At 45.1% G+C, this 72,089-nt stretch overlaps 3 protein-coding genes and 1 long non-coding RNA gene across 5 annotated transcripts; all 4 read left to right on the forward strand.

Moving 5' to 3' along the window:
• Positions 1 to 9,413: 9,413 nt before the first annotated feature.
• On the forward strand, positions 9,414 to 10,307 carry LOC141041444 (uncharacterized). The gene has a single exon (XM_073507594.1). It carries the CDS (start codon positions 9,414 to 9,416, stop codon positions 10,305 to 10,307), a length of 894 nt encoding a protein of 297 aa, XP_073363695.1.
• A 5,932-nt stretch (positions 10,308 to 16,239) lies between these two features.
• Positions 16,240 to 19,537, forward strand: LOC141041445 (uncharacterized). The gene is made up of 3 exons (XM_073507595.1): positions 16,240 to 17,304; positions 18,621 to 18,729; positions 19,200 to 19,537. The coding sequence occupies exons 1-3, from the start codon at positions 16,240 to 16,242 to the stop codon at positions 19,535 to 19,537; spliced, it is 1,512 nt and encodes a 503-aa protein (XP_073363696.1).
• Positions 19,538 to 21,743: 2,206 nt separating this feature from the next.
• On the forward strand, positions 21,744 to 28,616 carry LOC109769828 (anthocyanin regulatory R-S protein). Of its 2 annotated transcripts, none has more exons than XM_073509404.1 (9): positions 21,744 to 21,910; positions 21,997 to 22,162; positions 22,300 to 22,560; positions 23,870 to 23,966; positions 24,061 to 24,075; positions 24,188 to 24,244; positions 25,954 to 26,595; positions 26,673 to 27,098; positions 27,187 to 28,616. In XM_073509404.1, exons 2-9 carry the CDS (start codon positions 22,023 to 22,025, stop codon positions 27,268 to 27,270), a joined length of 1,722 nt encoding a protein of 573 aa, XP_073365505.1. In that variant the 5' UTR covers positions 21,744 to 21,910; positions 21,997 to 22,022; the 3' UTR covers positions 27,271 to 28,616. The 2 variants fall into 2 exon arrangements, with proteins under 2 accessions (XP_073365505.1, XP_045089437.1); XM_045233502.2 differs by having other exon boundaries at positions 26,673 to 27,071.
• A 38,106-nt stretch (positions 28,617 to 66,722) lies between these two features.
• Positions 66,723 to 69,587, forward strand: LOC120973923 (uncharacterized). The gene is made up of 2 exons (XR_012203657.1): positions 66,723 to 67,685; positions 67,792 to 69,587. It is a non-coding gene; the product is annotated as an uncharacterized lncRNA (long non-coding RNA).
• The last annotated feature ends 2,502 nt before the right edge of the window (positions 69,588 to 72,089 follow it).

The following is a 72,089-nucleotide window of genomic DNA, read 5'->3' on the forward strand; positions in this document are numbered from 1 at the left end:
CAACCAAGGAGGAAGGTTATACATACATAGAGTCACAGGCCAGGTGCTATGGTTGCTGCTCTGCTCTCCAAATGGATTAATGCCATCTGCACTTAGACCAAACCATACGTTCCTTGCGTCACCTGCAAAGTCCTACCAGTACTTTCTCTTGATTTTTCTCCACTGCGACCCGTCAACGGGTACTCTCAACTTCCCGTCTTTCTTACGGTCTTCTTTGTGCCATCACATCAACTTGGCATGCTCTTTGTTTTGGAACAAATGTTTCAACCGTGGTATTATAGGATCATACCACATCATCTTGGCAGGAATCTTCTTCCTGGGGCGCTCGCCCTCGACATCACCATGGTCATCGCGGCTGATCTTATAGCGCAATGCACCGCATACCGGGCACGCGTTCAAATCCTCGTACTTACCGCGGTAGAGGATGCAGTCATTAGGGCATGCATGTATCTTCTGCACCTCTATTCCTAGAGGGCAGACATCCTTCTTTGCTTTGTACGTACTCTTGGGCAATTCGTTTTCCTTTGGAAGCATCTTCTTTAACATTATCAGCAACTTTCCAAATCCATTGTCAGATACACCATTCTCTGCCTTCCATTGCAGCAATTCCAGTGTGGTGCCCAACTTTTTCTTGTCAGCTTTGCAATTCGGGTACAACAATTTCTTGTGATCCTCTAACATGCGCTGCAGCTTCCTCTTCTCCTTTTCACTTGCGCAGTTTCTCTTTGCATCAGCAATGGCCTGACCTAGATCATCAGCGGGCTCATCTGATGCCTCTTCTTCAGCTTCTTCCCGCATTGCCGGCTCAGATTCTTCCCCCATTGTTGTACCATCATATTCAGGGAACCCATGGCCAGGATATCTGTCGTCGTCCTCTTCTTCTTCATTGTCTTCCATCATAACCCCTCTTTCTCCGTGCTTGGTCCAAACATTATAGTGGGGCATGAAACCGGACTCAAACATGTGGACGTGAATGGTTATTGACTTAGAGTAATTCTGATCATTCTTACAGCCAGCACATGGACAAGGCATAAAACCATCCGCCCGCTTGTTTGCCTCACCCGCAAGCAGAAAAGTACGCACTCCATTAACGAACTGGGGAGAGCATCGGTCATCGTACATCCATTGCCGGCTCATCTTCATTACACAGCACCGAAAAGATCAAATTAATACAAGTTCATACATAAAGTTTATACAACACTTATTGTCATAAAACAACATACAAATAACTCTCTAGCTAAAGCATTTAAATGCAATCAAGATCGCAACTAAGGTAACAATTGATCCAACGGCATAATGATACCAAGCCTCACTATCGATGACATATTTTCTAATCTTTCTAATCTTCAAGCACATTTTCTCCATCTTGATCTTGTGATCATCAACGACATCGGCAACATGCAACTCCAATTCCATCTTGCCCCCTCAATTCTTTTCAATTTTTCTTTCAAATACTCGGTTTCTTTTTCAACTAAATTTAACATCTCGACAATAGGGTCGGTTGGAATTTCCGGTTCACATACCTCCTAGATAAAAATATCTATGTCAACTTGATGGGCATAATTTGTCATAAACAGGAAATGCAACAAATAGTTTTAAAAGAGAATATACCTCATCCGAGTCATAACCCGGACGACGGCTGACGGGGACGGATATTAAAACCATGGCACTATGTATAACAGAACAACGTACGGGCCGGGTAAGATAATTATACAAGTAACTATATATATAAATCACACAAACATGATTTTTTTATATAAAAAAGATAAGAACAAGAGGCTCACCACAAGGTGGTGCCAGCGACGGGACGGTGCGGACGATCGACGGTGGTTAGGACGGAGACGGGAAGGCACTAAGTAAACCACACCTACATATGCAAACTAAGAGTTATTTTGACCTCAAATTGCATATAAATAAAATAAACTACCACATATAACTCCTCCCAAACTAAAAAACCCACAAATCACTATACTTATAGAGCATTGCAAGAGCTAATCTAGCAATGAGAGATAAAAGGACAAAGTTGCTAACCTTTGTGATCGCTTGGATGGATGGGGTGCCTTGAAATCTTCACAAATTTTGGCAAAAATGGAGGTGAGCTCGAGCAAGAGGGGAAGAAAAACAAAGAGGAGGGGAAAAACAGAGCGCTTTGGCTCGGGCTGGACGAAGCACTATATATAGTGGCATCTCTAGTCCCGGTTCGTGGCATGAACCGGTACTAAAGGTGCTGGTGGGGCCCCAACGCCTCTTTAGTACCGGTTCGTGGCACGAAGCGGTACTAAAGGTTCGCCACAAACCGGTACTAATGAGCGCCGCCTGCCTAGCCGTTGGAACCGGCACTAATGGTCACATTAGTGCTGGTTCAGTTACAAACCGGGACTAATGAGCTTCACATTAGGCCCTTTTTCTACTAGTGAATGTCCTCCATGAAATTAAAAAAAATTGAACATTTAATTACTGGAGCCTGACACGTTTGAGTTGAGCTTGCCTCCAAATGGCCCCAATCCTCATCATATCTATGACACACATGACAGAGGGTACCAACTTGCATACCTCTATGATGCAGTTTTAGGTGCAATGGTGGGCTGTAGTTTCTCACCCGCCACATGAAGTGTGTAGCTTTATTTGGAAGTGATAGTGCCCATAAATTTCTCCATTTTAAATCACTAATTTCATCAACTGCATTAGAGGAAGATATTAAGCCCGGCAAAGATTCTCGATCTCTAGTGTCCACTGGTACTTTATAAGATGACTTTAGAGAGAAAATATTTTTGTGTCAAAATGCTAGGCCAAAAAATCATCGGAATGTTCATGAATGGGGATATGCAATATTAAGCTCACATCTTCTGGTAGATATGTTTGTTGGACAAGTTGAGTATCCCATGTATTTGTGTTGGGATCGATTAATTCAACCACTCTTGTTATCAGATTCTTCCCTTTTTGTGGCAACAGTTTTGTTGTAACTCCTCTTGGGATCCAGGGGTCCTTCCAAATCTCAATATTTTCTTCATTACCAGCCTCCAAATAATGCACCCCTCCAGCATAAGAGATACCACTATTGGGGTGGCTTCTGACATTGGTTTTCCTGACTAGTATCTCACACTTAGGACCCTGGTACACAATGATGAAGGATTCTGTAATATTCTCCAAGCCTGCCAAGCTAGCATAACAAGATTAAAGGAGTATAAATCCCTAAAGCCCAATCTGTTGTCTTTCTTTGGTTTCGACATTTTTCCCATGACACCCAATGAATTTTGTTTTGCTTATCCATTTGGCTCCACTAGTGTAGCCCCATCATGGAGCTCAGTTCCTCGCACAGGGCCTTTGTTATGCCGAAGTATTCCATTGTATAAACTGGTATTGCTTGTGTTATTGCCTTAATTAGTATCTCATTTCCTGCTTTTGACAACATCTTTTATTTCTAGCCTTGTATAATTTTCCACACTTTCTCCTTTATACATTGAAAGGTTCTTTCCTTGGTTTCCCAATGTAGGTTGGTAGTCCCAGATATTTTGTTGTCAAGCCCTCTGCCAACACATGTAAAATTTATCCTACTTCCTCTTTCTGCCAGGGTTTAGTATTCTTGCTATATAGGATTGATGATTTCTCTTTATTGATCTTTCATTCTGAACAAGCTTCATAGGTACCCAATATGTGGTTTACTTCATGAGCATTGCTAGCATTTGCCTCCATTAGGAGCAACGAGTCATCTGCGAGTAAAAGATGGCTTATGCTAGGTGCTCTAGAACAAATTATTGATGCCTTTTAATCTTCCATTCTGTTTAGCATCATAAAGCATGTCAGAAAAATCTTCAACACATAGTAGGAAGATATAGGGGGACAAGGCGCGGGTCCAGCGTGGAAAGGGATTTTACCAATCAAGGAATAAGGTTAATTACAATTGGTGTTCACAACACTAGTAAATTCCTCGGGTGTACTATACAACCAACAAGCAGTGCATTGCTGCGACCGTCCCATGCAAGCGAGGCTATAACTAGGAACATTAACATCCCGCCTAACCTTAACAAGTTCTATCCTCCTTCCTTCAGACATAAGAGATCTAATCTCATTTACCTGATATATGTGCAGTGATGGATCCATTTTTGGTGACGATAACATTGTGATGGCGCAGCACAGTCAGACTTGACAACATAATCTAGCTCCTTTCAACTCAGAGCAAGATGAATTCCCTCTTTGATTGCGGCAAACTTGACTTCGAGCGCTCTAGTGCAGGAAGGCAGTGACCGGATCGTAGCAAACACAACAACCCCTGAGTGGTCTGGAAGGATCATACCTGCGCTCGCAGAACCATTCTCGCCACATACGCCCATCAAAGTTGAGCTTGGCAGTACCCGGTTCCGAAGGTCTCTACTTCTCTACATGCATTATAAAACTCCTGATGGACATGTTTGACACCGCCTAGCTCAATCACGCATTTCCCCTGACCTAGTCATCATGAGCCAAGGAGAGAAATGAGGGAGGTTTCTGCGGCTGGCTTTGGTCTGGCCCTCGAGAAGATAAAGCTAGGTAGTGAGACAAGGATGCCACTATGATGCGTGTGACCACTTGTAAGGCAAGCGCTCGCACGAGTGACCGAAGTAAAATTAAGCCGGTAAGCCAGATTCAAGGCTTTCCCTTTGTATTTTGTGTGTTGCCATCCCTTTTTGCTCCATTTTGTGTGTTGCCGCCCCTTTTCTGTTTTTTTTTTCTGTTTTCACATTATTATTACTACTACTACTATTATTATCATCAATATCATTATTATTATTCCTTATTTTTTAACTTATATATATTTTTGGATTTCTCCTTTTTATTGTGTTTGTTTTCCCTTTAGTTTTTACCTTTTGGTTAGTAGAAATATATTATGTTGTTCTATTATTACCACGAACATTAAAAGGTGCATGATTAAAAACAATTCATAATTATAAAAATCTTCATGGATTTAAGAAATCACAAACTTAAATAATATTCTCACATTTAAAAATTCTGCATGACCTTATACAATGTTTGTGAATTCACAAAAAAGGAACAAATTTTAACAATGTTCATGAAATATAAAAATTGTATGGGAATTTTTTTAAAATTTCTGGAATTTTTTAAAATGTTCATGAATATAGAAAATGTCCATGCATCTAAAAATCATTAATTTTAGAAACTATAATTAATTTTAAGCTCATTCAAGATTTTTTTATAAAATTTGAAAAAATGTTTGGGATTTTCTGAAATGTTCTTAAATTTAAAAGTTTCCCAAATTTTAGAAATATTCATTAATTTCCATTGAATTTTCAAAACTATTGAATGTTTTGATTTTTTTGCATTTCGAAATATTTATGAATTTAAAATCATAAATTCTAGAAAATTTTCAGAAAAAATATATTCATGTAAGAATTGGACTGAAAAAAATGCACGAACCAGGAATAAGTAAATGTGCAAACGATGACAAAGATGGCTTGCTAAAGAAAGCTCGAACTGGCCGAGCCAGGAATGTATAGAGCCTGTGCGTTTTCCAGGCATATTGCCGCAATAAGCGTGGAGCCATGGAGATCTCTTGCTTGTAGTAACTGACCAAAGTGGCACCACATACAAGGGAGGAGGAATCCTCGAGAAAAAGATATTAGGCAGATGGCTTCTCCTCACTCAAACCGATATTGCTCCAATTGCTCATCGTCATTTGATCTAGATTTTCCCATGCTCTCTGCGCTTGCACGAGAGCTAAATTTTGATTGAACATGCGTCTTCGAAGTAGCTATTGTTCATTTTTTTTAACCAAGGAGATGCAACTTTAAGTAAAAAGATGATTATCACTATGCATTAGAATAAATAAATACAAAAATAAATAATGTCTAAAAGGGACATATAAGAAGCAGTAGTAAAAGGAGAAGCAGCTTTGAGTAAAAGAAAAAGGGAAAAGAGGAGAAGCAGCTCGCAGCAGTTTGCTCCTTCTGCATGGTCTTCGAAGTCGGATATGGCTTGGCTCCTACCACAATTCTCTCCCTCTGTCGTATGAAAGCTCTTACCACTTCTTCATGCAAGTTCATTATCTAAGAGAACTCCATACAAGTGTATCACACTTTAGCCAGCAAAAGGACATCATCTACCTACAGAAATCACACGTAGAGGGCATCATCCGGGCTATCTTTACACGTATTACGTGGCCAGCCATCAGCCGACGGAATCGGATAAGGCGCGTACGTGGCCAGCCAACAAGCAACGGAGCTAGATAAGAGCATCTAGGGACCAAAGAACTATTTGGAGCTCACCCTACAGGTAGCCAATCCAAAGATTTCTGAAAAAATTTATGTACATGTAGATGTCTAATATGTGTATGGCGATGGACAACACCGTGGTTCCTCTTCCACGGGAGGAGGTCGTGGTTATGCCTGGCAGAGTGACGGGTCTGCTGAGAGACCGTTTCTCGGCCCTCCAGGAGGTTTTGTCGAGGGTGCCTCCGGTCCGGATCACCGCCAGAGAGGTGGTCACCGTGGACATCGTGGTGGTCACCGTGGACATCGTGGTGGTCGGGGCGGTGGCCGCGGGAGGTATCGCAGACCGCCTCCGCCTCCGGCAGTTGTTGACCATGCGGCGTCAGCAGTGGAGACCGATCGCGCTTCCACGGAGCTCCCTACCCAGGCGATGGAGGTGGTGACGGCTTTAGCCAATGTTGAGGTTCCTGCGACTGGGTTTGTGACTGAGGCTACCGACAGGTCTGATGCTGAGAGGGCGTCCAAGTGGGCACGTAAGAAGGAAAGGATGCTTTGCTACCGTTGTGGTGAGAAGGGCCACTTCATTGCTGAATGCGTGGCAGAGCTGTGTGAGTCGTGTGGTAAGCCAGCACATGCCTCGGGGGATTGCCCGTTGTTGCGTGACCGGGCTCCGACTTTGAATATGTATGGAGTTTATTGTGCTGAGCTTATGTTCTTTGAGTCCCCGGCCGCGAGAGAGATTCCGGAGGAGACTTTGAGCTTGACCACTGGGGTTGTCAAAGCTACTCAGGGTGAGGTTTCGGAGGCTCAAATTGTGCAGAGGCTTCAGGAACTGGCACCGGGGGACTTCCAATGGGAGCTGGTTACTCTCGAGGCCAATGTTTTTAAGGTTGAGTTTCCTTCTGTGGATGATCTGCAGAGACTGTTGAGTTTTGGCTTGTGTAGAGTTCCTGGCACTAGGTGGATTCTGGAGTTCCATGAGTGGAAGAAGGTGGAGCCTAAAGGAAAGCCGCTTACGCAGGTCTGGTTGAGGTTTTCGGGGGCTCCATCTAAGCCTTTGCAGGATGTTCGAGTTGTGGCCAGTATGGGTATTATGGTTGGCAATACGGAGAAAGTGGATATGGCCTTTACCCGTGCACATGGAGTGGCCCGCATCTTAGTGAGCGTTCTGGATATTGAGTTCGTGCCTGATGTGGTTAACTGGACTTATAGGGGAGAGGTGTTTCCACTTGAGATCGAGTTTGAGGACGCCGCCCTGTTTGCCGAGGCAATGATTGGGAATGATGTTGATATGCACGAGGGGGACGACAGTGCGGGAGCTGAGGGAGCACCGACTGATGAGTCGACTCGTGAGGGGACTAACGGTTCTCGTCCTGTGGCTCAGTCCGGAGATGGGACCGGGGTTGAGCCGGCACCCTCACCATCGGTGCCTATGACTTCGTTGCGGTTTGGGTCCTTTGAGCCAGCATCTGCCCCTCCCAGACTATGGAGTGACCGGGTAGATTCTGATGATGTGTTTGAGCATTCACTACCTTTGTTGGAGTTCGAGGATGCCGGCGGGGCCTTGGCTGGATGCTTGGCGAGGACATCGTCGGTGAGGACTTTGGTTGGCTCTGGGGACGGGGAGCCGGTGGTTGCTTCACCCGAGGTCGAGGTTCCGAAGATGACGGCTGCGGCTGAGGTGGGGCGTGGGGGAGGGAGTTCGGGGCAGGTGGCTTCGACTCCCCTCTTCACTATCCCGACTTCGGCATCGCTGGTCATGGCGGGATCGGCGGGTGCTGGGAGAGGGGGCCCGAGGCAGGCGGCTTCGGCTCTTTCTCCTTCGGTCGTGGCGGCGGCGGCCGCGCCTTCTGAGGCATTGGGGGAGGGGGGTTTGGGGCAGGTGGCCCTGACTCCCCCTTCCTCGCCGGCGGTCAGGAGGACCGCGTCTCCTTCGGTCGTGGCGGCGCCCGCGCCTTCTGAGACGTCGGGGGAGGGGGGTTTGGGGCAGGTGGCCCTTACTCCTCCTTCCTCGTCGGCGGTCAGGAGGACCGCGTATCCTCCGGTCGTGGAGGCGGCACCCGCGCTTTCAGAGACGCTGGGGGTGGGGGGTTTGGGGCAGGTGGCCCTGGCTCCTCCTCCCTTTTCGGCGGTCAGGAGGACTGCGTCTCCTGCGACGACGACGACCCATTCTTCGCCGAAGGGTGGGGCGGGAGGAGGGCTCGGGCAGGCGGCCCCCGCCATCCTCTCTCCCAGCGTACCCGTTGCTGTGGGTCTCGGCTTGGGGCACTTGTCCGAGGGGTATGGGAGCCCGCAGCCGCCTACTCCGGTAACCTTGGTTGACCCTTCGCGGGTTTCAGCGCGAGGAGTTACTAGGGAGGAGGTCGTTGCTTTTGGCGGGATCCCGGACCCGGCCTCGACGGGGAGGCGGATGAGTGCTCGCATCCAGGAGCTTCCGGAGGTCGATGACATGCAGCAGAGGTGTGCTATGAGGGCGGCCAAGCTTCATGATGCTGAGATCTCTACTGGTATGTCCGTCAACATATCTAATTCTTTATTGCATTTTTCTAATGAGGAAATTATAAATAATGCAAACCAATTAGGAGTTTCACTAGGGGCTACTGATAGTGAGATTTCCAATTCGGTGAATGATTTGTTAGATTTGGAGGCGGAGCGTGCCTTAGAGACTATTCGTAATGTTGCCGCGGTTAAACCCATGAATGATAATGAGATTGATGCATTAGGGGTCAGAGTGCTCGATAATATGTGTGTGGATCTAGCACCCTCCAATCATGAGCCTGAGGACAATGATATGCCCATAGATAATGCAGTTGTTTGTACCGCTGAGCCCGGTTATGAGGATCGGGAGTCAGGACCTAGTAAACCAAAGCGCAAGTGGAAACGGAAAGTTTATCCCGATTCTGCAGTTCGTAGGAGTGCTAGGATTCGGACTACTAAAAAATTTCATGATGAGTGATGAAAGGAATCTTTTGGAATAGCAGAGGTCTGAAAGACTTGGCTAAAAGAAGGTTTCTTGCTGAGGCATCTCTGGAGCATCGTTTAGATTTTATTGCTCTATCGGAAACTGGTAGAGACAACTTTGCGCCCCAGTTTCTTTCCTCTCTTGCGGGTGGTGTTGATTTTGATTGGCATTGCCTCCCTCCGCGAGGAAGATCGGGTGGTATCTTGCTGGGTGTGAGATGCGATTCGCTTGAAGTCCGTAGTGTAGTGATGGGCGACTTCGCGGTTAAGTTTCGAGTCAGGTCTAAGGTTGATGGTTTCAACTGGGTGTTGGTGGCGGTTTATGGTGTCGCACAGCCCGAGCTTAAACCGGAGTTTTTGGCGGATCTTGTTCGGATTTGTGGGTCCGAGCAGCTTCCAATCTTAGTTGGGGGTGATTTCAATATCATTAGGAGGAGAGAGGAGAAGAATAATGATAACTTTGACGGCAGGTGGTCGTTCATGTTCAATACTATTATTGAAAGCTTGGATCTGAGGGAGATAGAGCTTTCTGGTAGAAAGTTTTCCTGGGCTAATTCTTTGCCCAACCCGACTTACGAAAAGCTTGATCGAGTTCTCGCGAGTGTGGAGTGGGAACAGAAGTTCCCGCTTGTGACGGTTCAAGCTCTTTCGCGGGGGTTTTCCGATCACACACCCCTGTTCGTAGACTTAGGGGAGCCGAACCACGTGGGAAACAAAAACACCTTTTCTTTCGAGATGGCCTGGTTCGAACGCGAAGGGTTCTTGGACCTGATCGCTAGGGAATGGGCGAAGGGTGTAGGAGGTAGGACTGCGGTTGAGCGTTGGCAAAATAAGATTAGGAATTTGAGAAGCTTCCTACGGGGATGGGCTAAGCACCTTAGTGGGGTGTACAAGATTGAGAAGCACAGGCTCCTCTCCCTTATACAGACCCTGGACATTAAGGCCGAATCCACAATTTTGATGCCTGCTGAGCTCCAGGTTAAAACTGAGGCAGAGAAGAGGTTGAAAGAACTTCTCCGCGAAGAAGAACTGAAGTGGGCTTTGCGGGCTAAGGTCCGCAAAGTGGTCCAAGGGGACGCGAATACTCAATTCTTTCATCTGATTGCTAATGGTAAGCACAGAAAGAAGAGAATTCCAACTTGAACAAGATGAGGGCACTATTTTAGGACAGGATAATCTAAAAACCTATATAACCGAGTATTATAGGCAGTTATTCGGACCTCCGGAGGATAATTGTGTATCCCTCGATGAGTCCAGGACTGAGGATGTGCCTCAACTATCGGCTGCTGATAATGATATTCTGGTTGCCCCGTTCTCGGAGAAGGAGGTGTTTGATGCTATTGCACAGTTGAAAAATAATAAGGCTCCCGGACCGGATGGATTCCCGGTCGAGTTCTACAAGAAGTGCTGGCATACTATTAAGGGGGATTTGCTACCTATGTTTCATGATCTGTTCTCTGGACAGCTTCAATTATTTCACTTGAATTTTGGAACTATCACACTGCTTCCTAAGAAAACGGATGCTGTGAGAATTGAGCAGTTCAGGCCGATCTGCCTTCTCAATGTTAGTTTTAAGATCTTCACCAAGGTCGGGACTAATAGGCTCACACAGATTGCGCATTCTGTGGTGCATCAATCCCAAACTGCCTTCATGCCGGACAGAAACATCCTTGAAGGGGTGGTCGTCCTTCATGAAACGCTCCATGAAATCCATTCCAAGAAATTAGATGGTGTTATTTTTAAGGTGGATTTCGAGAAAGCATACGATAAGGTCAAATGGCCATTTCTCCAACAGGCATTGCGTATGAAAGGTTTTGATGAAGCCTGGCGCCGCCAGGTTGAATCATTTACGCAAAAAGGGAGTGTGGGAATTAAAGTGAATGACGATATTGGTCATTACTTCCAGACACATAAAGGCCTAAGACAAGGAGATCCGATGTCCCCTATCCTGTTTAACATTGTGGTTGATATGTTAGCCATCTTGATAGGAAGGGCTAAGGAGAATGGTCAAGTAGGTGGCTTGGTACCTCATCTGGTTGATGGAGGTGTATCCATCCTTCAGTACGCTGATGATACAATCATCTTTATGGAGCATGACTTGGCTAAGGCGAGAAATATGAAGCTGGTGTTATGCCTTTTCGAACAATTGACCGGGTTAAATATTAACTTTCATAAGAGCGAGTTGTTCTGCTTTGGTAGAGCCAAAGACGAACAGGAGGCTTATAGGCAATTGTTTGGGTGCGACTTGGGGGATTTAGCTTTCTCTTACCTAGGTATTCCAATCCACCATCGAAAGCTGACTAACAGAGAATGGAAGTGCATCGAAGACCGGTTTGAGAAGAAACTGAGTTGCTGGAAGGGCAAGCTCATGTCATACAGAGGCCGATTAATTCTGATTAATTCGGTGCTCACGAGTATGCCTATGTTTCTCTTATCGTTCTTTCAAGTCCCAGTTGGTGTTAGGAAAAGACTGGACTTTTATCGAGCGCGTTTCTTTTGGCAGGGTGATGATCTAAAAAGAAAATACAGACTTGCTAAATGGGATATCATCTGTAGACCGAAAGACCAAGGGGGTCTTGGTATTGAAAATCTTGAAGTTAAGAACAGATGCCTTCTTAGCAAGTGGCTGTGGAAGCTTTCTTTTGAGACTGATGCCATGTGGGCCCAAATCCTTCGCAGCAAGTACCTACAGACAACATCCTTGTCCCAGGTCACAGTCAGGCCAACTGACTCGCCTTTCTGGAAAGGACTGATGAAAGTCAAACAATCTCTGTTTAATAGGACAAAGGTTGTTATTGGCAACGGCGCTAGTACACGCTTCTGGGAGGATACTTGGCTCGGCGAGACACCCTTCGCCATTCAATATCCGTCTTTATATCACATTGTTCAACGACGTGAGGTGTTCGTTGCTACGGTGTTTCAATCTATCCCCCTTAATATTCAGTTCAGACGGTCGTTAGTGGGCAATCGTTGGGAAGATTGGCTCCTTCTAGTACGGAGACTAATGGAGGTACAGCTTTCTCAACAACATGATGAATTACGCTGGAAACTGACTAGGTCTGGAGTATTCACGGTTAAATCAATGTATATTAATGTAATTAATTCGAGCTCCATTCCTACCTCCAAGCATGTTTGGGCTGTCAAAATTCCTTTGAAAATAAAAGTGTTTATGTGGTTTGTCCATAAACAGGTTATTTTAACCAAGGATAACTTGATTAAGCGTAATTGGACAGGACCTACGAGGTGTAGCTTCTGTGATCGGGACGAGACGATCAAACATCTCTTTCTTGATTGCCCGTTTGCCAGAGTCCTTTGGCGGACGGTTCACATTGCCTTTAATATTACTCCACCGAATTCTGTCACTACGTTATTTGGGACATGGCTCACTGGGATTGAGTCTGACTTAGCGAGACATATTCGTGTTGGAGTTTGCGCTTTGTTGTGGACTATCTGGACTTGCAGAAATGATTTGGTTTTTAACAGAACATCACGTATTCACTTTTTGCAGGTTATTTTCCGAGCCACGGCCGTGATCCGTTCATGGTCGCTACTCACTCCGATGGAGGCCAGGGAGCATTTGGTTACTGGATCTATCCGCTGGGAGATGGTAGCTCGGGATATCTTCAACCGGTTTGGATGGCGGTCATGTAATAGGATAGGCAATTAGTTTACCTATCTATCTTTAGCCAGCCGGTTGTGGCGTCTTATCTTGGCTAGTTTGTGTTTCTAGCCTTTTTAGCTCTGTGTGAGCTGTCTTTTTATTACTTTTCAGTCGGAGATTTTGGAACCTTCTATTTAGTTAATAAGATGGCCGTATGCATCGCTCTGATGCAGAGGCCGGGGCGATCCCCCTTTTCGAAAAAAATGCACCCGCAAAAAAAAAAGATGTCTAATATATGCACATAAATTGTTATCGGTATACGCCACACACACACACACAAAATTAGCTTACATTTTGTTGTCCTTGGATCAAAATTTTGTCTTTTTCGTTGTAACCTACAAATCAACATACTATTTATTAAATTTTTAACATATGTGGAAAACATTTGAAGTGGTTTGAAGCCCGTAAACATGGGTTTTAAATATTTAAAATTATAGACCCCCTTGAGCCCGCGAGCCAAAATGATGTTCTCCTTGTACTATACATATTGTGTACGCTGTACGCAGTAGCCTTTCATCAGCTTGTGTCCCCCTAAGTTCCTATATAAGCATATGCATGTTACCCGTATACGCCACTAGACATAATATATAATATAAGTGTAGAAAGATATATTCCCTTCCTTCCTAAATATATGACGTTTTGGTAGTTCAAAATGAACTATCAAAACATCATATATTTAGAAACGGAGGGAGTATATGCGTAGAATTCTTTCTTTTTTTGTTGCAATGGGACTTACAGTTCTATTGTTTCGCTATTTCACTGTCCCTTGGGGATCTTTTTACCCCTCAGTCCATGCCGAGAACAGTTGGTTCAACATTTACCGTGCAAGATTCTAGATTTTTATGAATAAATTATTGCAACGTGATAACATTTTTGGTGCAAGAAAATGTAGTATTGTCTTATTCATTGAAAATTATTTTCTCATTTGTTTATACAAATTTGTTTTTACCGATCTAGGAAAGTGTGTTCAGGTAAAAATGATTATTCGTTTAGAGTTTAGAGAAAGATGAGATCTATACTGGCCTCAACATCTAATCCGCAGTGCTAGGGACTAGGAATTCACAAATCCGTAGCTCGTACATATACCTAATGTTTTTGCGTGTATAAGTACTAAAAAAAGCATTAAGTATATTTTTGTTTCGTCCTTAACTATTAACATAGTGTTACTTTTGTCCCTGTTTATCTTTGGTGTACACCTCATCTTTGACTTTCAGATTTCAATATTGTGTAACACTGATTCCCAAAAGCAGTCAACCATGGTCAAACCAATATTTGTTTAAAGCTCCCATATATTAATTAAGTAAAACATTCTAACGATCGTTCATTACAACACTCACCCCATAGGCCGGCAAACTACCATATAGAATACCATTAGAGCGGCTATCAAAACTAAATTTAGCAATTTCGTGCACCATCAAATTGGCTTGCTGTTTCATCTTTATCAACTCAAAATTTTGGAAAGGCTTTGTCAATCTCAACGCTTGGTTCCTCAGATCAATGAACGACGATCTGTCCAGGCATTCATTTGAAAGAAATGAATATATCAATGTAGGAGCAGTTGGTTTCCAAAATAATAGCTGGGGGATAGTATCAATGTAGAGGCCTGCCAGGCAAGTACGAAGTTCCACTTCTTCCACACTGGAACAAATGGGAATAAAATCCCAAGAAGAGTGCATGGATTTTTTTTCTGTTAAAAGTGCCTACAACCTTGCTTTAAACCTGAAGGAGCAGAAGATGAACTTCGGACAATCTGGTTGTCGGGCGAATGGAGATAGAATATTGTGGACTATCATTTGGAATACTAATGTATCCCAGAAGATTAGAATCTTTACATGGCATGCGGCGGCTAATAGTCTCGTGGTATGGGTTTATGAGTGCATGAAAAAATCCCACTCTTCTCATAGTAACAAGCCACAAATTTCCCTCCCGGGAAGAAGGGATATGAAGCTTAAGGATCTTCTCAGCATCATTGGAAAAACAAATCCCAAATTAAATTCATGTCTGATCTCCTTCTCCCCGAGAATAAATCAAAAACCCATTTTAGCCTGGACCTGTTCTTCTTAGCGGTAACTCTAAGGACAGAACTCCTGGCAAGCCAGTTATCCCTCCAGATATTAACATTACCATCATAGACCCTCGAGATAACCCCACATTTGAACAATTCAAGACTATGAATGATACCTTGCCAAGATGCGGAGACAGACTTCGGGAAAGCAGTATCAAGAAGGTGACCCTGAGGATAGTACTTTGCCTTCAATAATCTGGCCCATAAGGACTCATGAATTTCCAATAAACGCCAAGCTTGTTTGCCTTCGGGAAATCATACCATTTCTGGTGAGAGCAAGGCGCTAGTTGATTTGGAAAGTCCCGCCCACGCTAGAAGGCTCTCTTTGTCTTTTGCTCCCACCACACTCATCTCCCTCTGTCACACAAACACACAGATTGAGGGAGAGGGAGAGGGAGAGGCAGGGACCAGGCCAGCGATGTCATGCTCGCATAGTCAAGAGACAAAATACTCTGTGTACTGTCTAGAGATGGTACTCTGTCTGTCAAATATTTAGCCACGTTGTTTCCTGTGGCTGTCAAAGTTTTGAGGGATCAATATCTAAAACATGTTAGACTTAATCTTGATTATGTATCTGCATATTTGTTTCGAGTCCTGCGTGTAACTTAGATGGTCTAGGGAGTAGAGAGTCCTGTCAAGTTTCAGCGAAGGTGTGGGAAGGAGGCGAGATGCCGCGCTGCTGTGCGATGTGGCAAGTATGGCAAGATGTCGATGCGGCGTGAAGCCGTGGTGCTGCGTGAAGCGGCAAGTCGCACAAGAGGCTGGAGCGTGACAGGTTGAGCCAGGTCATCCGGTCAACTCTTGTAGTGATAAGTGTATGCGTTCGGTTCAGGCAGTTAGCTGCATGCAGATAGTTGCTAGCTTCATGCGTGAGTTAGTTGGGATGAGAAAAGGTCCCAGTGGGCTACGTCGTGTGGCCGTTGAGAGTCTGCCAAGAGTGGTGGCTGGTTCGTGTGTGCATAGTCCCTTGTATAAATAGTGCTTTGATTAATGAGAAGGAGGCCGTGAGGGCTGAGGTAATATGTAGCCTCTAGTTTTCACCAAGGAGCGGCACCTCTAGGCAAAGCAGCAGCTGGCCTTCTCCCTTGGTGTTCGTGCGTGTGTGTAGAGTTCCTATTGTTAGAATATATCGTTGTAATCTCAACCTCTTTCCTTATCTCTTGTTCTATTCAAACTCTTGTATCTCTCCTTGTACGCCAAGGCAAGGATTCGGCCACACATCAATATAAACCCAACGCGGCTCCCCTCGAAGGAGTAGGAACGCTTACGATCTTACATGGTCATCGGAGCCACCTCTTCCCATACATCTAGCCACAAACCAAAACCCTAGATCACACATCATCGTCTCCATGTCTTCCTCAGCCGACGTCGCCCTCAACCTCGGTTCGTCGCCATCTGAGAAGCTCGCAAGAGCGAACTTCATCCTCTGGAAGACGCAGGTTCTCCCAGACCTGCGAGGTGCACAGGTTACGAGGCTCCTGGACAACTCTGACTACGCTCCGCCCAGGATGGTGGAAATCACAAAGGCGGACAAGACCATGGCCCTAGAGCCGAACCCTTTGTATGGGCCCTGGATCGCCGAAGATCAGCAGGTCCTTTCATATCTCCTCAAGTCCATGTCTCCAGAGATTCTTGCGCAGGTCGTTGGGAAAGATTCCACATTCGAGCTCTGGACAACAGTCACAAATCTCTTTGCCTCGCAATCGCAGTCTTGGATTACCAATCTGAGAATTGCAATCACCAACACCAAGAAGGTCACTATGTCAAGCTCGGCGTACATGGCGAAGATGAAGAGCCTTGGGGATGAACTAGCTGCTGCTGGGCGTCCCGTCTCTGATCCGGAGATGGTGGATTACATCCTTGCAGGTCTGGACCGCGACTACGATTCTGTGGTTGCGGCGATTGGCGCTGTCAAGAACACTATCACCGCGGACGACCTCTTTGCTCAAATCTCTACCTTCGATCAAAGGATGGAGATGCTAGGCGACTCATCTTCAGGCGGGTTTCATTCATTTGCAAACGCGGTCTACAGAGGCCGTGGCCAGTCCCGCGGCAGGTCTCGCGGGCGAGGAGGAAGGGGGCGCGGCCGTGGTGCACGCCAGCCCTCTCCTGTCAATAGGGGCGGCAGCTTCAGAGGACGCCCTCGACAGCAACAACAACAACAACAACAGGCGCATGAGCAGCAACATGACTATCCTGGGTGTCAGATCTGCTACAGGCATCATCTAGGAGGTGCACGTGTTTGCTGGTGGCGCTATGAAGAGAACGATCAAGAAGAGAAGGATGCGCATGCTGTCTCCTATGGCGTGGACAACAACTGGTACGCCGACAGTGCAGCCACAAATCACATTACAGGAGAACTTGACAAGTTGACAATGCGGGAAAAATACAACGGAGGCGACCAAATTCGCACGGCAAGCGGTTCTGGTATGAATATCACACACATTGGTAGTTCAATTGTTAAAAACCCCATGAAAAATTTGCACTTGAAAGATGTCTTGCATGTTCCTTAAACATCCAAAAGTCTTGTTTCCGTCCATAGATTCACTCTTGATAACAATGTTCTTATAGAATTCTACCCTTATTTTTTCTTGGTTAAGGACTTGAGAACAATGAGAATCATTCTTAGAGGACTGTGTGTGGGAGGCCTCTACCCACTCATATCATCATAATCATCTTCCTGGTCCAATAAGCAAGCAAACATTGTCACCAAGCTATCATCATCACGATGGCATAGTCGTTCAGGTCATCCATCTTCAGTCATAGTTAAATATGTTCTTAGCAAAAATAAACTCTCTTATGAGAATAGTATTGAGTCAGTTTGTGATCCGTGTCAACAAGCAAAAAGTCATCAATTACCTTACCCCATCTCTACTAGTGTGTCTACTGCTCCTCTACAACATATATTTTCAGATGTATGGGGCCAGCTCCTACTCCAGTTGGTAGATTTTCCTACTATGTAAGTTTTATTGATGACTTCAATAAATTTACTTGGATTTACTTATTGAAGAAATGGTCTAATGTATTCCAATTTTTTATCAATTTCCAAAATCTTGTTGAACGCAAACTGAACTCCAAGATCATTGCTATGCAAACTGAGTGGGGTGGTGAGTATGAAAAATTGAACTCTTTCTTCCAAAAGCTTGGTATATCACATCATGTCTCTTGTCCTCATGCTCACCAACAAAACGGATCTGCTGAAAGAAAGCACCGTCACATAGTTGATATGGGACTAGCATTGCTAGCAAATGCATCCATGCCACTTAAGTTTTGGGATGAAGCGTTCTTAACTGCCACATATCTTATCAATTTGCTTCCTAGTAAAGTTATCAAACTTGAAACACCCATTACACGACTCCTTGGTGTCACACCCAATTACACATCTCTTCGTATTTTTGGCTGTGCATGTTGGCCAAATCTTAGACCCTACAACACACGCAAACTCGCTTTCCGCTCCAAAAAGTGTGTCTTTTTAGGCTATAGCCCCATGCATAAAGGGGTCAAATGTCTTGATGTTCCTACTGGTAGGGTCTACATATCCAGAGATGTTGTTTTTAACGAGTCTGTGTTTCCCTTTGCCTCTCTTCATCCCAATGCCGGTGCACTTCTCCGCAAGGAAATTCTTCTCCTTCCTTCACGTCTTCGGTCTATTTATCATGGTGGCGACGATTGTACTAATCAATGTGACGATGTTTCTGCTGGTACTGGTTCTTCTCTATTGCCTGTGCAGGTCCCTGCAGAAAACGGTGCTCAAAATGATCAAAATCTCGAAAATATAGCTCAATTTGACCCAATATTGCATGCTGGAGAAGAAGATGAACCTGGCACGGATAACGAAGGCGATCCGGCGGCGCCTAATACTCCTGTGCGTGTGCAGTCCTCGGATCGCACGAGCAGATCCTCCTCGGATCGCGCTCCCGCCAGCTGCAGCCCTGACCCACGGTCGGGCCACTCCCGCGTCACCACGTCAGCAATAGTGGGACCAGCAGCGGGGCCGGATCCCCCTCGCCCCGCGTGCGCCGGCAGCCGCGATCGGGCAGCGGATCCGCTACGCTGGCTCAGTCGGTTGGCACCCGTGTGCGTGCAGAGGAGGCAGCCACACCAGCGACCACATGATCTCTTGTGCATGAGGCGACAGATTCGTTTGCTGCGTCAGTGCATGCAGATTCTCTCGGATCTTCTGTGGCGAGTGTTCCAGCAGTCCAACCAGCGGCTTCTTCACGGATTATGACTCGTCTACAGAAAGGTATACGGAATCCTAAAATAAGAAAAGATGGGACTATACCATATGGAATGTTGTGTATTTCAGGAGAGCCAACAACATTGAGCAGTGCACTTGATGATCCTAAATGGAAGAAAGCGATGGATAAGGAATATTCTGCACTTATGACGAACAAAACCTGGCATCTTGTACCAGATCAGAAAGGTAGAAATATCATTGATTGCAAATGGGTGTACAGAAATAAAAAGAAGGCACATTGCTCCATTGACAGGTACAAGGCACGTCTAGTTGCAAAGGGCTTTAGACAATGTTATGGTATTGATTATGAGGACACTTTTAGTCCTGTTGTGAAAGCTGCAACTATCAGACTTGTGTTAGCCATTGCTGTGTCCAGAGGATGGAGCCTAAGACAACTAGATGTATAGAATGCGTTTTTGCATGGCGTTTTGGAAGAGGAAGTGTTTATGAGACAGCCACCTGGATATGAGAGTAAGAAGCTACCACATTATGTTTGCAAGCTTGACAAAGCACTCTATGGTTTAAAACAAGCACCCAGAGCATGGTACTCCAGATTGAGCTTACAGTTGAAATATCTTGGCTTCTTTGCTTCCAAGAGGCCGATACCTCCTTGTTTATTTATAACAAGGCAGGGGGTAGTCATTTTTGTGCTTATATATGTTGATGACATCATAGTTGCAAGTTCTTCACAAAATGCTACTAATGCTCTCCTACATGATTTGAGCTCAGAATTTGCCTTGAAGGACCTAGGTGATTTGCATTTCTTCCTAGGTATTAAAGTCAAGAAAAATCAAGATGGTATTGTGTTGAATCAGGAATAATACATTGGTGAGCTTCTGTCATGCATGAGAATGAAGAATTGCAAGCATGTGCCTACACCATTGTCTTCCTCAGAAAAACTCTCAGCATATGAAGGTGAGCCACTTCAAGAGGAGGAGAGCACAAGGTATAGGAGTACTGTGGGGGCATTACAGTATCTAACTCTCACACGTCCAGATATCTCGTTTGCTGTCAACAAGGTTTGTCAATATCTACATGCACCTACTTCTGCACATTGGTCAGCTGTCAAGAGGATTGTGAGATATGTGAAGCATACTATGGGAACATGACTTCATTTCAAATGGTCTAATTCCTCTCTTGTGAGTGCATTCTCTGATGCTGACTGGGCAGGATGTAGTGATGACCGAAAATCAACTCGAGGTTTTGCAGTGTTCTTTGGGTCTAACCTTATTTCTTGGAGTGTCAGAAAGCAAGCCACTGTGTCACGGTCAAGCACAGAAGCTGAATACAAGTCTTTGGCAAATGCAACTGCTGAAATCATTTGGGTTGAATCACTTCTTGAGGAATTGGGGATCAAGAAAAATCGTATCTCATGTTTATGGTGTGATAACTTGGGAGCAACATATTTGTCTGCAAATCCAGTATTTTATGCAAGGAAAAAGCACATAGAAATTGATTTTCACTTTGTGCGAGAAAGAGTTGCAGCAAAGAAACTCGAGATACGATTTATCCCCTCCAAGGATCAAGTGGCCCATGGCTTTACAAAGGCATTACCAGCAAGACCATTTGTAGAGTTCAAGAGTAGTCTTAATTTAGGATAGTTGAGATTAAGGGAGGGTGTTAGAATATATCGTTGTTATCTCAACCTCTTTCGTTATCTCTTGTTCTATTCAAACTCTTGTATCTCTCCTTGTACGCCAAGGTAAGGCTTCGGCCACACATCAATATAAACCCAACGCGGCTCCCCTCGAGGGAGTAGGAACGCTTACGATCTTACACCTATGTGTGTGTTGAGAGAATAAGAGAGGAACCCCAGGAGAGTTGTGCGAGGCAGCTCGAGGTAGAAGAAGAGCGGCGCTGCGAGAGGCGGCGCCAACAAAACAAGGGCCTGATCTCAGCGTGCGGTCGCAAGTCGATGCGGCGCCGGCCGCTAGTTGCTTCTTTGGCGATGGCAAGGCCCCGTCCGTCCTCCAGCTCCTGTGCATGGCGATTCTCACCTGGTGGCGTCGTAAAAAGCCATTCCTGTTGTTGACAGCAAGGCCTTCCGTTTCTGTCGAGAGCAAATCAAACCATTTCAGGTGAGAGCAAAGGCGCTAGCCGACGGTGGTGATGCGGCGGAGAGGTCCCCGGTGCTAGAAGGCTCCCTTTGTCCTTTGCTCCCACCACCCACTCATTTCTATGACTCACCATACCAGCATTTATCATCGATGCAAATGTGTTGCTGATACCAACAAATCCGTAGTTTTCATCTTTGATTTCCGTTGTTAGCTTCTACGGCCTCCCAATTTGGGCACGTTTGGCTGCTTATGCATGCTCCATGCTGTGCTGAAATCAATGGTACGTATAATCTAACAATCACATGCATGATTGAGGACTTATGGAGTGTGTCTCTGCACACAATCACATGTGTTGCTATGCGCTTAGAGACAAAGGGGAAAAGTTTACGATGCAAACAAGAGGTGCTATAGCTGGGGCTAATATGGACCACACCGTGTGGCTACGGGTTTTTCACTGGCGTGGCTTACTAAAAGTGGTGTTTTTGTGTTTTTGATAAAATGCCTTAAATGGAGAGTATGTTGCTAGCTGTTGGTGTAACCAGGAGTGCTCTGCTGTCCGTGTCTCTGTCATTGCCCCGCTGCTCCGACCTCCCAGATTCTATATAGCTTGCCTTGGATTCTTGGCCCGTTTTCGTATATAGCAGATCCATATCTTCCTCTCTAACGGGAGCAGAAACGTACGGCTGCTAGCTCTTCTTGGTTTGCAGTTTGCGCACAGCTCAAGTAAGTAAGGTCTAACCAGATTTGTTTGCTCCATCATCTAGCTTCACCTTGTGAGTAACTCTGCATGCAATCCGATGCATATGTAGGAAACAGCTAGCTACTGTGGTAATCAATGGCGTTATCAGCTGCTCCTGCCGGCCAGGCACCGCCGCTGGGGAAGCAGCTCAGCTACCAGCTCGCCGCTGCTGTGAGGAGCATCAACTGGACTTACGCCATTTTCTGGTCCATGTCCACCGGCCTGCGCTCACCTGGGTAATTAACCAATTATACATCCGTACGGAGTACATTCATGTATACATAGCTGGCGACAAGTTGGTATTTTCTTGAAGCAAAATTCGAAAAGTTTGTAGTACATTTCATATCCAGAACCTATCGGTTTGATTTTGTAGAGTTCTGACGTGGAAGGACGGGTTCTACAACGGCGAGGTAAAGACGAGGAAGATCATAAGCTTGACTACCACGGAGGTTACCGCAAACGACCTCATCCTGCAGAGGAGCGAGCAGCTAAGGGAGCTCTACGAGTCTCTCCTGTCCGGCAAGGCGGACCACCGGGGGAGGCGTCCTGCCGCCTCGCTGTCGCCAGAGGATCTCGGGGAAGCCGAGTGGTACTACACACTGAGCATGACTTACTCATTCCGGCCTGGTCAAGGGTAGGTATGCAACTACTATACGCATTCACACACAATCAACCGTAAAAACAGAAAAGATAGCAAACGGAATCTAAACTTTTTGAAATTTTGTGGCTTCAATTATGACCAAAATTTTAGGTGCTTGCAAAATTTGGTAGCCAAATAAAATCAAATGAGCTTGTGGCGAAGAAAACGAAAATTCCGCTCAAACAGTGCACACAAGTTTAAGCACAAATTTATTTATTTATTGTAAGGAGCTCCCCGGATGTCATTTGGCCACCAAATTTTACAAGAAACCTAAAACATTTGATCATAATTAAAGCCACAAGGTTTCAGAATTTGATTTTGTTTGCTATTTGGTTTTTATTTTACAGTTCATCATGCGTGCAATGCACCCGAGTGTAGAAAAACCTCACAAAGTTTTTCTACCATACGCCCAAGCTAGTTTAACTCTTTTTTCGGATAAAGGGTGATATATATAGCAAGCGTATATGGTTTGATGTTTTGGAGATTCCTGCATTCATTTTTATAGATATATAGTGAAACACTACGGTACACTCTTAAGGCAAAAGAGAAACATGACAAAACTGCATAAAAACACGGTGATAGGATACCTATTCTTACACAGTGTAAAATTTCGACGCACCTAAAACAACAAGAAAAACCGGCAAAACATTACGTACGGAACAGTTTTAGCATGCTCCCTCTTACCCCCTCTTTTCACATGAGAGGTAAGAGTATATAATAGATATGAGCCGTTGATCTCATTAATTAGTGGTCTGATTAACTCTTACCTTCTTACCTCACATGTAAAAAGAAGGGGTAAGAGGGAGCATGTTAAAATTTGCCGTACGTAATACACTAAAACAAGTCAAGCTAGTCTGTTGTACTTATTTTGACTGTAGAGTCAAAACGTTCTTACTGAAGTGTTTGGTGCCACATTTTATTAGTTGCCTTTTATTTTGGAATAAAGTTTACGTACTTGTTCAATCGGGAAGAAGTTGTTAAATCATGGAATTATGATCCAAACAAATTAGCATAGTAGGAGTTTTTGTAGGAATTTTGTGTAGGAATAGGATTTCAATTTATTCTGCTTTCAAGTCGGTTTTTGAGCCATTAGTTTGAAATCTGATGACTCTGGTTCAGCTCCCCTCCCCCCTCCCAACCCAAACTAGTCGAAGGTCTACCTCTCTTTCGGTGGCAACGCCACTTCGTAGTGCAATGCCTGCCTCCGACAGGGTCCTGGCAAGCCCTCGTTGGCGAGCTCGGGCACTGTCTAATGAATAGCACCTGCAAATTAATATACTCCTACTTACCTAGTTACTTTCAGGTTGCCAGGCAAGAGCTTTGCGAGCAATCAGCATGTTTGGTTGTACAACGCTCAATACGCAGACACCAAAGCTTTCAAGCGCGCTCTCTTAGCAAAGGTATCTATAACATATTTATCTCAAAATATGTATACATCTTTCGGTCGTTAACTAACATCATGATGTTTGTCCACGCTACCGGACGGTTAATCAGACTGCGCCTATTCAGGTCAGCACATTACTTCTTTATTACTTCATGCACGCTTTGAGATCTCCTTATATGCATCTATCACGTGTTTACCCTCTAGATCTCTGATCACAAGCTGGATCACATTTTTCAGACAGTCGTTTGCATTCCCTTCATGGGTGGTGTGCTGGAGCTTGGGACATCGGATTTGGTGAGGGCACATGATTTTCGCTATAAGTTTTATTTGCGAAGGATTTTCACTCTAATTTTGGAGTATCTCTCAATATATTATTTCTTTTTGTTTTGTACTTCTATTAACGGGTGCATGCAAACCTTTATATTGTGACGGCTTCAATTACCAGTACTCCCTTGTTACAAATTATCGTGTATACAGTCTTTTAGAAGCATATTTTTATGGCTTAATCAAGTTTATAGAGAAAAACATTAACATTAGTAATATCAAATAATATTATATAAAAATATGTTTTTACAATATTATATATAATGGCACAATCTAAACATGGACGATTCCATCATTGGGGGTGGCGGTGTGGGACTAGAATATGACGGCACGCCAGACAAGGACGGAGGGTTATGCTTAACTTTATAGGAGCGATAGTGTCATCACAGGTGGGTGAATCGATGTTTGTAAGCCCGTATGCCATACATCTTACTTCCATAGATGGGTTTTCCGTCAAGATGGCAATGGGGCTTCGAAACCCGCGTCCCCGCGGGTTTTTACCCTATTAGGGGATGGGGATATGCGTCTTTTCATCCCCGCGGGGCTGTTGGTGGGCACATTATAAAACCCGACATGTTTCATGGGTTTACACCCGTTTCGCTAGTCCCCGGACCCGAAACCCGACAATACCCGGCAAAATAAGTTTTTTTTGGCGTGTGAACCATGAATTCTATTTCAGAACTTGTGTAATTGGACATCATGTTGAGCCATGCATGGCTGAAATATGCTCATGTTTGTTGCTGAGATGGGGCTGAAAAGTGCTCCTTGTAGCTGTTGTTATTGCTTTTTTTGCTCAAGTTATGCTGCTGAAATATGCTCCTTGTAGCTGCTGAACCATGTACTATTGTATAGTGCTGAAATTTGCTCAAGTTGTACGGCTGAAATATGATCCTTTTGCTGTTGAAATCATATTCTTTGTTGCAACTATGTTTGCTTAAATATGCCCATTTCCTCCTGGGTTTAAAAATCCCGACGATTTTAGGGGACGGGCAAAAAACTAGCCCCGCACACAGTGATGGGGACGGGGACGGGTTTACGATTTTCTCGTGGGAATGGGTTTGGGTAGGCAAAACCCGGTGGGTTTCGTCCCCGTTGCCATCTTGAGTTTTCCGTGCAATGCACGTTTATATTAGACATGGTATTAATTGTATTGTGTATTAATATTAGGCAAGATATAAATTATATGTTAATATTAGGTAAGACCGTAATATATAATTGCTTGGTTAATGATGAAATTGATACCAGGCATGATATTAATTAGTGGAGGGTTCTAAACATGCTTAATGCTGAACAACTGAGTGGTGTAGACAGTTGGATAAATGTGGTTGAATGGATGAAATATGTTAGATCTCTGCAACTCGCTATTTTTATATTGGTACTCGTTGGATAAATGCATACATGTTTTTCCCACCCATATGAGATACATGTTATATTGACATATCAGACACTTGTCAGCAATGATCCTGCAGGGATACTTTACTTTTGTAAACTATTATTAATAAGTTCATTCTTTTGTGGTGTGACGGGTGTAGAAAATATTTATATGTTCTATGCACAATGTTAAGACAAGCTACGACGTCAACTGTAGGACACGTCCCACCCCCCCCCCTCCCCCACCCCCCTAATAAGTCCACATTAATGAAGTACTACTAACAAAGATCTATCAATGGATTTGGTAGGTGCTGGAGGATCCAGACATGGTGAACGCGATCGGCACATCATTCTGGGAGCTACCCTTCCAGGCATGCTTGGAGTCGGAGGCGCCAAGCTCTAGTCCATCAACAAATGAAATCGGAAACGGGGAGGTAGACATCGTCGTGTTCGAAGACCTTGATCACAATGTCGCCGAGAGGTTCATCTCTGAGCTAGGCGAGGTTGAGAGCATGTCCGATGCCAACATCAATTGCGCCACCAAGGAAGTGGATGACTTCTATGACCTCATTGAGGAGTTGGACGTGTGTGCTCTTGAGGACAACTTGGTCATGGAAAGGTCCTTTGAGTTCATGTCTTCCTTGGAAATGGCGCCAGACATGGATGCACTAAGAATCGATGATAACACCATCACTTTAAGTAGCTCTGTTAATGGCTCTCGTCCATCCTGCTTTACCGTATGGAAGAGGTCATCAGACTGGGAAGACATGGATGTGCGGGATCTCGGGGAGTCACAAAAGTTGCTGAAGAAAGTTGTGGCGGGCGGTGGATGGACGATGAGAGCTCAAGAAAGTAACATCAAGACACATGTCTTGTCGGAAAGAAGACGCCGGGAGAAGCTCAATGAGATGTTCCTAGTTCTCAAGTCATTGGTCCCGTCCATTAACAAGGTAGTATTATTTAACATCCGTTGCTCTTAGCAAATTGCACAAAATGTTTTCCATACCTTTTTTTTTCTGGGTTGCAGATGGACAAAGCATCCATCCTCGCAGAGACGATAACCTATCTCAAAGAGCTAGAGCAAAGGGTAGAAGAGCTAGAATCTAGCAGGGCACCATCATGGCACCCAAAAGAAGCAACGGGACGGGGGCTCCATGATGTTGCTAGAAGGAAGAAGATCAAACTATCAACTGGATGCCAGAGGAAGGCGCCAGAGTCAGAGAGGGAGGATGACGATGGCCCAACCAATGTTGTCAATGTGACCATGATGGATAATGAGGTGATCTTGGAGGTGCAATGCCGATGGAAGAAGCTGTTGATGACACGAGTGTTCGACGCCATCAAGAGCCTACGTTTGGACATCGTCTCCGTGCACACATCCACACCGGGTGGCCTTCTTGAACTCAAGATACGAGCCACTCACCAGGTCTCAACCTCACCACCACCTTCTAAGGTCGATCCGATAATATATGTAGAATATATAAAGTTTATTAAGGCTTCACATTATAGTCTCATTTACCAACATTGTTGGATCGTTGCAGGTTGCGGCTGGTTCTGGTACTGTGGCACCTGGGATGATCACTGAAGCACTTCAGAAAGCTATAGGCAACCGCTGGCAAAATTAGTATCAAAAGCATGACCTGACACCAGTAGAGCGTGGTATAGTGTTCGTACACTGATGGTTATGTTCTTCAGATAGGACAATTGCATCAGATATGACTATATCAACATCATACGTGAATTTACTTTATTTGTACACGATGACAAAGTGCATATCAATGGTACATCCACCAGTGAGCAATATTGCGAGTCAACTGATACTTTCCCACAATTGGCAGAGTATTGGCTTCCCTCACAACCATTTAGGTGACATGTGCCAGCTTTCTCTCTGGCTAAAAATAATTAGGACGGCCGCAAAAAAACTTGGAAAAAAGGTAGAACTCTCTGGCAATTGTGATAAATTCTGAATCTGTTATTCTAGTTTTGGAAAAATTGAGGAGTTCGGGACCTTGTTTTTTTAGGGGAACTAGACCCTTCTGCATCTTGCAAAAATCTCCTTCACCAACATAATTCTATCACAGCCAAGTACTGGCGGCAAACACATTTTAACAAGGAGACAACTCGTTGCAACACGGTAATTAGGGACTACATACCAATTAGTTTGGCCGTTTCTCCCAGAATCTTAAGAATCAGACCTCCCTCCGATTCTCCCAGAATTTGAACCCATATTTTCTGATAATCCTAACTGGATTGTCCCTAACGTTAGGTTTGTCAGAAAATTATGGGTTAAGATTGCCCCTAAATAGGTGGTGCCATCCCCTCAAAAAAAAAAGGTGGTGCCATTGAATAGATCTCTCTCTCTCTCTCTTTCTCTCTCATCACCCAAGACACTTATCATGTTATGAAAAATCTAAAGCTGATCCTCAATGTGTGTCCAATATTTGGCTGTCAAAGTTTTGGAGGACCATTATCCAAAACAAGGACCATATTCAACCAGCGATAAGCCCCTGATCTCACCATGAGTCTGCATGTCCTCCAGCACCACCGAATGTCCGACTCATTGTTTTATTTGTCTTTGTCTCTGATGGATTACTTAAGCCTTCCTGCAATGTACGTTCAAAGAGAAGATAGGAAAGAAAACATAAACACTATTTTTTGTAGTAAAAGACAAGTCTTGTTGTGGCCCATGAAATGTTGGCATCACTGTCGGAAAAGGATTGTTACTGTTACCAACGCTATCACTTTGTGGACTCTCACCTCGTGGCGTCGTAAAAATCCATTCCTGTTGTTGACAGCAAGGCTTTCCATTTATGTCGAGAGCAAATCATATCTCATATCTGCTGAGAGCAAACAAAGCGCTAACACACGGACCCTGATGCGGGGAGGTCCCCCGTGCTAGAAGGCTTCATTCCGTTTGGACTCCGTTTGGTATTGCTTTCCTGCAAAACTCTAAAACAAGGAAAAAACAGGAACTGACACTGGGCTCTAGGTTAATATCTTAGTCCCAAAAATAATATAAAATAGCATAATAATGCATATAAAACATCCAAAACAGATAATATAATAGCATGAAACAATAAAAAAATTATAGATATGTTGGAGACGTATCAATGAGAGGTGCGCGGAACTAGCTATTACTACTTACTTTGAGGTGTGTAAATCGCAGCTCCTTCTCTAGACCCGGAACCATTCCGGTGAATTTTTTCCAAACCCTGCCTGGCGAAGAAAATGATTATTTTATATCAGAAAATGAACGAAAGTTGCCGATATGGTGCGATAATGATTGAACTTACTTCTGGAGCATTTCACTCATGTCATCCCACATCTTAGGCTCTTTATGTCTTGAGTCTAAAACAATTGCTACTCCTGTGTCAAGCTTAATGGATAGCAGAATAAAGTGGAAGTTGCGCACGCATAACTCATCAATTACACTTAATCTCGAGTAAGCGAAACCGAATATGCACAAGACTGTAACACTCACCTGAAGTTGTAAGGAAAGAGTATTTCCCTTTTGTTTTGATGTCGAAGGAACGTGTTTAACAAGTTTTCCTCAGTATCTTTGACTTTGTTTTGTACCGTAAATTCATTTACGGTATTTGGGCTAATGAGCCCAATGTCATAGATTTGTCCTCTTTTGCATTCGACGATTTTTAATCTGCATAATATAGTGAGGATAATTATATATACATGCAATGAACGAGCTGAGCTAGACTTAATTACAGAAATAATAGTTACAGACAGTAGCAAGTCACGAGAGTTTTGTCGATGGCGTCTTGATTGAATAATTGAAATAATTCCACAAATTCAATGTACATCATGTCGACTCCAATGAAGTCGTGCTCATGTTTAATTCCCAGCAAAATACTGTCGGTCCCATCCTTGCTGCAGGTTTCCAAGTACCAGTTATGTAATCTTCGCATCATCCTTTCTTTCCATCCAATAATCTAGTTAAATCTCTCTCTCTCACTCTCTCTCTCTAGAGTGGGAGGGGCCACGCTAGTGACATGGTGTACCTCACGAGTGTGTAGCCGCCTTGTTTGTCGTGGCTGTCAAAGTCTTGGAGGATCCGCATCCAATATAAGGGCCATGTTTAACCAACCATAAACCCCTGATCTCACCATGTGGTCATCGGCGATGACAAGGCCCCATCCGTCCTCCAGCACGTACCACCGCCTGCCCCACAGATTGGTTTTTTGTCTGTGCCTCGATGGATCATTCAAGCTTTTGTACAACATGCCAGTTGAAGAAAGCTAGTACAATAGATCTGGGTTGTTTATTTGTAAGTAGTTGGCCTGGGTATATAATTCTTATCTTGTTATCTCTTATGTGAAAAGAGAAGGTAACTAAGAGGGGTCATGTTAAAATTGCTCAAAACGAGAAGGAAAAGGAAACATAGCTGTCAATTATATATACTGTACTAGCATCACTGTCAGAAAACGAGTGTTACTGTTACCCACACTGACACTTTCTTTTCTGTGCATGGCGACTCTCGCCTGGTGGCGTCGTAAAAAGCCATTCTTGTTGCTGACAGCGGCATTCCGTTTCTGTTGAGAGCAAATCATACTATATATTTCTGGGGAGAGAACATTGCCTTGATTTGGAAAGGTCCCCCGTGCTTATCTTTAGCTCCCACCACTCATTTTCCCTGATGACTCACCACACGCACATCTACCATCTGTTGAGTATATTAATTCATTAGGAAACATAAGATATACTAGAATTTATCATGTCTGGTTTTATACTTCAAGTTGGTCATTGTATTCTTATATATATGCCTATTAGGCTCAAACAAAACAACAAACTATTCCACCAATCCTCTCTCCCTTCTAACATGGTATTAGCCTTACCTCGATCCTAAACCCTAGCCGCCGTCGCTTCTGTACCCGCGCTGCCCCCGGGGCGGTCGACCTCCATGACCGCCGCCGGAGGCCGTGCCACCCGTACCTAGGGTTCGTGCGCTGGTCGTGTTGACCGGCTGCCCTAGAGAGTCTTTTCCCGAGCCCTTGCTCCGGGTTTTCTCTCCGTCGCCGGTCGCTTTGAGCGGCGTTTTCTTTTTGGTCTTCCGATCTATACTTGATCGGTTTGCGTCGCCCGCCGCCGCCGTCGACCCCCGTGCGCCTCTACTCCAACACCGGCATGACTGTCCGGCTTCTTCACCGACCTGGCGGCCTCGCGCGATAGGCGGCTCCTCTCCGCCGTCGTCCGCGCGTCTGCCCGCCGGTCGCCCCGACTTGGCGGCCTCGCGTCATGCGGCGGCCCTTCATCGCCGCCGTTCGCGCGCCGGCCCGCACGTCGATCTACGCCGGCCGTCACCGCCCTACTCCGATCGGGACTCCTGCATCACCCCGACCCGGCAGCCTCGCGCCATGCGGCGGCCCATCATAGCCGCCCGCCATCGCCGGCTTCATCTCGGACTCCGCCGCCACCCCGCCTACACCGGCGGCGTCCCCGACCTCGGGCGCGATCGGATTGATCACCCGCCCGCCGCCGCGATCCGCCTCATCTACGCCCTGCGACCGACCTGGCCCGTCGGTTGCTCGCGCCTCCGCAGGTCCCGTGAAAATCGTCCCCGAGTTCAGCGCGTCCTTCCACCGATCGAGCAACGGGCTGCCGTTGCGTCGCCCCGTCGGGCCGCAGCGCTGCCGCCCCGTGGTTCTACTCCCGGATGCACTGACCCGCGTCACCGCTGCGTCGCCCCATCGGGACGTAGTGTCGCGGCCCGCGGTCCACCGCCGCCCCGAGACATCCGCTCCAGGCCGTCTCGTGGCTGCACCGACCCTCGCGCCGCCGCTGTGTCGCCCCATCGGGCCGTAGTGAGCGTGGCACGCGGTCCACGCCACCGTCCTAAGTCGTTCGCGCTGTTGCACCGACCTGGGTTGCGTTGTTGCGCTGCCCCTTCGGGCCGTAGCGCCACGGCACGCGGTGCCCGCCGTCGCCCCGACCTGCCCGCCGCCACTGCGTCGCCCCTTCGGGCCGTAGCATCGCGGACCGCGGTCCACCGCCGTCTCCGCGTGTCGACTTCCCGTGGCATGCGCCGCGCCGCCTCCTTTGGCGCGGGAACGCCACCGTCCGCGCCGGTCTTCGTCACGCTGTCAGGGTTCTTCGCCTACTTCGAGCACCGCCGCTGTGCTCCTGACCTAACCGCCGCCGCCACCGTCAGGCCACCGCCGTCGCTGTACTTTGGCCGCTGTCGCCGCTACCCCCGTAGCCGCCGCCGCCCGTCCACCTCCTTCGTCTTTGTCCAGCACCATCCCGTCGCCAGCGTCGCCGTCATCTACCCCGATCACTTCGTCTACTCCGACAACCGCGGGCGACATCGGCCCCGCGCCGATTGGCGCCGCAACCGTCGTCGAGTTCTTCTCTGCTAGCCCCTCGGACTTCTTCGACATGGCGTACAGCTCGTGCAGGTCCATCGTCTAGGCATTACCGGTGCTGGCAACACCGATGCGTGCCTTCGTCCACGACGTGTCCCCGGGCCTGGCAAGCCTGGTGCGGCGCTTCGTCAACTTCGTCTTCGTCCGCCTACGCATGCCCGGTGCTGGTAACACCGGTGAGTGCCTTCGTCCACGACGTGTCCCCAGGCTATGCAAACCCCCCGCGACGCCTCGTCAACACCATCTTCTCTCTGGCGCACCCTACTTTGACATCACTGCGCCCATGCTACTCGGCGCCTCCTTGCGCCCGCGGCTCCAGGCGACTTCCTCGACACCGGCTACCCCGACTCGACATCGACGACGGCGTTCTTCGCACGGCAATCTCGACCACGGCTCCACCACCCACGCTCTCGGCTACCTCGACAACGACACAAAGGGCTACCTCCTGCTTGAGCAACCTTGTCGGTTTTCACTCCAGCCACGACTCCGCGATGCATCGACCGTTACGACTGTTGGGGTGCGTCTGTCGGCTTGCCTTCGGATTCTTCTCCAGTCTCACCGTCTGCGTCGCTACCGTTGTGACTGCGGGGGGTGTTGAGTATATTGATTCATTAGGAAACATAAGATAGACTAAGATTTGTCATACCTTGTCTTGTACTTCAAGTTGGTCATTGTACTTCTATATATATATGCCCACGAGGCTGAAGCAAAACAACAAACTATTCCACCAATCCTCTCTCTCCTTTTAACACCATTCGATGCAAAAAATCTGTCATCGATGCAAATGTGTTGGTCCGATATATATAGCTGACAAATCCATCGTTTTCGACTTTGATTTCGATGGCCTCGCAATTTGGGCACGTTTGGCGGCTTATGCAGCCAGTGTGTCCGGCGCGCATGCGTGCTCACTGCTGAGCTGAAATCAATCAGTACTAGTGTGATCAAAAAAAGACGAGGACTTATCCAGTGTGGCGTGGCCTCACGTGTGTGTGTGTGTGTGTACTTAGAGATAGGAGAGAGGTTTACGATGGAAACAAGAGGTGCTGTAGCATGTACAGTAGCTGATACGGACCACCCTCATGTGGCCACGGTTTTCTCACTCCTGCGCGCGGCTTTCTACAAGTGGTGTTTTTTGTGTTTTTGATAAAATGCCTTTGATCAAAGTAGGAATAGTATATGTTGCTGTTGGTGTAATACTGGCTTGCTGTTTGTGACCCTGCCATTGCTCCCACCTCCCAGATCTATGTACGTGTAACATGCCTTGCATTCTTAACCTGTTTTCATATATATATTGCAAATTCATCTTCCTCTCCAAAGGCAACTAAGAGCATCTCTAGGAGATCCCCTAAAACTCAAATTTAAGGAGCAAAAATGATATTTGGACCAGAAAGAGCCAGCTAGGAGATTCCCTAAGCCCAAAACTGTGACAGCTCAACCAAGTAAGGTTTAGCTCTGTTTCAGTTGGAAGCCGGAGGTTATTTCCCCATTCTTAGATACCTTAATTTGGTTGATCCATCTAGCTTCACCTTGTGAGCACGATTGTTGTGCATGCAACGCAATGCATATGCAGAAAACAGTTATAAAGTTAGTATAAAGTTGGGTCATCTATTTTGAAACGGAGAGAGTAGCTAGTACTTCCTATGTGGTAATCAATGACTCCTCCCGTTCCCTAGTACCGCCGCCGACCTCATCCCGCAGAGACGCGAGCAACTGAGGGAGCTCTACGACTATGAGTCGCTCTTGTCCGGCAAAGCGGACCGCTGGACGAGCTGTCCCGCCTCCTCAGTGTTGCCGGAAGATCTCAGGGAAGCAGAATGGTACACTAAGCATGACATACTCCTTCCGCCCTGGTCAAGGGTACGTACAAAGCTACCCACTTCCTGCTCGAAAATAATGGGTGAAGGCTCTGTCCAAAGTCAAATGATGCAAAGTTTGACCAAATTTATAGGAAAAACTATCAAGAACAACAATACTAGATACAAAGGCTTTTGTACTATGTACATTAAAATGTTCATCCAAATGAGTACTATATACTCAAGCACGGTAGAAATATTTTTTCTATCTACAGTAAAAATGTTTTTCCAAATGAGTACTATGTACTTGCTTGTACTATAATATCGATCAGTGGCTTGGGATCGATTCCAGTTGAGTATTACTCCCTCCGTTTCACAATATAAGTCATCTTAGCAAGCTAAAACTACTTGCTAAAACGACCTATATTTTGGAACAGAGGAAGTAGATAAGTACGTACGGTAGCCGCGGAGAGCAGCATCAGATAAAAAAAATGGCATACGGTAGCATGGAGATCAATGTTTCTCTACTACTCCCTCCGTAAACTAATATAAAAGCGTTTAGATTACTATTTTAGTTATCTAAACACTCTTATATTATTTTACAGAGAGAGTACTTCAAAAAGAATAATGTTCCTTTTTATGCCGGCAGAGTGCTTTGTCAACTTGTTCTCCCCCTCCCACCCAGGGCCGGGCCCATAGTAGCGAGGATTGTGCGGCCTGCACAGGGCCCCAAAATTTGAGGGGCCCTAAAATTTAGTTTAGGCCTGTATGAAAATTCATCCATTTTTAAAAAGATGTTCATCAAATTTCAAAAAAATTCGTTGATATTCAAAAAAGTTCATCGATATTCAAAAAAGTTCATCAATCTGATAAAAAAACTGTTGAAATTTTTAAAAGGTTCATAGATATTCAAAAAAGTTCATAGAATTTTTTTAAAAAAATGTCAACCGGCGCTTAGATGGGCCGACCCATTTATAGATGCCACATGCGCCAATTAACGAAAATGCACGTTAACTGGCGCCTGTGGCGCCAAATAGGAAATGCCCGTTTCCCATGGTGCGTCGCCACCGATCAGGTTCTTCCCTTGCCTAAAAAAAGAGAGAGATTAGGTTCTTCTCGTCCCCGATCTCGAGCCTTGAGCGGTTTGTATTTTTTCTAGGCCGATCGGCAAACAGAAACGGTGTTCTGATCGATACATCGACCAAAATAGTGTGCAGTGCTAGCGCTCGATCGACTTGATTTGGCCCGCCGCCCCACCGTGATGGCCGATCTTGAGGCGCTCCTCTTTACCAAGTCAAGACCCCGAGACGTTTGAGAACTCGACCTGCAGAACCATTCGGATCAGCCACACGCCGGCACTGGTGTTCTGCTCATCGCCTTCAAGTGACCGGCCTGGTAATTTATTTTTATTTTATTTTATTTTTTTGCGAAAGGACCGGCCTGGTAATTTGTTTGCTTCTAATACTAAGTTTGAATTTGGGGGAAGGAAAGCGTCAATTTCAGTTCTTGGACTGTTGCACTTAGGTTTAGCTGATTGTGGACTAACTTTTTTTTTTTCCAGTCTGATTACATATATAGAGGATAAAGGAGACAGAGAGGTCGCAGACTTATTCGACCCATATCTCACATTACCACCAGCATCCCAATTTGAAGATGATAAGATTTCCAAGTGTTTCCACAGGATGAGCCGACCTAAGTGACAACTAGCATGCGTAGCTAGTGGTAAGTTACATGCTTTCTTATAGAACTTAAACTTATGTACCGATGATTAAATTTCCGAGTAATGATTAGCCGGTCATACCCGAATCCCAACGTCATTGTATATTTCATTTCAAAGAATTCAAAAATGATGTCGTAGAAATAAACATTATGCGATGGGAAGTTTTTTTCTTTCGAAAAGGAGGTTATCCTCCGGCCTCTGCATCAGAACGATGCATGCGGCCATCTTATTAATAAGCAAACAGTTCAACAAAGTCTTCAGGTCTCAAAAAGTAAAAAAAAAAAGCTCACAAAGAGCAAAGAACATGAAACAGGATAGCCACAACTGGCTGAATAAAGATAGATAGGGAACTAAACACATATCCTATTACATGACCGCCATCCAAACCGGTTGAATATAGCCCGCGCTACCATCTCCACCAGATAGACCCAGTAACCATACGCTCCCTGGCATCCGTCGAAGTGAGTAGCGACCACATACGGATCAATGTAGTGGCCCAAAAAATAACCTGCAAGAAATGAATTTGTGTTGTTCTGTTAAAAACCAAATCGTTCCTGCAGTTCCATACAGCCCATAATAAAGCACATACTCCTACACGGATATGTTTCGCTGTTTCTGACTCAACTCCATCTAGCCACGTCCCAAATAATGTGTGCATGGTAGTCGGAGGAGTAATGTTAAATGCTACGTGAACAGACCGCCATAAAATTTTGGCCATTGGGCAATCAAGAAAGAGGTGTTTAATAGATTCATCATGATCACAGAAGCTACATCTTCGAGATCCTGTCCAGTTATGTTTTGCCAAATTGTCCTTAGTTAGAATGACTTGTTTATGGACAAACCACAAAAACACATTAATTATTAAGGGCACTTTGACTTTCCAAATATGCATAGATCGAGGGATAGAGCTAGAGTTGATAATATCCAAATACATGGATTTTACCGAAAACACTCCATTCTTGGTTAGTTTCCAGTGCAACTGGTCTGGCTGTTGAGAAAGGTGAACATCCATCAATCTTCTCACAAGATGGAGCCAAGCTTCCCAACAGTTTCCCGCTAAAGTCCTCCTGAATTGAATATTGAGAGGGTTGAACTATAATACTGTTGCACCGTAAGCATCTCTACGCTGAACAATATTATAGAGAGAAGGACATTGGATAGCTAGAGGCTTCTCTCCTAGCCATGTATCCTCCCAAAATCTCGTGAAAATACCATTTCCAACGATAAATTTTGTCCTTTGGAAGAAGGCTGATTTCACTCTCAGCAGTCCTTTCCAAAACAGCGAATCGGTTGGTCGGACCATCACCTGGGATAAGGTTCTAGAATGTATGTACTTATTACGCAGAATCTGGGCCCATGTGGCATCGGTCTCTACAGATAGCTTGTACAGCCACTTACTGAGGAGACATCTGTTCTTCAGCTCTAAAATTTCAATTCCAAGACCACCTTGGTCTTTTGGCCTACAGATAATATCCCATTTAGCAAGTATGTATTTTCGTTTTAACTCATCGCTCTGCTAGAAGAAGCGCGATCGATAGAAGTCCAGTCTTTTCCGAACCACAACTGGTACCTCGAAGAAGGACAAGAGAAACATTGGCATACTCGTGAGCACCGAATTAATGAGAATTAGTCGGCCTCCATATGACATAAGCTTGCCCTTCCAGCAGCTTAGTTTCTTTTCAAATCGATCATCAATGCGCTTCCATTCTTTGTTAGATAGCTTGCGATGGTGAATTGGTATGCCCAAATATGTAAAAGGCAACGAACCTAATTCACATCTGAACAGTTGTCTGTAAGATTCTTGTTCGTCTTTAGCTCTCCCAAAGCAAAACAATTCACTTTTAGGGAAGTTAATCTTTAACCCCGACAACTGTTCGAATAGGCATAACACAAGCTTCATGCTTCTTGCTTTTGCCAGATCATGCTTCATGAAGATGATAGTATCATCAGTGTACTATAGAATGGACACTCCTCCGTCCACTAAATGCGGGACGAGCCCGCCTACCTGGCCATTGTCTTTAGCTCTTCCTATTAGAATTGTCAATATGTCCACTACTATGTTGAACAAGATAGGTGACATCGGGTCTCCCTGCCTCAGACCCTTGTGTGTCTGGAAATAATGACCTATGTCATCATTCACTTTGATTCCGACACTGCCTTTTTGCGTGAAAAAATCTACTTGCTTTCTCCAGGACTGATCGAATCCTTTCATCTGCAAGGCCTGCTGCAGAAATGGCCATTTAACCTTATCATACGCTTTCTCAAAATCCACCTTAAAAACCAGCCCATCTAGTTTTTTTGTGTGGATTTCATGGAGCGTTTCATGTAGGACCACAACCCCTTCTAGGATGTTTCTGTCCGGCATGAAGGCTGTTTGAGATGGTTGCACCACACTGTGTGCAATCTGCGTTAGCCTGTTAGTCCCCACCTTGGTGAAGATTTTAAAGCTGACATAAGAAGACATATCGGTCTAAACTGCTCAATCCCCACCGCCTCTGTTTTCTTAGGGAGTAAAGTTATCGTTTTGAAATTTAAGTGAAATAACTGCTAATGTCCAGAAAACAAATCATGGAACATTGGAAGCAAATCACTCTTAATAATATGCCAGCACCTTTTATAAAACTCAGCCGAAAAACCATCCAGCCCATGAGCTTTATGATTCTTCATCTGTGAAATTGCCTCAAACACCTCTTTCTCTGAAAATGGGGCGGTCAATATTTCGGTCAATATTTCATTCTCGTCCGTCACAACTTGAGGGACATCCTCAACCCTAGACTCGTCTAAGGACACAAAACTATCCTCAGGTGCCCCAAACAGCTGCTTGTAATAATTGGTGATGCATAGTTTTACGTTCTCCTTTCCTAAAATCGTCCCCTCATCTTGCTCGAGCTGAAAGATTTTCTTCTTTCGATGCTTGCCATTCGCAATCATATGAAAGAATTGTGTGTTATCGTCCCCATGGACGACTTTTCGTACTTTAGCTCTCAGCGCCCACTTAAATTCTTCCTCTCGAAGCAATTCTTTCAGTCTCAGTTCCGCCTCCACTTTAGTTTCCAGCTCTCTGGTATCTAGAATGGAGGACTCGTCTTTTAAAATCTAACGAATTAATAAGTTTATGGAGCATTTCCTTTTCAACCTTATAAACACCACTCAAATGTTTGGCCCAACCGCATAAGAACTGTCTTAAGTGCCTAATCGTATTCTGCCATCTTTCTACGCTCGATCTCCCTCCTGAACTTTTGCCCACTCTCGTGCTATCAGATCCAAGAAACCTTCTCTTTCAAACCATGCTAATTCAAAAGAGAAGATATTTTTATTTCCCACATGAGTTGCCTCCTCAGAGTCAACAAGCAGTGGGGTATGGTCAGAAATCGCTCGCGACAACGCTTGGACCGTCACCAAAGGAAACTTCTGCTCCCATTCGACGCTGGTGAGAACATGATCCAACTTCTCATATGTTGGATTTGGTAACATGTTGGCCCAAGTAAATTTTCTACCAGAAAGCTCGATCTCCCTAAGATCCATGCTTTCAATAATTGTATTAAACATGAACGACCATCTGCCGTCAAAGTTATCATTGTTCTTTTCTTCTCATCTTCGTATAATGTTAAAATCACCCCAACCAGAATTGGGAGCCGCTCACTTCCGCAAATACGAACTAAGTCCGCCAAAAAATCTGGTTTGAGCTCAGGCTGTGCGGCTCCATACACTGCCACGAGTGCCCATTGGAAGCCATCAACCTTCGATCTGACTCGAGACTTAACCGCAAAATATCCCATGACAACATTCCGAACTTCCAACGTGTCACATTTGACCACTAGTAAAATCCCACCGGATCTTCCTCTTGGGGGTAAGCAATGCCAATCAAAAACAACTCCTCCCGATAAGGTGCTAAGAAACTGAGAGGTAAAATTGTCCCTACCAGTTTTAGAGAGGGCGATGAAATCTAACTTGTGGTCTATAGAAGCATCCGCCATACACCTTCGTTTAGCCAAGTCAGTCAGACCTCTGCTATTCCAAAAGATTCCTTTCATATTTCATCATGAAATTTTTTAGTAGTCCGGATTCTAGCACTTCTGCGCATAGCCGAGGCCTGATAGATCTTCCAGTTCCACTTGCACTTAGGCTTGTTTTGCTCCTCAACTCGGTCCACACAACTGAGCTCAGAGGGCCTACCCGCCTCAGAATCTACATGATTTGAACCCCTCGGAGATATAAAACACTCGTCCTCCTCTATCTCGGGAGGTGAGGGTGCAAGATCCGCACAAAAGCTATCAAGAACCCTAACACCCAATGCATCTATTTCCGAATCATTCAAAGGTTTAACAGCCGCTAAGTTTCAAATCATCTCTAAAGCTCGCTCTGCTTCAAGATCAAGGATATCATTAACAGATTTAGCAATTTCTTTTCCATTACTACCTAGTGAAACTCCCAACTGATTTGCATTATGTATAATCTCATCATCGAAAAAATGTAAAATGGAATTGGAAGTATTGACTGACATACCGGTAGTGACCTCAATGTCATGAAGCTTGGCCGCCCGCATGGCGCACCCTAGCTGCATATCATCAACATCTGGCTGATCCTGGAGACGGCACCTCATCTGTCGACCTTCATACATGGGATCCGGGATCCCTCCGAAGGCGACGATCTCGTCCCGCGTCGGCCCGCTTGGGGTAAGGCCTCCTGCCCGACCCCCAAGTGGGCCTAACTCTATCGATCTAGTCGGGCTATGGCCACCTACCATGAGCCCTACCGGGGAAGCCGCGCCCGCCTGCACAACCGCGGGTACCGGAGAACCCCTCAGCATCGACCGCGGGCTGCAAACGGAAGTCAAAAGCAGAGGCACAATGGGAACACATGCACGCAGAGCCTCCTGCTCCGCTGGCCCACCCCCCATCACACTGGCCGAGCTCCCTAGGGTTGCCTCGAGGGAGGCAGAAGCGAGGGCCTCCAGCTCGCGCCCCCCAGACCTGGCGCCCACCCTGGTGCACCGATCGCCGCCAGCAAGGACGGAAGTCGTCCCACTCATCCTCTGAGTCGTGGCTTTGCCCCAAGCGTGCAGGGGAAACGGGGGCCGCCTGCCCACGCGTCTCCTGATGACCCACAAGTATAGGGGATCAATTGTAGCTCTTTTCGATAAGTAAGATTTTTGAACCCAATGAGGAGCAGAAGGAAATGACAAGTGGTTTTCAGCAAGGTAGTGTTTGCAAGTGCTGAAATTGTAAGTAACATAGTAGTTTGTTAGCAAGATAATTTGTAATGAGCAAGTAACCATAATAGTAACAAAAGTGCAGCAAGGTAGCCCAATCCTTTTGAGGCAAAGGACAGGCCCAAACGGTCTCTTATAGTAAGCAAAGCGTTCTTTAGGGTACACGGAATTCCATCTAGTCACTTTCATCATGTTGGTTCGATTTGTGTTCGCTACTTTGATAATTTGATATGTGGGTGGACCGGTGCTTAGGTGTTGTTCTTACTTGAACAAACCTCCTACTTATGATTAACCCCCTCGCAAGCATCCGCAACTACAAGAAAAGTATTAAGAATAAATTCTAACCATAGCATTAAACTTTTGGATCCAATCGGTCCCTTACGGAATAGCGCATAAACTAGTGTTTAAGCTTCTGACACTCTCGCAACCCATCATCTAGTAACTACTCCACAATGCATTCCCTTAGGCCCAAATATGGTGAAGTGTCATGTAGTCGACGTTCACATGACACCACTAAAGGAATCACAACATACATACTATCAAAATATCGAACACATATCAAGTTCACATGATTACTTGCAACATGATTTCTCCCGTGACCTCAAGAACAAAAGTAACTACTCACAAGTGATAAACATGCTCAAGATCAGAGGGGTATTAAATAGCATATTGGATCTAAACATATAATCTTCCACCAAATAAACGATATAGTGATCAACTACAAGATGTAATCAACACTACTAGTCACCCACAAGCACCAATCTATAGTTCCGGTACAAAGATTGAACACAAGAGATGAACTAGGGTTTGAGAGGAGATGGTGTTGTTGAAGATGTTGATGGAGATTGCCCTCCCCAAGATGGGAGAGTTGTTGGTGATGATGATGACGATGATTTCCCCCTCCGGGAGGGAAGTTCCCCCGGCGGAATCGCTCCGCCGGAGGGCAAAAGTGCTCCTGCCCAAGTTCCGCCTCGAGACGGCGGCGCTCTGTCCCGAAAGTCCCCTCCTTATTTTTTCTAGGTCAAAATGACTTATATACCAGAAGATGGGCACCGGAGGTCGGCCTGGGTGAGCAAAACCCACCAGGGCGCGCCTGGGCTCCCTGGCGCGCCCAGGTGGGTTGTGCCCACCTGGTGGGCCCCCTCTAGTAATTATTGGCTCCAATATTCCTCATTTATTCCATAAAAAATCTCTGTAAAGTTTTAGCTTGTTTGGAGTTGTGCAGAATAGGTGGCCTGACGTAGCTTTTCCAGGTCCAGATTTCCAGCTGCCGGAATTCTCCCTCTTTGTGTGTACACTGCATATTATGAGAGAAAAGGCATTAGAATTACTCCAAAAAGCATTATTATGCATAAAAACATCATAAATAACAGTAGGAAAACATGATGCAAAATGGACGTATCATCTCCCCATCCCCGACGCCTAACCCGGCGTCCTGAACAAGCACCGCTGCGGGTACCACCAGGCTAGGTGCACGCTCCACCGAGGTCTCCCCCCGATCAACCACATCCGAGTGACCGCGAACTAGGGCCTCATGCCCAACAGAATCAAGAGGGGGTAGCAAGCGCTTGGTCAGATCATCACTCTCAACACGATCACTCCAAAGTCGAGGAGGTGGGGAGGCAGACTCAAACGAACCAAATCGCAGCGAGCTCATGGCGTAGAGGTAGGTAGTGGTGCACCCTTCCCTGGCGCCACCGATGTGTGTTTTCCACCCGGGGTGTGAGACTTTTCTCGTGCACTGTCATCCTCTCGCTGCTCCTTGTTACCCGAGCCGTCATCCTTATGAGTCATATCCACATCATCCACGGCCATTGCCTCCATGAACAGATCGGAGTCCTCCAGCTCAATCTCTAGGTTGTAGATCATGTCTGCATGCTTCCATCTTACCACATCTGATATAAACTCGATATCCACTACACTCACGAGCAACCTCGCCACCCCGTGTGCTCGAGTAAATGGCATATCCACCCGCTCGGTCTTCCCAACGAGTATCCCCATGCTTGCCGCGACCTGAACATCCTTCAGAGGCTTAGACGGTGCCCCCGAGAAACGTAACCAAACCTAAGATAATGGCATGCCCTTTGGCTCAACTTGCTTCCACTCATCAAGCTCAAGGATACACTCCATACCAGGCACCCTACACATACCAAAGCTCAGGAGCTTCTTTAGGTCCTCTGCTGATGCAAAGTCCACCTTATACATGTTGGCTTCAAATCTAATAAGCTCCCAATGAAAGTTCCCTGGAGCTAGCTCATTCAGTCTTTTGCAAGATCTGTGCCTCCCACAAGTCACCTTTCGTCACTTTGACCACCCCCGTGGTCGCACTCTGCGGCGTCTCCGGGGCCGCCACCTCACTAGGGGACTCAAAGAACATCAGTTCGGAGCAGCATACTCCGTAGATGGTGACTCCTGGCATCGTCTCACGCAACAACGGACACTCTCCCGAAAGCGTGCACCGGTTTCAGGCAAGTATCACAAAGCTCAGTAGTACATTCCGCAATAAAGTGTCCCTGCTCACCACATCTATAACAGAGCATCTTCTCCTTCTTACGAGCCCACTTGGCAGCTCTATCTCCATCCGGTTTTTCAGTCACTTTGACAGTGCCAGTCGCATTGGGCTCGGCATCTGGCACCGTCACAGTTGCAAGAGCTGTCACCGCTGCCATGACCTGTCCCGTCAAAGTTGGCGTCTGCACAGAAGCAACCACCTCCGAAGGAGCAATCGGCTCTGTGGAGTCTGAAACTATAGCAGTTGGCGGTTCTCCCCCCCGGCCTCCGTGGTAAACTCGGTAGCCGCCACGTTGCCGGTAATCCGTACCTGACGCGCCCTCAACGAAGCCTCCCAGAGGGCCATAGAACGGACGATCAACACACCCATCACTTTGCCAAGCATATCCTCACCCGCCGCCCGCCGACGACGAACCTTGATGCTGGCCTTCACCATAGGCATTGAAGCCATCATCGCCCCACTGTTCGCGCGGGGGGGGGGGGGGGCCTCTGCCGCCGAAGGAAAAATCCCATCCTTGGTTTGCCGTGAACTGAGGTCGGTGCGGTCCTAAGCCCTGGCCGCCTCTTGGTATCACCGGCGCTGCCTTAACTACCGGCGGTGGTGCCGCGTTGTGCGGGGGGTGGAGCAGGCACATGCTGCATGGGCACAGCCCGCTGCTGTTACGGCTGTGCAATGTGATGCGGCGGCGGCACAGGCCTCGGAGCCGCCTTGGGCTGCGGCAGAGCGGGCTTGGGGGGCTGCCCGGAGCCCCAACCAGCCATGGCGACGCGACCAACGGCAGGCAGCCGAACCCTTGCAGCGCGTCCGCGAGCTAGCTTCGGGAATCTCGGTGTTGCAACCAAGTGTTCCCTAGGTTTTCCAGATGCACGATACGACAGACTCGAGACTGCATGTATCAGCTCACACGTCGATGCGATTACATGCACGTCGAGGCTGGCCCTCTGATCGGTCACCTGGCTAGGTGCCTAGGCCTCATACCCAGCCCTAGCGAGGCCCCACTCGATGTCGCAATTCACCGGCCCGTCATGCCCAATAATAAGTTCAAACGTTCCTGCCGTGTGATGTCTACTATGCAATTTTATACTTGTAGACTTGTGTTGGGCCTCCAAGCGCAGAGTTTTGTAGGACAGTTGGGGGCGTCGACGCGGGGGCATGAGCGCGCCACTGGAGCCGCCAAGGGTGAGCTGCAGGATGGGGATGTTGTCGGTCGTTGATGTCTACTACGAAACTTGTTCTTGTAGACTTGTGTTGGGCCTCCAAGCGCAGAGTATTGTAGAACAGTAGCAATTTTCCCTCAAGTGGATGACCTCAGGTTTATCAATCCGTGAGAGGTGTAGGATGAAGATGGTCTCTCTCAAGCAACCCTGCAACCAAATAACAAAAAGTCTCTTGTCTCCCCAACACACCGAATACAATGGTAAATTGTATAGGTGCACTAGTTCGGCGAAGAGATGGTGATAAAAGTGTAGTAATGATAGTAGATATTGATTTTTCTAATAGGAACAATAAAAAACAACAAGGTAGCAAGTAACAAAAGTGAGCACAAACGGTATTGCAATGCTTGAAAATGAGGCCTAGGGTCCATACTTTCGCTAGTGCAATCTCTCAACAATGCTAATATAATTGGATCATATAACCATCCCTCAACGTGCGATGAAGAATCACTCCAAAGTTCCTATCTAGCGGAGAACATAAGAAGAAATTGTTTGTAGGGTACGAAACCACCTCAAAGCTATTCTTTCCGTTCGATCTATCCTAGAGTTCGTACTAAAATAACACAAGCTATTCTTTCCGATCGATCTAATCAAGAGTTCGTACTAAAATAACACCATATGACACACATCAACCAACTCTAATGTCACCTAGATACTCCAATGTCATCACGAGTATCCGTGAGTTAATTATACGATATGCATCAAACAATTTCAGATTCATAATACTCAATCCAACACAAAGAACTTCAAAGAGTGCCCCAAGATTTCTACCGGAGAAACAAAGACAAGAACGTGCATCAACCCCTATGCATAGATTACCCCAATGTCACCTCGGGAATCCGCGAGTTGAGTGCCAAAACACATATCAAGTGAATCAATATGATACCCCATTGTCACCACGAGTATTCATATGCAAGACATATATCAAGTGCTCTCAAATCCATAAAAAATATTAAATCCAATAAAACGAAATCTCAAAGGAAAAACTCAATTCATCACAACAAGATAGAGAGGGGAAAACATCATATGATCCGACTATATTAACAAAGCCCACGATACATCAAGATCGTAACATCTCAAGAACACGAGAGAGAAAGAGAGAGATTAAACACATAGCTACTGGTACAAACCCTCAGCCCCGAGGGTGGACTACTCCCTCCACATCGTGGTGGCCGCCGAGATGATGAAGATGGCCGCCGGTGATGATCTCCCCATCCGGCAGGGTGCCGGAACGGGGTCTAGATTGGATCTCATGGATACAGAGGCCTTGCAGCGGCGGAACTTCTGATCTAGTGCTACCCCAAAGGTTTTTCGAATATTTGGGAATATATAGGGATAAGAGGGGGTAAGGGAGGCCACCGAGGTGGGCACAACCCACTAGGGCGCGCCTGGGGGCCCAGGCGCACCCTAGTGGGTTGTGCCCCCCTCGGGGCACCCCCGAGGTGCAGCTCTGGCCCATTGGGTGTCTTCTAGTCCATAAAAATCCACAAAAAGTTTCACGGTGTTTGGACTCTGTTTGATATTGATTTCCTGCGATGTAAAATACAAGCAAAAAATAGCAACTGGCACTGGGCACTGGGTCAATAGGTTAGTCCCAAAAAATGATATAAAGTTGCTATAAAATGATTGTAAAACACCCAAGAATGATAATGTAACAGCATGAATACTTCATTATAGATACGTTGGAGACGTATCAGAATCCCCAAGCTTAATTCCTACTCGTCCTCGAGTAGGTAAATGATAAAAGAAATAATTTATGAAGTGTGAATGCTAGCAAAGTGCACAAGTTGGATCAATGACAATTTCAATCACTTTTCCTAGCATCATAACAGCAATTCTTTCTTATAGAACTCATCATGTTAAAGTAGCAACCAATTCACATGTTAACGTTCAAACAATGAATTCTCTTGAGACTCAACAACCTATGTTCTCAGTCACCAAGCAATTGAAATTCAACTTCTTCAATAATGTCTAAGTAAGATCTCCACATACTCAAACATCATATAGTCTTTTATGATTGCTAACACTCACCGCATACACATGAGCAAAACATTTCAACCGGACACATAGAAAGATAGGGGCTTATGGTTTCGCCTCCCAACGTATTCACCTCAAGGGTGATGTCAACAATAATAACTCATGCTACCCATATCCAACTGGATATATGTTCCTAGATCTTTCCTCGCCACATGATACTTGCCAAAAGAGAAAAATAAAATGGAATAGAGAGAAAAACTTTGACTCTTGCATGAAAGTAAATACATAAAAATAAAAGATAGGCCCTTCGTAGAGGGAAGCAGAGGTTGTCATGCGCTTATTTGTTTGTATGCTCAACCCCTTATTGCAAAAGAATGTCACGTTATATTACCCCTTATTATAGCAACCTTTATTATGCAGTCTGTCGCTTTTATTCTTTGCCATCACAAGTTCGTACAACGCTCAATTTTCTCTTACACTAAATGATCTAACACTTTTAGAAGCAATTTTTATTGCCTTGTTGCACCGATGACAACTTACTTGAGCGATCTTGCTCAATCCTTAGGCAGGTATGGTGGACTCTTGAAAATAATATTTGGGTTTAGGGTTTTTTGGATGCACAAGTAGTATCTCTACTTGGTGCGGAATGTTTTGCTAGCAAAGATGGGGGGCAAGCATCACATGTTGAAGGATCTATGACAATATAACTTCTATGTGAATATGAACAAACATAATTCATTACCTTGTCTTTCTTGTCCAACGTCAACAATTTTGGCATATAATATTTTGATGGGGGCTCACAATCACAAAAGATTTCCAAGATAGTGTATTTGCATGTGAAAGTTCTCTTCCTTATAGTAATCATTCAGAAATTGCTTGTATGACCAATATTGTGATTGTCAAGCTTCAAAAGATCTCACTTTCTAAACCCAATGTGAAGCTACCACTAGGCATGATATGAACATATAATTTCAACTTCATGATATTCAATTCATTCAACAATTTACTCATAGGATATAAGTGAAGCACGAGAGTAAATGACAAACTACTCCAAAAAGATATAAGTGAAGATCAAGTGAGTAGTTAAGTAAGTAAGTAGCTAGTTGTGGACTCTGTTTTATTTAAAAACTTCCAGATCTAAGTATTTTATTAAAAAAGCAAGCAAAAAAATGACATTCTAAGAATAGCACACATTATGGGAAGAAGCAAAAACTTAGGCTCAACCGATACTAACCGATAATTGTTGATGAAGAAAGGTGGGATGCCTACCAGGGCATCCCCAAGCATAGATGCTTGAGACTTCTTGAAATATTATCTTGGAATGCCTTGGGCATCCACAAGCTTGAGCTTTTGCGTCTCCTTAATTCCTTTTATATCACGGTCTCCCTAAATCTTAAAAACTTCATGCACACAAAACTCAACAAGAACTCGTGAGATAAGTTAGTATAAATCATTGCAAAACCTTATCATTCTCTACTGTAGCAAATTACTAAAATTATTATTGACCATTGCATACTGAATGCCTCTGCATATTTAATACTCATATCCTCAAATAGAATCATTAAACATATGCAAACAATGCAAACATAACAACAATCTTCCAAAACAGTATAGTCTGTAAAGAATGCAAGAGTATCAATACTTATCTAACTCCAAAACTTATGAACAAATTTCACACTGTATAAAATTTATCATAGCTTATTATGCAAAAACTTTCAATATTTTATCACATTCTGAGTTTGCTGGGGAATTTTTGCAACAGCGATAAACTTTCCGTTTTTAAACAGCCACATATAGACTTGCAAAATAAGCATGGCAAAGGCTATACTTGACATTTTTATTGAAAAGAAAGATGCAAAATATTATTCTGAATAACAGCAAGCAAATCTAACAAAGGAAAATGACGCTCCAAGCAAAACACATAGCATGTGACGAATAAAAATATAGCCTCAAGTAAGGTTTCCGATAATGTTGGAGACAAAAGAGGGGATGCCTTCCGGGGCATCCCCAAGCTTAGTTGCTTGGATCTTCCTTGAATATTAACTTGGGGTGCCTTGGGCATCCCCAAGATTAGGGTCTTCTCAATCCTTATTCCCCTCATATCGACATCTCACCCGAAACTTGAAAACTTCAATCACACAAAACTTAACGGAACTTAGTGAGATAGGTTAGTATGATAAAGAGCAAACCATTTCACTTTGGTACTGTCAAAGACAAGATTCATAATTGTTTCCACACAATTCCTACTGTAGAATATCATTTCTAGAATTTATATTGAGTAATATAAGCCACAAAAACTAGAAAACAAGCAAACTATGCGTTGAAAACAAAAATTTGTCAAAAACAGAACAGTCTGTAGTAATCTGTACTCCAACCATACTTCTGCTACTCCAAAAATTCTTAAAACAAGATGATACCCCGCGCGTTGCTGCGGGAACTCCTAGTCATATCGTAGATAAATTGAATAATTTTTTGCATACTATATATATGAACTTAAGATGAAAAAATTGCAATGAACAAAATACTTAGTATAATAATAACTATTGCAAAACATGAATTATGCAATAAAGTTGAACTAAATATAGTGATATGATATAAGTAATCTAATGTGACTTACACTAAGAAAGGGGATTCGGAAATAGACACATTATTGAGATTGTTATTATAAACCGATCTTCGTATCTGCATGCTTATGATCTATAGAAAGAATGAAAACTGAACACAAATATTGGCCACTGTAGTTGCTTGCAATACTGGATAATGAGTGATGCAACTCCAATTCAACAATAAGAACCAATTATGCTCATCGGAGGAGAAGAGTACAGATTCCACTCTGGTTTTTTGGCCAAAGTGAGTATCCATTCCTTTGTCTCAAAGTGTGGTACACTAAGAACCAATTTTGTTTTGCCAAAGTGAGTACCAATTCCTTTGTCCCAAAGTGTTTTGCTGAAAAGAGCATGAGTACTTGTAAACATAGACACCGGGATCCAAATTATCATATTGAAGAGGGAATTTCTATGCAACAAAAAGAAACTATGCATGAACCCTATAAGCTACATTAATCAAATGAAAATTTAATAATGAAAATGTTTGTGGTTTAAAATTCCAAACGTGATGAATTATTTTGTTGCGACCTTGGACAATATGTATATTCTGATATATTTTTTCTTCATTTTAGCAACTAAAAGTTAAACACATACGGCATGGAGTTAGGCAATCAGATACCACACAGAGAATTACATGATTTGAGCTTCTTTAAGATGTGGCGTTCAACTTCCCATCTATACTGAATTATTGATCAGTGTCGTTGTGATCATTTATTGGTATAACAAGGAAGTTTATCCATCCAATATGGTAGGGTAGCATAATATTTACTTATTAGAAAATGAGCCATACCTATCTGTGTGGCAGAAAAAGTATTTACCTAAAATAATCATGTCATTGGAAAGCTCATGAAGTGCAGCGGGTGATAGTATCGACACTGAAGCAATGTCCTGGTAGTGAACCTCCCAGTATTTTGTCTGGCGGCACATGTTCTTCATATAAATAATAAAAATGTACCGACTCTCCACTTTGTTGAATAATCTTCATGGATACTATCTCTGAAACACAAATGCCAATAGAAAAGCCACACAAATATTCAATTATGATCCACAAGTAAGGTGGATAAGAGCATAGCTAGCTAATTAAGAAGTATGAGATAACACAATCCTTATCGACAATCAAGAAATGCAAATAGACTGTCGCTTAGTCAGTTCAGCATATGCAAATTCCAAAATACTTGGGAAGACAACACAACTGGAAGGAATTAATTTGATTGGATCTCTACGAAAGAAACTTAAACATATGAAGATAGGTAGATGTATAATCCTTCAACGCTTAGTGCACAGAGATGAGTGGCAAATTGGCGATTGCAAAACAGATAAAAGTTAAGAGCTGAAAGTAAACAGATCACATACCATAGATAACACGTATTGCTGCTGATAAGTTCAAATATATTTACCTTCTTCGAGGAATCATCAAAAGGATTTATATATGTCATCCTCGTACATTTTCTTGCACTTTATTTCAACGTAAGAACCACTTTCAATGTCTTCTGCATACTATAGGTCACAACAGAACAAAGGTCAACTGCTAGACCATATGAAGTATGTGATGCTCATTGTAAGAATTTATATTAATTCTTCATTGGTCCCATAGAAACAACTTTCTCACGACTGTAGTCCTGGATGGGTCGAATCTTTCTTTACAACTGGACATCATACTTCTCTCTTAATCTCATCAGTTCCTAGATGTGCAAAAATGACAATACATGGTCAGCAATGATGCATGCCTTTTCATGTTTCACAAAGGAAAGAGACGTCACGGGCTAAAATAAACATAACAGACCCAAAGTGACCATCTCATATCATTACCAAACCTCTTATTGAAGATGGAAGCCTATACTATATAGTTACATACCTCGATCCAAGGTTTCATGGAGTCTTTACAGAAAAGGTTCCTCTGACTGTAGATGAATCTGGGCGTGCCTTGAGTCAGTACCCTGTGGCAGGAGCAGAAACTTGGAGTGGGGTAACAATTGTAATCACCAGCAGACATGCAGATCTTGGACAAAGCAGCCAGACTGATAAAAAAACAATGCGGGCACGGAATTCACATTGCGCAGGGCAGTCGGCCACACAACAACTCCTCCGCAGTAGTATGTCGACCGTGTGGAGCGTTGGTAGGTCGTTAACAACCAATGACCGCGCGGCAAGGCGGACGACGGCGGCAGTAGGAGGTGAGGGTGAAGGCGCCTGGGACACGAGGCAGCCGGCGGCGTAAGCAGATAAGGACGTGAGGGAGGAGGAGAGATCAGCGGAGACGGGATAAGGAGTAGGACATGGGATCATTGTGATCCGGGAGTATCAGTGGCCCACGGAAAAATGAATCATTCATTAACAGTAAAGGCGCATGATCATCGGTTACAGGAGACCAAGAATCAGGAGATAATTACGGCGCAGCGAGGAGACCGGAGGGAGGAGGGGCGCTGCAGATTTGGTGGGCCGGCCGGCCGTGCAGGATGGGGAAAGATTGGGTTGGACAGAGGGTGTTGTTAAACTGGAAAAAGAAACAGTTTTTCTTTTCTAGGCGGGGTGAAAAAGAGTGATTGGTTGATTTTGCAAATTGATTGATGATGTGGCATAGAGATGATGTGGATAGTGTGCATGTTGAGAGAATAGGTAGAAGTGGGGAGCAACTTCTTAAAAATGTTAGATTAGGACAACGTAGGGAATTTTTATATCTATCACCTGTAAAAAATTCAGATCAAAAGCACGTTCCAGTGAATTTAGAAAATTCCTAGAGTGAGCACAAAAGTTTCTGTTTTTGCACAGATTCAAGTCAACTATCATCCACACTATCCCAAAAGCTTTACTTGGCAATTTATTGAAACAAAAGCAATAAAACATGATTACTACAGTAACATAATCATGTGAACACACAAAAACAGTAGGTAAAAGTTTTTGGGTGTCTCCCAACCAGCGCTTTTCTTTAATGCCTTTTTAGCTAGGCATGATGATTTCAATGATGCTCGCATAAAAGATAAGGATTGAAACATAACAAGAGCATCATGAAGCATATGACTAGCACATGTAAGTATAACCCACTTCCTATGCATAGGGATTTTGTGAGAAAGCAATCCATGAGAACAAGAACCAACTAGCATAGGAAGGCAAAACAAGTACAACTTCAAAACAATCAACACATAGAGAAGAAACTTGATATTATTGAGATATGTAAGAGCATAAGTTCCTACCTCATAATAATTTTTAGAAACATCATGAATGGATTCAACAATATAACTATTTTCATACAACACTCTTTTCATGATGCACAAGCATAGAAGATTTATTACTCTTTATGGCATACATGTCATCATAATAATCATCATAGATAGCAACTTTGTTGTCATAGTAAATTGAAACCTCTTCCAAAATAGTGGATGTATCACTAAATAAAGTCATGACCTCTCCAAATCCACTTTCATCAATATTGTAATAAGATTCAACACCCTCGAAAATAGTGGGATCACTACTACCTAGAGTTGACACTCTTCCAAACCCACTTTCATCAATGTAATCATCATAAATAGGAGGCATGCTATCATCATAATAAATTTTCTTATCAAAAGTAGAAGGAATCAAAGGATCATATTCATTACACAAAGCATCCCCAAGCTTAGGACAAGCATTATTTCCAGCAAATAAATCTTCAAACATTTCATACTCATTAAACATAGCATCCCCAAGCTTGTGGTTTTGCATATCATCATCACAAACATTCTTATCAATAGCATGAATGACACCAATAGTATAGCAAACATTATTATCATATTCTTCCAAGCAAGTGCGAAAAAGATTTTCAAGATCATAAGGGACTTCATTGTCTTCCCAATCATAATCATTACAACAAGTAGTAGGTATCACAAAATCATACTCAATATCATCATCTTCCATCAACATATTTGATTCACTTTTAATGAGGCACAATAGTGCTAGGAGCAACATTATTTGGGAGAGATACCTTTTTACCTCTATTATTTCTTCTTTTATTCTTCTTCACCACATCATGTGTGGGTTTAATTAATTTTTTCAAGCTTCTTGTTGAAGAGATTGATTGGATAGGAAACTCCTCCTCGTTACCTGATTCATCATAATAAACACTAGGAGGGTATTGGAAAATATTTTCCCTTTCATTACTACTCTCTTCATATTCTATTTGTTTTCCTGTCTTTAGATAGTTAACAATATAAGGAATCTCAATGCAATTTACCGCACGAAACATATAAATTTCCTCTAAATCAAAATAAAGAAATCTCTTGAGGTTAAATTTCGGAAAACCCTCAGTTATACGTTTCATTTCTTCGTACCCAAAAGAAGACTAAGCTCTTTATGATGCTCAAGGGTAATTAAGTTATCACAATTTTTGGATACGATTTGATCATGAAACAATTTGCATTGGAGATGTAAATGACCACGTTCATTGCAAAGTTCACAAGGATGGCGGAAAAAAATTAAATCTTTCAGCACAATCATCTAGCCTCTCTTGCAACTTTTTCGTTTCTAAATATTTATGCTTCTTACAAAATCTATCTTCCCTTTTTGGTGTGAATTTGCACTCCCAATTCACTCCGCAAAAATTGACATTCTTATAGGAGACATCATTATCATGACCAATGCAATCATCATTAACATTTTGGATATTCAAAGAATTCATACTAACAATATTGCAATCGTGCTCATCATTCAAATATTTTGCGCCAAACATTTTATTGACTTCTTCGTCTAACAATTGAGCACAATTTTCTGATCCATCATTTTCAAGAAAGATATTGTAAAGATGATCAATAATATGATGCAACCTCAATTCCATTTTTTTGTAGTTTTCTTTTATAAACCAAACTAGTGATAAAACAAGAAACTAAAAGATTCAATTGCAAGATCTAAAGATATACCTTCATGCACTCACCTCCCCGTCAACGGTGCCAGAAAAGAGTTTGATGTCTACTACGCAACTTTATTCTTGTAGACTCGTGTAGGGCCTCCAAGCACAGAGTTTGTAGGACAGTAGCAATTTTCCCTCAAGTGGATGACCTAAGGATTATCAATCCGTGGGAGGTGTAGGATGAAGATGGTCTCTCTCAAGCAACCCTACAACCAAATAACAAAAAGTATCTTGTGTCCCCAACACACCGAATACAATGGTAAATTGTATAGGTGCACTAGTTCGGTGAAGAGATGGTGATAAAGTGTAGTAATGATAGTAGATATTGATTTTTCTAATAGGAACAATAAAAAACAACAAGGTAGCAAGTAACAAAAGTGAGCACAAACGGTATTGCAATGCTTGAAAATGAGGCCTAGGGTCCATACTTTCGCTAGTGCAATCTCTCAACAATGCTAATATAATTGGATCATATAACCATCCCTCAACGTGCGATGAAGAATCACTCCAAAGTTCCTATCTAGCGGAGAACATAAGAAGAAATTGTTTGTAGGGTACGAAACCACCTCAAAGCTATTCTTTCCGTTCGATCTATCCTAGAGTTCGTACTAAAATAACACAAGCTATTCTTTCCGATCGATCTAATCAAGAGTTCGTACTAAAATAACACCATATGACACACATCAACCAACTCTAATGTCACCTAGATACTCCAACGTCATCACGAGTATCCGTGAGTTAATTATACGATATGCATCAAACAATTTCAGATTCATAATACTCAATCCAACACAAAGAACTTCAAAGAGTGCCCCAAGATTTCTACCGGAGAAACAAAGACAAGAACGTGCATCAACCCCTATGCATAGATTACCCCAATGTCACCTCGAGAATCCGCGAGTTGAGTGCAAAAACACATATCAAGTGAATCAATATGATACCCCATTGTCACCACGAGTATTCATATGCAAGGCATATATCATGTGCTCTCAAATCCATAAAAATATTCAATCCAATAAAACGAAATCTCAAAGGGAAAACTCAATTCATCACAACAAGATAGAGAGGGGAAAACATCATATGATCCGACTATATTAACAAAGCCCGCGATACATCAAGATCATAACATCTCAAGAACACGAGAGAGAGAGAGAGAGAGAGAGAGAGAGAGAGATTAAACAAATAGCTACTGGTGCAAACCCTCAGCCCCGAGGGTGGACTACTCCCTCCACATCATGGTGGCCGCCGGGATGATGAAGATGGCCCCCGGTGATGATCTCCCCCTCCGGCAGGGTGCCGGAACGGGGTCTAGATTGGATCTCGTGGATACATAGGCCTTGCGGCGGCGTAACTTCTGATCTAGGGCTACCCCGAAGGGTTTTGGAATATTTGGGAATTTATAGGGTGAAGAGGGGGTACGGGAGGCCACCGAGGTGGGCACAACCCACCAGGGCGCGCCTGGGGGCCCAAGCGCGCACTGGTGGGTTGTGCCCCCCTCGGGGCACCCCCAGGTGCAGATCTTGCCCATTGGGTGTCTTCTCATATTAATTCCACAAAAAGCTTCATGGTGTTTGGACTCCGTTTGATATTGATTTCCTGCGATGTAAAAAACAAGCAAAAAACAGCAACTGGCACTGGGCACTGGGTCAATAGGTTAGTCCCAAAAAATGATATAAAGTTGCTATAAAATGATTGTAAAGCACCCAAGAATGATAATATAACAGCATGAATACTTAATAAAATATGGAGACGTATCACCGTGCCGCCCGGATCTGGCGAGCCTCGCCGTTCACCGTCGACGACCTGATGACAGTCGGAGCACATTTTTTCTTCTTCTTCCTTGTGACCTTCGTCCACACATCCGGTGGAAACAAATCTGACAAAGTAATGGCCGATGAACTCACCTTGGGGAGAGGGCCTCTCCAAGGTTTCACCTTCGGCGGCACCAATGGTGATCTTGGACCGAAAACCACTTCCTTCTTGCGTCTACCGCCGATCCTCATCTGAAGTGAAGTTGCATGTTCTGGCTTCGCCGGCCGCATCCGAGGCTTCTCCTCCGGGAAAATGATGAGCAACTCTCCCTCCGCATCATCATCTTCCTCATTGGTCAGTACCCAGAAATGTCCCCCAAACCGCCACTTCGAGGGCTCAGGATCTGTCATGAGATCGACAACCTCGATCTGATCGCGTACCTTCGGCTCCCCCTGCATGAAATTACCAACACAAACATCGAAGACATCAATTAGCAAACGCGTACCTTCAGTGATCTTCTCGTCAGCGTCTAGGTACCGCCCGCCGAGGATGTCCCCCTCCAGATCTGTCACCACCATCCATCTCGACGGATAATGCGCATAGAGAAATGCATCTCTACAATGTCCGGCCGCCCGAACATCTTCGAATCGAATTCTCCATTTCGCCGGGTACAAGAACCCCCCGATCGGCTCCAGATCCGCTGGATCGGTTGATCCACTTAACTCCGATGGTGGCACTAGCCCTTGGGCCGCCGACAACTCCTCTAGTGCGGCCGGCAGCGGTCGCAGTTGCTCCACTAGTGGAGGCTCAGGTAGGGGCGGCAGGGCCGCCGCCCCGTCGCCATCGCCCTCAGCGCTCATTTGCCTAGATGTGCAGTCCTTTCCCAGACTGATAGTCATGTGACACTCTTCCGTGCTCTTGGACAGTACTTGCGCGTGGACTATCCTTCGACATGAGTCCTGACCCAGCCAGGACATCTCCGCCTCCTGCTGGAGGGTGACCATGCAACGGGAAGTTGAATATGTATAACGAAATATTACGACACGGGTTGCATATACTACGCATATAGTAGAAATATCTATGCACATAGCTAGTACTGCTAAGACAGAAATAAACAGGAGATGGAATAACATCTTATACCCTCCGATCGGCCAGACAGAGGTCGCAGCGGCAGTGGTAGCAGCAGCGTCCTCAGTGGCCTTCTTCTTGCATTCGAGCTTCTCGGCGGCGTCACATTTGGCGTTGCTGGACATGATGATGACGAAGGCGACACGAACGTAGAGGAAGTAGTCAATCGGAGGCGAGCAGTCGCGTAGTCATTCCCCAAAAACCTAATCGCCCCTCTCCCGTATAGGATCCGGAGAGGCGGGGTTTTGGAGGCCTATTCGTAGCCGCGGTCGATGGTAGCGCTGCCCTGCCCAATGGCGAGAGCGGTGGGGGAGTGATCGGGACGGGCATCCAGGTGAGCACGCTCGTTCGCCGAGATTTCCTCCATATGAGAAGGCATGAGCGCGCCTAGACGAAGGCCGGGAAGGGCGACTGCATAGGCAGTAGCGTCGCCATGATGTGGAATTTGCAGCTCAGGCCGCGAATGAGCTGGAAGGTGCTACTTCTTGAGCTTGCGTTGCTTTTTCCCTTGAAGAGGAAAGGGTGATGCAGCAAAGTAGAGATAAGTATTTCCCTCAGTTAAGAACGAAGGTACGTATCAATCCAGTAGGAGGCATCAAGTCTCCAATCTATGCACCTGCACAAACTAACAAAGACTTGCACTCAACGCAAAAAAGGGGTTGGCAATACCTTCACGGTCTCGAACAAGAGTGAGATCTAATAAAGATAGGTATAAAAGATAAATAAAAGGCAAGCTAAAGTAAATAAAAATAAAGTGCAGTAAGGTATTTTTGGGTTTTTTGGTTTATAGATCTGAAAATATATGATGGAAAATAGACCCGGGGGGCATAGGTTTCACTAGAGGCTTCTCTCTTGAAGATAACATACAGTGGTTTAACAAATTACTGTTGAGCAATTGATAGAAAAGCGCAAAGTTATGACGATATCTAAGGCAATGATCATGAATATAGGCATCACGTCTGTGACAAGTAGACCGAAATGATTCTGCATCTACTACTATTACTCCACACATCGACCGCTATCCAGCATGCATCTAGAGTATTAAGTTCATAAGAACGGAGTAACGCCTTAAGTAAGATGACATGATCTAGAGGGATAAACTCAAGCAATATGATATAAACCCCATCTTTTTATCCTTGATGGCAACAATGCAATACATGCCTCGCTACCCCTTCTATCACTGGGTGAGCACACCGCAAGTTTGAACCCAAATCTAAGCACCTCTCCCATTGCAAGAAAAACCAATCTAGTTGGCCAAACCAAACCGATAGTTCAAAGAGAAATACAAAGATATCTTAATCATGCATAAAAGAGTTCAGAGAAGACTCAAATAATATTCATAGATAATCTGATCATAAATCCACAATTCATCGAATCTCAACAAACGCACCGCAAAAAAGTATTACATCGAATAGATCTCTAAGAACATCGAGGAGAACATTGTATTGAAGATCAAAGAGAGAAGAAGCCATCTAGTTACTACCCACGCATCATCGGAAGGGCAGCAAGGTTAATGTAGAGGCCCTCCATGATCGAATCCCTTTCCAGCAGATCACCGGAAAAGGCCCCAAGATGGGATCTCACGGGAACAAAGGCTTGCGGCTGTGGAAAAGTAATTTGGTGGATGCCTCTGATGATTTGGGAATATTTGGGAATTTATAGTGCAAAGATTAGGGTTGGAAGACCTCCGAGGGGCCCACAAGCCCTCAGGGGCCCCCGCCCTAGGGCACACCTGGCAGGCTAGTGGCCTCCTCGGGAACCTTCTGGCCCCCTCTCCAAGTCCCCTGGATGTCTTCTGGTCCAAGAAAAATCATCGCGAAAGTTTTATCCTATTTGGACTCCGTTTGATATTCCTTTTCTGTAAAACTCAAAAACAAGTAAAAAACATAAACTGGCACTTGGCTCTAGGTTAATAGGTTAGTCCCAAAAATAATATAAGATAGCATATTAATGCATATAAAACATCCAAAACAGATAATATAATAGCATGGAACAATCAAAAATTATATATACATTGGAGACGTATCAGAAGGTCAGCGTCTGGTTGGTGATGCGCTCGCCGACCTCCCCGAGCTCGGTGGCGAGGGACTTGAGGCGCCGACAATATTCGGCGACGGAGAGGTCCCCCTGCACAAGGTTCCTAAACTCAGCGCCGAGGATGATGGCGCGCCCCGCCTAGTTGTCCCGGAAGTGAAGGTGCAGTTTCGTCCAGATCTCGAAGGTGGTGCTCGCGGGGGACGCCACCACATCGGTGACGACCCCGTAGAACCACAGGACCATGGTCAGGTCGTCGTTGCGCCAGATGGCGCTCTCCCGGAGCGGCTCGGAGGCCACATCGAGGTGGTGATGCACGTTATACTTGCAACTAACGAAGTAAAACAGTTGTCGCCACTTCAAGTAGTTACCCGAATCGTGCTCGAGCTTCCCCGACGTGAAGTGGTAGGAGATGGAGGGCGGAAGGCCGACAGAGGAGGAGGATCCGACGTTGGGGGCGTCGACGCGGGGCACAAGCGCGCCACTGGAGCCGCCAAGGGTGAGCTGCGGGACGGGGATGTTGTCGGCCGTTGATGTCTACTACGAAACTTGTTCTTCTAGACTTGTGTTGGGCCTCCAAGCGCAGAGTTTTGTAGAATAGTAGCAATTTTCCCTCAAGTGAATGACCTAAGGTTTATCAATCTGTGGGAGGTGTAGGATGAAGATGGTCTCTCTCAAACAACTCTGCAACCAAATAATAAAAAGTCTCTTCTGTCCCCAACACACCAAATACAATGATAATTTGTATAGGTGCACTAGTTCGGCGAAGAGATGGTGATACAAGTGTAGTAATGATAGTAGATATTGATTTTTGTAATAGGAACAATAAAAAATAGTAAGGTAGCAAGTAACAAAAGTGAGCACAAACGGTATTGCAATGCTTGAAAATGTGGCCTAGGGTCCATACTTTCGCTAGTGCAATCTCTCAACAATGCTAATATAATTGGATCATATAACCATCCCTCAACGTGCGATGAAGAATCACTCCAAAGTTCCTATCTAGCAGATATCATAAGACAAAATTGTTTGCAGGGTACGAAACCACCTCAAAGCTATTCTTTCCGTTTGATCTATTCAAGAGTTCGTACTAAAATAACACAAAGTTATTCTTTCCGTTCGATCTATCCTAGAGTTCGTACTAAAATAACACCAAAGCAAATTCGGATCCATAATACTCAATCCAACACAAAGAACCTCAAAGAGTGCCCCAAGATTTCTACCGGAGAAACAAAGACGAGAACGTGCATCAACCCATATGCATAGATTACCCCAATGTCACCTCAGGAATCCGCGAGTTGAGTGCCAAAACACATATCAAGTGAATCAATATGATACCCCATTGTCACCACGAGTATGCATATGCAAGACATATATCAAGTGCTCTCAAATCCATAAAAGTATTCAATCCGATAAAACGAAATCTCGAAGGGAAAACTCAATTCATCACAACAAGATAGAGAGGGGAAAACATCATATGATCCAACTATATTAACAAAGCCCGCGATACATCAAGATTGTGACATCTCAAGAACACGAGAGAGAGAGAGAGAGAGAGAGAGAGAGAGAGAGAAACACATAGCTACTGGTACAAAGGTTTTTTGGAATATTTGGGAATTTATAGGGCGAAGAGGCGGTGCGGGAGACCACCGAGGTGGGCAATACCCACCTGGGCGCGCCTGGGGTTGGGCCCCCCTCGGGGAACCCCCCCCCCCCCCCAGGTGCTTCTCTGGCCCATCCTGGGGTATCTGGTCCATAAAAATTCTCCAAAAAGTTTCGCGGTGTTTGGACTACGTTTGATATTGATTTCCTGCGAAGTAAAAAACAAGCAAAAAAACAACAACTGGCACTGGGCACTATGTCAATAGGTTAGTCCCAAAAATGATATAAAGTTGCTATAAAATGATTGTAAACCATCCAAGAATGATAATATAACAGCATGGAACAATAAAAAATTATAAATACGTTGGAGACGTATTAGCCGTTTGAAGAAGGGTCGCGGCGGGGACGCCGCGGGTCTCCAAGGATGAGGAAGAGGGGGCGCCCGAGGGGACGGCCTGCTTTCCCTAAACGGCATCGGACGGAAGGCAGGCCGCGGGGATCGCGGCGGGAGTGGCGATGGCCGCGGCAGGATCCACGGGGATCACAGCGAAGGGATAAGCGGTCGGGGTGTCAAAGTTGGCAGAGCGGCTGCGGCAGAGTAGCTGGTTCATGGCGGAAGCATGGAAAGAGGATCGGAAAGTGTTTGATACCAAGTTGGATTGCCGAGCTCACTCTGTGATCTATTCCTGCCTCGGTGGACTGATATATACAGTTACAAGGAGGAGAGATACAGGAGGGAGTGAGAAGGACGTTGCTACATTATAGGATCACGCCGAGCATGATGTGCATGCGAGGGTGTGGGGTGCATGGACCGGCCATGTCCGCTGCAGATGCGGCCGTGGCTATTGGCCACGTGAGTCAGACCGTGGATGTACCCTCCAACAGTGACCCTCCTCTGCTCCCACCTCCCAGGCAACTACGGGCATCTATAGCATGGGCGCCCTATATGTCGCCTTCAGTGAGAGGGTAGGAACCCTCGGCGAAGGGAAGATTGAGATGAGCCAGCCCAGGAGCGCGGGAGGCCGAAACCTCCTTTTTCTGTTTGTTTATGTTTTTCGTTTTGTTTTTTCCTTTATTTTATAAATTATACTTTAAAGTATTCTAGATATATCTTACAAAAAATATTCTATAAAAAATATTTGAAAAATGTTGATCAAGCATTTGAAAAATATTAAATATGTATAGAAAAAATATTTATGACATATACGAAAAATGAACTCCCTTTATAAAAAAATATAAGAGCGTTTAGATCACTACTGTAGTGATTCAAACACTCTTATATATCTTTACGGAGGGAGTATACAAAATTTGTATAAAATTTGATCATGTTTTTAAAAATTGTTAATCAAGCATTTGAATTTTGTTGAACAGGTATTTGAAAAATGTTGACCAAGCATTTGAAAAATGTTAAATGTGTATAGAAACAATGTTGACCATGTATTAAAAAAATGATGAATTTGTTTATCTTGTAGATAAAATTGATAACCGAGCATTTGAAAAATGTTGAATAAGTATTTTAAAAATGGCAGTCATACATTTGAAAAATGTTAAATACGTATAGGAAAAATGTTGACCATGTATTAAAAATAATGAAATCTTCTGATCATGCATATAAAAATGTTAATCAAGCATAAGAAAAAAAATTGAACAAGTATTTGTAAAATGTTGATGAAGCATTTGAAAAATGTTAAATGTGTATAGAAAAACTGTTGACCATGTATTAAAAAAATAATGAAATTTTCTGATCATGTATATAAAAATATTAATCAAGGATAAGAAAAAAAATGTTGAACAAGTATTTGTAAAATGTTGATCAAGCATTTGACAAAGGTTGAATGTGTATTAAAAAAAAGGTTGACCATGTATTAAAATAATAATGATTTTTTAAATGTATATAGAAATGTTAATCAAGCATTTGGAAGAATATTGAACAAGTATTTTAAAAATGTTATACTTGTATAGAAAGATGTTGACCATTTGTTCAAACAATGTTAATATTGCACTTAGAAACATAGTATCAAGAATTTAAAAAATGTTAAAAATATGCGTTAAAATGTTGACCATGTATTAAAAGAATGTTAAATTTGTTTTCAAAAAATGTTAAACGTATATTAGAAAATTATTGTTGACATATACAAAAAAATGTAGAAAGGAAAAAACAGAAGAAACAAAGAAAACCAATAAAATGAAAACCAAAACAGAAGCAAGATAAACCAAATAAAAAAATAAAGAAATAAAATGAAAAAAGAATGAAAAAACCGGGGAAGAAAAAAGAAACAAAAGAAAACGAAAAAAAGGAAAAAAAACCCGAAGAAAACCGGCTCAACTTGCTTCAAGTAGGTCGTGCCCTCGCTACTTAACAGGAACGGTTGGCGGGTGCGATCGCTAGCAAGAGCTCGCTGTCTTCTTGTAGCTCCCGGGTTCGATCGGTCGCTCTTCCCTTTTTATTCTCTTTTTTTAACTGTGCGTGAAATGTGCCGGTCCGACTACTGTGGCGCATCAGAGAGACATCCTACTGATATAGTCGTTGCGCTCTAACATATCCCTTGAAACTCAGATTTGAGGAGCAAACCTGATATTTGGGCCAAAACTAACCAACTAGTAGATCCCCTAAACCCAAAACTGTGATAGCTCAACCAAGTAAGGCTTTTCCCCTAAAAAGAAACCAAGTAAGGTTTAGCTCTGTTTCAATTGGAAGCCAGAGCTTATTTCCCATTAGTAGCTACCTTAATTTGTTTGATTGATCAAGCTTCACCTTGTGAGCAAAACATCTAGCTAGTATGTGCTAACACTTCCGTTTAGCACACCCTTCTAAAGACAAGGAGGGCTGAAATTGTCGATACCCCTTCATCACGAAGGACATGACGGTTATATTCAGCAGGACGCGCCTGTACATATACGTATACGGTGTTTTTTTTTGGTTGGTAGTGGGTCCGACATGGGGTGACGCGTGTCGTGGGTCAGCGCATCAATCGCGTCGGATTCAGTCATGGACGCACCTGCCTCCATTAACGGCGCCGCCTGCTGGTGTGCGCTTGTCGTGCGCTGTCCGCTTCACATGATTTTTTTATTTTTTTAATACAGCACAGACGCAAGCGCTCATATACACGCGCATACACTCACCCCTATGAATGCACACACGCACACCCTACCCCTATGAGCACCTCCGAAAGACTGAGCCGGCGTATCATCTTGAAATTTACAAAGTCACCGTAGGCACCTCGTCATCGACAGAAACGTCTCCTCCCACTGAATGCACATCGCCAAAATCCAAAAATAAATGCGAACACCAGGATTTGAACCCTGATGAGCTGGAGATACCACAGTCCCTCTAACCATCCAACCATAGGTTGGTTCACTCGCTTCACATGATTTGGTAAAGGTAAATCAAGTGCCAAAATGTTATCCGATATCGTTCAGTCGTGCTGTCCTGGCTTGGCAATTTACGAGTCGGCCGGATTTTTATTAGACAAGTCGGTTGAATTGCAAATGTTTACAAGCAGTAGCACCCATTCCCATTCCTGTGGAACTGCATGCACATGCTTCCGGGCTGAAGATGGCAACAGGTAACGGCAGAATCAAATCCTATCAAGGTGAGAAAGAGATAGGGGGGAGAGCGACGGCTAACGGCGCACACACAGGCAGAGAGAGAGAGAGAGAGAGAGAGAGAGAGAGCGCCCGGCGTCTAACAGAATCAAGTTCGATCAGTGTGAGACAGGAGTGCGACGGCAGTTCAGGTGCTATATGTATATATTCCGCGCGATCGGAGAGCAGGCCAACCTACAGCGCCATTTCTCCTCTCCTATTTGTGTGTGTGCGCGCGCGGGCGCGCGTGTGCTGCTCTTGCTCTTTCTCTTTCTCCTCTCCTACATAACATACCCAGGCCGGACGGCGAGATACATGGGAGAAGCTCCTCCCGATCGAACATTACCATGCCAAGCGCTTTCTCTCTCTCACTCTCATGAAGTTTGGTGCTGTTAGCTGTCTCTCTCTCTCACACACCTTGATGAACTCCAATGCTGTTGGCCGTCACTTTCTCTCTATCTCTTTCACTCTCTGAGCTGTTACTCTTAGCTGCCGCAAACTAAGTACTATCAAGCGTTCCTAATATCTCCATGTCTGTAGTTCCCTAATACACAGACGTAGAGATAGTAGGAATGCTTGATGCTTTGTTTGCAGCGGCTAACGACAACCTACAGAGTGAGTGAGTGAGAGTGAAAGCGACGGTTAACAGATTGGATTTCATCAAGGTGTGTGAGAGAAAGACTTTTAATAGCATCAAATTTCATGAGGGTGTCAGAGACAAAACGGCGGCTAGCATCTCTCCAATGAGGCCACAGCAGCCGGCGCGCTCGGTAGCGAACCAGCAATCCTTTGCATTTTATTCTGTAATAAAAATAAGCAGTTTATTTAGTAGCTAGTGTGATTGGTTATCAGCACGCCGATGGGGTGCCTGGAACTGGAAGACAGAAGCATCAGAATCGTTAACATTTATAGAAAGCACGGTGACATGACAGTATGATGCACCCACGTGTTCACTACTTAACTCTCTTACTCCCTCTGTTCACTTTTGTAGGACCATTTAGACATTTAAGACAACACCTAAAACAGTTCAATTTCAGCTGTCCTAAACGACTTACAAAAGTGAACAAAGGGAGTATTAGATTTCCAACTGCTACTTTGCCGCATGCAGCAGCAAGATACTTTTCTTCGTGGCATCTCGGACATGGGCGCCTGGCATAGTAATGTTCGGAAGGATATGGGTAGGCACATCAGCCGTTCCCGTTGGAGCAATATGGCGGCACGGCCGCTAGTCAGAGGAGAAAGAAAAATGTTAGCATACAAAGCATGGCTCCATAGCTAGGGTTGTATTACGGATTATTGGTTGGCTCACTGTCACTGATCGGACCCCTTCATGGAGTTGGATGTTGTTGATTGTTGCTTTCTCTCACTCACCTTGATCAAGTTGCACTCTATGAACTGTTGATGTAGAGAGAGTATGTAATTATCGTGGGAATTTCTTTTGTTAGGCCTGGCATAATGTGGTTCTAGTCAACCCCTTAGAAAGGACAGTGTCATTTTTTTCTTTTCAAACCGAGCAACTCTTGGGCCTCCAATTTTAATCCAATAACACAAAATTATGTTTAATCACTTTGAGTGACATTTCGATGAATTTCAGTAATTTTGGTAGACACTGAAATATGTAGTTTCGGTCAAAATGTTTCAGTAATTCAGTTGTGCACAAGAATTAAAATATTTTCGAAATTTTCAAAAGAAAATTGAATTTCAAGTGAAAATTTTGGTCCTTTGGCCAAAATACAAACTGAAATTCAGTAATTTCGGTAGATGCTGAAATATTTCTGAAACTAAAATTTAAAACCTTTAACACCATCTCCACACACGCGCACACCTCTGCGGAAACGAACATCCAAGACATATGCAAAGCCGACGAACGCCTACCAAATCCAGTAAACCAGAGAAGCTGTAAACAATGGCTCAAAATGAAGTTACTACTCACTCTGGACGCCAGCAACAGGATCACCCCATTCCAATCCTGCCTGTCCTTTGATCCCATCCTCTACATCTTGCAAAGAACTCGTCGCATATGGAATCGATGTACACAGCTGAAGAATAACAAAATACGAATAAAAAGAAACACAACATATAATCATGCACCCTACCTCCCTATGTTGTTAGCTGTTGCCATCACTAGCACAGTCATCCTTACCAAAAACTGAGAGCAAGGATGCAAGGATCACATCCTGTGGGGATTTTCAGCCTACCAAATCCTACTAGCTCCCTCCATTCCACAATGTAGTGCGTCCGCGTTTTCCGGGATCTAACTTTGACCATAAATTTAGCCAACGAGACCAACTGCGGCGGGAGCAAAAATTATACCATTAAATTTGTCTCTTGATACGAATTTGGTGGTACAATTTTTTTTGCCGCCGCAGTTGGTCTTGTTGGTTAAATTTGTGGTCAAACTTGAATCTTGAAAAACGCGGGCGCACTACATTGTAGTCATTCTGCTGGGAGTCAGTTTTTACCAGACCAGACGGTTGAAATGCAAATGTTTAGTACGCATGCAAACTCAAGTCGGGTAGGTACAGAGTACCACCCATTCCTGTCTGTATGAACTGCATATGCATCCCACGTACGCATGCAAGATTGCAACAGCTAACAGCAGAATCAAATCCACGACGTCGAACAGAACCAAATTCCATCGAAGTTCAGTTGAGGTGCTATATATATACGGGTTTGTGCGCGCGATCAGAGAGCAAGCCAACCCATACACCAGAGAGGCATACAATCCTACACCTGCAGCGCCATGTCTCCTATAAATGCTGCTCTATCTTTCTCTTTCTCCTCTCCGCGGCGGCCTCCAATCCATGATGCGATCGACCTGTGCGCCAAGTCGGCAGTTCCCGCTTGGCCACCTGTTACGGCCCGTGCACCGTCCAAGCCCACTACAGCAGCAGCAGCCTCTGGCCCGGAACGGGCCCAGCGTCAGCGAAGGCCCAACACCCGCCTGCCAGCCCACACCTGGGACACGAGTGGCTTCGTTAAGTAGGCTAGGGTTCCTCTGTTGAGGGTGTCGATAAACTTGTAACCTGGCGGCGGCTCTCTCTCCCGATCCCCTTTCTCTCTAGACACTCTGTATCCCCAAATTCATGTAATTCGAACCAGAATCTTACCTCGCCACAAGCGTAACAAGTGGTATTCAGAGCGTTCTTCCCATCCCGTTTCCGAAATCCCTAGCCACGATCTGGCGGGCCGGTTCCTTCCATTATCCAGACCAGGAAAGGCAAGGCGGCGACCATGGAAGAGCACACCAAGGCCTTGGCCGAGCTGACGGCGGCCATCTCGACGCTCACGAGCAAGATCGACGAGATCCACCCCGTGGTTCTGGAGCTGCAAGGGTGGAAGCCGACAATCGAGCGGTCTGTGGAGGTCTTGCGGGCGGAAGTGGGTGATTTGCGCTCGCATCTGGTGCAAGCGGCGCCGGAGGCGGCTCAGGTGGCTCCAGGGGCGGGCAAGGCGAAGGAGGTGTTGCAGCCGATCCGGCTGACTGATCTGCCTCCCCTGCTTCCTGCGGCGGCCAACGCGCTGCGCGCCACCATCGCCGAGTCATCTTGGGCTCGCGGTGACCACGGTCACGGGCATCCAGGCCACGGCATCAACATCACTAACCGGGGGACGTCTCCGGGTGATCGTATCCAGGGGCCACCTCCGGTCACTGGTACGTTCGAGTCCTTTCTGCCTGGGGTGCACTCGTTCATGGGTGATCGGAATTTTTCTCGCTTGCCGTTTCCACCGCGGTTTGATTTTCCCTCTTTTGATGGCAGTAACCCTCGGCCCTGGCGGCTGAAGTGTGAGGCCTATTTCCGTGTCTGCACTCTCTCCCCAGACACCTGGGTGAGCTGCGCTGCGATGTACTTCACGGATGGGGCACTGTCTTGGCTTCAATCCACAGAAGCACATCTTGTTTACACCAGTTGGACTGATTTTGCTGCCGCAGTATGCGCATAGTTCGGTCGGGAGGAATTCCAGAACCTCTTGCGCCAATTCAATGGTCTCAAACAAACCACATCTGTGGTGGACTATGCTGACAAATTCACCCAACTTATGCACAATCTTACTGCTCATCATATGTCCTGGGAACCTGCATTTTTTATCACCCATTTTTTTGATGGTTTACTTAAGGAAATCCGAGCAGCAGTGTTGCTGCATCGGCCTCAAACTCTCGATACTGCCGTGGATTTGGCTTGTTTGCAGGAGGAAGTTTTGGAGACCATGAAGCGGGACGATCGGCGTGGGCCAAGTGGATCGAGCTCACGCTCTATTCCGCGCACGGCGCTGCCCCTGCCACTACCACCGCTACCCCGGCTGGTAGCGGGTGCGGGAGCTGATGCTCGGGCTGAGGATCGTCGCGCCACGGAAGCTGCGCGTGCCCCGGCCGTCGAAGACAAAATGGCCACTCTTCGTGCTTACCGCAGGGCCAAGGGGCTCTGTTTTACCTGCGGTGAACGCTGGAGTAGAGATCACCGTTGCGGGCCAACTGTCCAGTTACATGTGGTGGAGGAGATGCTTGAAATGATGCAATCTTCTGAGTCTGACACGGGGGATGATCTGGGTGGTGAGCGGACAGCTGATTGTTGTGTGCTCTCAAGAGAGGCTTTTGAAGGGGGTGAGTCGCCTACCACAATGCGTCTCCATGGATGGGTGCAGGACAGGGAAGTTCTTATGCTTGTGGATTCAGGGTCCTCGCACAGTTTTGTCAGCGCTGCCCTGGCTGTTCACCTGCAAGGGGCACAAGCTTCTCGTTACCCACTCTCGGTCAGAGTTGCGAATGGGGGACAAATGCGCAGTGTCCAGGAAATCCCTGACTGTCCTTGGCAGACTCAGGGGGTTGGTTTCCACACCAGCTTCAAAATCAGTCGGCCCCTCCAATTCTAGAAGCCATTGCAGGGCTCGTGGAATAGTATTCAGTGGTGTTTGAAGAACCCCAAGGTTTGCCACCCAGGAGGTCTTTCGACCATGCCATACCGCTGGTCCCGTAGCCAAACCAGTAAACCTGCGACCGTACCGACACAGTCCGGCACAGAAAGATGAGGTGGAGAGACAGGTAGCAGCTATGTTGGCACAAGGCATCATACAGCCCAGCACGAGTCCTTTCGCCTCACCCATTCTATTGGTACAGAAGAAGGATTTAACTTGGAGGCTTTGTGTTGATTATCGCCACCTCAATGCGATTACCGTCAAGAATCGTTATCCCTTGCCGATCATTGAGGAGCTTCTGGACGAGTTGGCCGGCTCTCGCCTGTTCACCAGTTTGGATCTCCGAGCCGGTTACCATCAGATACGCATGAGGCCAGAAGATGAATATAAAACAGCATTTAAAACGCATCATGGGCACTTTGAATTTAAGGTGATGCCATATGGAGTCAGGGGGGGGCAACATTTCAAGGGGGGATGCACGTGGTGCTAGCTCCAGTGCTCCGCAAGGGCGTGCTTGTCTTCATTGATGACATCCTGGTCCATAGTGAAGATGTGTGACGCCCCCGATTCAATCGTACACTAATCATGCACGCAAATGTGTACGATCAAGATCAGGGACTCACGGGAAGATATCACAACACAACTCTACAACATAAATAAGTCATACAAGCATCATAATACAAGCCAGGGGCCTCGAGGGCTCGAATACAAGTGCTCGATCATAGGCGAGTCAGCGGAAGCAACAATATCTGAGTACAGACATAAGTTAAACAAGTTTTCCTTAAGAAGGCTAGCACAAAAGTAGCAACAATCGAAAAGGCAAGGCCTCCTTCCTGGGACCTCCTAACTACTCCTCGAAGCCGAACTCCATGTAGAATCATCCTCGGGATCTCTAGCTCCTGGACTCCAGCATCTGGTTGCAACAACCAGGTATAGAAAGGGGAAAAGAGGGAGAAAAGCAACCGTGAGTACTCATCCGAAGTACTCGCAAGCAAGGAGCTACACTACATATGCATGGGTATACGTGTAAAGGGCCATAACGGTGGACTGAACTGCAGAATGCCAGAATAAGAGGGGGATAGCTAGTCCTGTCGAAGACTACGCTTCTGGCAGCCTCCATCTTGCAGCATGTAGAAGAGAGTAGATTGGAGTCCTCCAAGTAGCATCACATAGCATAATCCTACCCGGCGATCCCCTCCTCGTCGCCCTGTTAGAGAGCGATCACCGGGTTATATCTGGCACTTGGAAGGGTGTGTTTTATTAAGTATCCGGTTCTAGTTGTCACAAGGTCAAGGTACAACTCCGGGTCGTCCTTTTACCGAGGGATACGGCTATTCGAATAAATAATCTTCCCTGTAGGGGTGCACCACATAACCCAACACGCTCGATCCCATTTGGCCGGACACACTTTCCTGGGTCATGCCCGGCCTCGGAAGATCAACACGTCGCAGCCCCACCTAGGCTCAACAGAGAGGTCAGCACGCCGGTCTAAACCCTATGCGCGCAGGGGTCTGGGCCCATCGCCCATTGCACACCTGCACGTTGCGTACGCGGCCGGAAGCAGACCTAGCCCCCTTAATACAAGCGCGAGCTTACGGTCCAATGCGGCGCGCGCCACTCAGTCGCTGACGTCAAAAAGAGCTTCGGCTGATACCACGACGCCGAGTGCCCATAACTGTTCCCGCGTAGTTGGTTAGTGCGTATAGACCAAATGGCCAGACTCAAATCAAATACCAAGATCTCGCGTGTTAAGTATCCGCGAACGCCGACCAGGGCCAGGCCCACCTCTCTCCTAGGTGGTCTCAACCTGCCCTGTCGCTCCGCCACAAAGTAACAGTCGGGAGCCGTAAGGAACCCAGGCCCACCTCTACCGGGATGGAGCCACCTGTCCTTTCAGCCCCCTCATCAGAATCACTTGCGGGTACTCAACGAGCCGACCCGACTTTAGTCACCACATGTGTCATGTATATAAAGTATATAGTATATACCCGTGATCACCTCCCGAAGTGATCACGGCCCAGTAGTATAGCATGGCAGACGGACAAGAGTGTAGGGCCACTGATGGAACACTAGCACCCTATACTAAGCAGTAGGATAGCAGGTAAGGGTAACAACTGTAGCAACAATGACAGGCTATGCAGCAGAATAGGATTAACCAAAAGCAGTAACATGCTACACTCCTCTAATGCAAGCAGTATAGAGAAGAATAGGCGATATCTGGTGATCAAAGGGGGGGCTTGCCTGGTTCTTCTGGCAAGGAGGGGTCGTCAACACCGTAGTCGTACTGGGTAGCAGCGGCGTCGGTCTCGAGGTCTATCGGAGAAGAAGAGGGGGAAGAAATAGTAAATACGGAGCACTCAAGACATCACAAAACATAACATGGCAATAAGCGGTGCTAGGGGTGCCCAATCGCTGTAGCAGGCGATACCGGCGAAGGGGGGAAACATCCGGGAAAGTATTCCCGGTGTTTCGCGTTTCCGGACAGATGAACCGGAGGGGGAAAGTTGCGTGTTCGATATGTTAGGGATGTGTGGCAGACGAACGGGCTACGTATTCGGATTCGTCTCGTCGTTCTGAGCAACTTTCATGTATAAAGTTTTTTCATTCGAGTTACGGATTATTTTATATGATTTTTATAAGTTTAAATGATTTTCTAAATTTCCAGGATTTATTTTAATTCGAAAATAAAAGAGAAATTGCTAAATGTACCCAGCCCTGTGTACACAACAGTTTACACAGGGGCTGACATGTGGGCCAGGGGGCCCAGTTGACCAGTCAATGTTTGACTGGTCAACAGGGGGTGGGGCCCCGTGTCATTGACAGATTAGGGTAAACAGGGTTTAATTAAGTTAACTAGTGATTAGGTTATACTAATTATGATTAATTCTTTAATTAATTAATTAATTAATATTTTTATTATTGTTATTATATATTTTAATTCTTTTTTATTATTAAAAACGTTCAGGGCAGTGGGCCCCGTTTGGCAGTGGCCCAGAGGCCTATGCGGATTTGGTCCAGCGGGTGCGGGCGCGCCGGAGCGAGCACTCGCCCGCAAGGCGGGACGAGGCCGCCAGGGCACCGACGGCGGGGTACGCCGGCGCGGCCAGTCGGGGACACGGCGGGCGGAGGCGAGGGGTGGCGCCGG

This window comes from Aegilops tauschii, chromosome 2 (assembly GCF_002575655.3).
Source record: "Aegilops tauschii subsp. strangulata cultivar AL8/78 chromosome 2, Aet v6.0, whole genome shotgun sequence".
Classification (NCBI taxonomy): domain Eukaryota; kingdom Viridiplantae; phylum Streptophyta; class Magnoliopsida; order Poales; family Poaceae; genus Aegilops; species Aegilops tauschii.

Bases quoted from the DNA above. Each gene is read 5' to 3' on its own strand.
- LOC141041444 (XM_073507594.1), top strand. From the start codon at position 9,414: ATGGGCGACTTCGCGGTTAAGTTTCGAGTCAGGTCTAAGGTTGATGGT.
- LOC109769828 (XM_073509404.1), top strand. From the start codon at position 22,023: ATGGCGTTATCAGCTGCTCCTGCCGGCCAGGCACCGCCGCTGGGGAAG. The intron at 22,163-22,299 runs GTAATTAACCAA...TTGATTTTGTAG, and splicing joins ACCGGCCTGCGCTCACCTGG to AGTTCTGACGTGGAAGGACG. The intron at 27,099-27,186 runs GTCGATCCGATA...GGATCGTTGCAG, and splicing joins CCTCACCACCACCTTCTAAG to GTTGCGGCTGGTTCTGGTAC.
- LOC141041445 (XM_073507595.1), top strand. From the start codon at position 16,240: ATGTCTTCCTCAGCCGACGTCGCCCTCAACCTCGGTTCGTCGCCATCT. The intron at 17,305-18,620 runs GCAAGCGGTTCT...TTGCCTGTGCAG, and splicing joins GAGGCGACCAAATTCGCACG to GTCCCTGCAGAAAACGGTGC. The intron at 18,730-19,199 runs GCGATCCGGCGG...TGTGTATTTCAG, and splicing joins ACCTGGCACGGATAACGAAG to GAGAGCCAACAACATTGAGC.